Here is a 72,089-nt window from a genome sequence, read left to right as displayed (position 1 = left end):
CAGCACTGCACTTCTACCACTGACAGAGGTAATGGAGAGAGGGTATTTCCTAAACACTACCCACGCTTTCCGTGGGTAATTCACATTCTTCTTGTGTTTTTCAATTACCACTGGCAAAATGCATAAGTAATCAACTTAGATCAAAGATGCTTGATTTGTACCCTTTCTTTCTCATCTCTGTCACCTCTTGCTCTCCCTCTTCTGTTTTTTTCCCTCTCTCCTCTTTTCCTAGACACTCATAAACCAGAATCACTTAAAGATAATAGCTCCTTCAAAAATGCAACTCCACAGGATTTAATTAAACCATAAGTCGCAGACTGGCCTGGGGAGGCTGAAGTAGTTAATGTGAGATGAATCTTTGTTCAGAAAGAACATGGGATTTGTCTTAGTCCATTTTGTGCTGCTATAACAGAGTACCTGAGACTGGGTAATTTATAATGAACAGAAATTTATTTGACTCACAGTCTGGAGGCTGAATGTAAGATTGAGGGGCCACATTTGTGAGGGCGCCTTCTTGCTGCATCATACTATGGCGGAATGCTGAAGGTTAAGAGAGTGTGCAACTGAGAGAGAACAAGAGGGAGCCAAATCCGCTTTTATAACAAACTCACTCTCATGATAATGACATTAATCCATTCATAAGGGCAGAGCCCGTATGGCCTAATTAACTCTTAAGGGTCCCACCTTTTGACGCTTTTGTACTGGGGATTATTTCAAACCCGTGAACTTTGGGGGACACCTTCACGCCATAGCAGGATGCCAGTGGCTTCAAGGTGTCAGGCACCAAGGACATTAAGAGACAGATTTGGCTTGTCACTGATTATGTGAATTCAGTGAATTAAATGATGGGCTAGAGAATTTGCAGCCCTTAGTGTTGTGTGGCCTTGGCTATGGCAATATCCTTTCTTTCTGCTTCCTTATCTGTAAAGTGGACTTGGAGTAGCAAGCTTAAACTTTGTTGTTGCTTGAAAAATAACTTTTTAGAGCTTGAGTCCCAATATTTTGCCTTCAGTTTACATACGAGCACTTTGGGAGGCCAAGGTGGGAGGGTCACGAGGTCAAGAGATCAAGACCATTCTGGCCAACATGGTGAAACCCCGTCTATGCTAAAAATACAAAAATAAGTTGTGCGTGGTGTCACATGCCTGTAGTCCCAGTTACTTGGGAGGCAGAGGCAGGAGAGTTGCTTGAACCAGGGAGGCGGAGGTTTCAGTGAGCCAAGATTACAACACTGCACTGCAGCCTGGTGACAGAGTGAGACTCCCTCTCAAAAAAAAAAAAAAAAAAAAAAAAAAAAAAAGTTAGATCACTATACTGGGGATATTTCAGTTGTTGCAGATATTTAGGTAAACATGTCAGGAATTGTTTTGTTAATGGGTAACTCATATTCCATCATATCTCCTAGGGTTTTGGAGGAAGGTAAATTAAACTACATAAGACAAAAGTTGCTATACTCCTTCCTTAACTGTACCTAGGGCTAATTGTTTATGCAAAAACACTGTTCTTAAAAATTTCCTGGCTAGGAGAATTATTATAATAGCTAATTTTGACATAAAGCTTACTATGTGCTAGGGAGAGAAAGAGAGAGGGAGGGAGGGAGAGAAAGAAAGAAAGAAAGGAAGAAAGATTTATTATCAATAACAAGACTTACATGATTTACACAATTATGGAGGCTGAGAAGTCCCAAGAAGTCCTGAGATCTGAAGCCAATGGTATGGCTCTAGTCTGAGTCTGAAGGCCTGAGAACCAGGAGAGCTGATGGTATAGCTCTAGTTCAAAGGCTAGAAAAAATTGATGTTCCAGCTAGAAGGCAATTAGGCAATAGCAGTTCCCTTTTAGTCTACGGAGGGTCAATATTTCTGTTCTATTTATGCCTTCAACGGATTAGATGAGGCCACCCCCACTAGGGAGGGCAATGTACTGATTCAGTGTTAATCTCATCCAAACACACCTTCACAGACACATCTAGAATATAATTTGACCAAATATCTGAGCAGTCTGTGGTCCAGTCAAATTAACACATGAAATTAACCACTACAGCATGGAAATGCTCAGCCAGGATTTGGGTCCAAGCAATGTAGCTCCAGAGTATGTGCTTTTGGCCAGAGTATAGTCTGTCCTTTGTATCTACGGGGGATTGTTTCTGGGACCCTTTAGGGATGCCAAAATCTTCAGATGCTCAAGTCCCTTATGGCAGAGTACAGTTTTCCCTCTCTACCTGTGGGTTCTGCATTTGCAAATTCAACCAACCACAAATGAAAAATGCATAGCGTTCGTCCTCTGTATTTGCAGGTTTTGATCCATGGTTGTTTAAACCCCAGGACACAAAACCCATGGAAACAGAGGGCCAACTATCTGAACTTATAAACTCTCTAAAGCCTTAGCAATTGTTCCTGTAACTTACTCAACATGAATGTCAAGCAGTGCTCCTACCTGAACTTTGACAAAGATTTTGTAATTATCAAAAGTACAAATATCTAACATCTTCCTATAAACAACCTCACTCCTCCAAGGGAAACTTATAAAGAGAAAGAGTTTGCTACTAGAGTGTTTGACCTTCTTCTTAGGAGACCTCATTTTGTCCCTTAAAATTTTACAGTAACCAAATCTAGATCCTCACTTGCCTCATACTAAACCTCAAATATTATAAATCTGATAATTTATAAACCATATAAGGAAAACAGACATGCTTTACTTTTTTCTTCCTAGATCTTGATACATGGAGAGTTGTAACTAGGCTGCAGGTTTGATGGCTGGGACTTCCTGCCTGATTCAGCTCTTCCAGGAATACAACATTGAATGAAAATGGCAAAGACACTGCTCTCTTACTTAACAGTGAGGGATACAGTCAATATATAAGTAAGCAAATATAAAAAGATACAATGGGATGTTGGTTAGCTTTGTGACAAGGACGGAGGTGAGGGAGGGGAAGAATAGAGATGGAAGATGTGAGTGAGGTGACTACACAGGGGGATCAGGAAAGTCTTCTCTGGAGCAGGTGCCATCTTAGCAAGGATTTGAATGAAAGAAAGGAGTGAGCCATGAGGTGGCTGGAGGAAAGAACCCTCTAGAGGGCAGCTGCTTGAGTCAAGGCCCTGAGTGTGGAGCCTGCTCATTGTATTTAAGGAAAAGCATGGTGAGAGCAATGTGAGCCAGGGGAAGAGAGGAAGCTGATGACATCAGAGAGACAGCCGCGGCCAGGTGATGTAGGGTATTTAGGTTTATGGAAAAGGCTTTGGATTTTGTGATGGGAAGACACTGGAAAGTTTTGAGTAGGGAAATGGCATGATCTGACTCACATTTTAAAGAATTTCTTTGTTTACTATAGGGAGAATAGTCTCTTGGGAGAAAGCATGGAAGTGTGGCAGCTATTGCAACAATCCAGGTGAGAAGGGATGGTGGCAGGAGCAGGGCGGGGTGGCAGGGGAGGTGGTGGGAATTATTTGAAGCTGGGGTACATTTTGAAGGTAGTGGTAAGGGGCTTTGTTGATGGATTCACTGTGTGATGTGAGCCAATTCTGTTTTAATATCAGACCTCTGTAAGGTGATCTTATAACTCAGCAGATTTATGTGCAGGAGAGTCGGTTGGACTAAATAGTACCTAAGGTCTGTTTCTCCAACACAGTGATTTTAATCACATTTACTACAAGCTCCCTGAGATATAACAACACTCAACTATTTTATCAGCTGCAGTTAAATTTTATTCTTCCTGTATCTGAAGCTCAGCATATCTTCTTTTGATCCAGAGGGATTTTTAATAGCAACATTATTAGTTCACAAAAACAAAAGCTGGTGAAAGAAAATAGATGCCTTTTCTTGTTTATTTTTTGTCACCTTCATACAATGGCAGGACAACATATAAAAATATTACAGGAAAAATTTCAAGAATGTGTATCTATTAAGTAAATATGGGGGAAAGAAGCCCATGCAGAAGAAAAACAACTCATAACGCAACACAATATTAAATAGCCGTCAGTGAAGGACCAGAGAAAGAATTACTTTATTTAGCTACATCAGTGAAAAATTGCCTGGCTTTATATCAGAAAAAAATCCCTATAATCCTCTTTGAAAAGTGCCTGCTCCATATTTTATGCATGACATTTCCATGCTGCCAAATTCCTGATTGAGCTGGTGATTAGAGGACAATGCCGTCGCTCCTTTTCTTTGTCTTCTTTTCTTGGAAGCAGCCTTGCCTCTGCTTCTGCTTCCTCTGAATGGCTCATGAAAGTCAGAGACAGAGAGAGCAATGAGAGAGACATGCATCAAAGCACTGATTTCGTTAAAGAGGAATAACTAGCGGGAACGTGCAGCAGCTAATGCAGGAAGTGTTGGCAGAGGGGAGAAGGGGAATGAGAAGGGTCAGCAAAGAGCGATTTTACCTGCAGTGTTGGAGGTCAGAAAAGTGTCAGGTATTAATTGCCCCCAACTCCAAATAAAATAAAGTTTTGTTTGATTTGCTGGTAGCTGCGAAGAGAGATGGCTCATTTTCAACCTGCATGTTTATATCATGCTACTTAAATGGCCTATTGAGGCACGAGGGCTGCTGTGAGGCCGCAGTGGGAAGAGGAGGAAGTGTTGGGTTGCATGTGGGATAGAGTTAAAAGTGGTAATTTATTATGATTGCTTTCCACGCTCGCCATAATAGACTACTTCTGAGCAATCAGGTTGTGCTCCTGCAGGACTTGGGGTGGCACAGGTAGGCATTATTTAATTCATCTGTGTGAAAGTGAGCAACAGAGGGAGATAAAGTGGGTATTAATCAGGACTGTATGAGCTTTGGGTTGGCTGCATCTAAATCAATCCACAACATCGTCTGGGAAATCAACTCCCTGTTTTCAGCTGGCTTACACTTCTTTTTTTTTTTTTCCTGGTGGGGGGATATTAGAAGCTTTTTTTCCCCCACTCATTTCTTCCCAGGTTGGTTCATCCTAATGAGCCCCAGAAAATTCATAAGTCAGAAGGAATTTGCTCTGACTGGAATTTCATTCCACAGTCTCTGAATAATGATGACCTGTACGCATTACTGGGACATTATCTGATAGCCTGGGGCTCTTCTGAGTTCATTTCAGGCACTAGCAAGGATTTCTCAATAGCTCCTGAGACACAGTATGTATGTGGCTATGCCAGTCCAGAAGTCAATACAGATGACAAAGCATACCTTAAATGGGAGCTAAAACAAAGAACCAGGAAGGAAGTGTGAAGGCTGTTGCTCTGGTCTTAATAGACAGTATGGAGGCTAATTAATTCATGAACATTTTCCTTGATTTTTGGTTACAGAATACAAGAGATATTATTATTGGCCTTGAAAAAATATTTTGAAGAGGAAATATGTTAGTGTATAATATATTGAGATTGAAGAGTAAGAAGAGAAATGCTGTCCTTCAATCCTTAGCCTTGGATAACAGCTGTGGCCCCTATACCTGCGAACTTGTTTTTATTTCCATGGAACATTATCTGATAGCCTGGGACTCTTCTGAGTTCTCATTAAAAGTTACCTGCCACCACTTTAGGTCATTCCTACTTGGCGGTACTTGGTTGTAAGGCTGCAGCCAGATTTTTGAAATATCATTAAAATAAAACATGACACTAAATAATCATGAAACCTAAAGATGACTAAAAACATATCCATGGGTTCCCAGGAGTCCATCAGGAGAGGCACTGAGCTGTAGGATTCCTCTAAAATAAATCCTGGGGTAAGTACACTACTCCTTGGGAGTCATTAGGTAGGATCTCTGGTAGGCAAATGTGTTCTCTTAGGTCTCCTGAGCACTAGGAGCTGATGCTCCACTGCACTTAATGCATGCCCTCCTGGTGTTCCCATCATTTTCCATCCTCTTTTGTTCCAGGGGATCCAGAACAACTAATAAGCCATCTTAGATGGCTTATTATATATAAAATATATCAGGGCTAATGAAAGGGCTGGTAATTTCTAAGATACAATTACATTCCAGGATTCAAAGCTTTGGAAACATGGTCTCAAACTAACAAAAATACAAAAATTCAGGTAAGACAAAGCACTTATTTATTTGAGTATGAAAACTTCTAATCAAGGGAATAGTAATAAAGCCCAGATTATGATATTTGGTTGCTATGTCCCATATCCCTCTGTATTAGTCTGTCTTCATGCCGCTGTGAAGAAATACCCAAGACCGGGCAGTTTAAAAAGAAAAGAGGTTTAATCGACTCACAGTTCCTCATGGCTGGGGAGGCTTCAGGAAACTTACAATCGTGGAGAAGGTACCTCTTCACAAGGCGGCTGGAGAGAGAATGAGTGCCAACAGGGAAAATGCTAGATGCTTATAAAACCATTAGATCTCATGAGAACTCACTCACTATCATGAGAACAGCATGGGGGAAACCGCCCCCATGATTCGATTACCTCCCACCTTGTCCTGCCCTTGACATGTGGAGATTATTACAATTAAGGTAAGCTTTGGGTGGGGACACAGAGCCAAATCATATCATCCTCCTGGGACCTGAAAGCACCTCTTCTTATGTGATTTTTAAAAAAATTTGTCTATCACTTTTGGCAGGTGCATTTTTCACAGACATGAGTAAAGATGGTTAAGATGTATCAGTCAGTATATATTTTTGTAAGTGCGTTTATTCTGAAAAGATGCATTGTTTTCCCCCAATGCAACATCTCTGGCTTTGTATAAATCAAAGTTGACTTGTATGCTATTGACTTTGTTGGCTGCTGGAGATTTCAATGGACCTGTAAGCCCTGTTGGGTTCATCTTCCCATGTTTAAAAAAGAAGGAGAGAGAAAGAAGGAAACCTGTTTGATCTCTACCTTACCTGGGGAGAGGAGAATGAAAGAGAAGTAGAAGTAGAGGGCTAAATTTGCCTTTCAAGAAATGTAAGCAATAGAAAATATTAGATGTGGCTTCAAGCCTCACAGAATCACTGATTTCTACTGTGGATGGGCTAGGGAAAGAGAAAAAAATGGTTTACTCAGTTGCTTTCACAGGTCTGCTTTCCTTGGCACTCTTTCTCTGGGGATTCAAATGTTTTGTCACATATGGAAGTGCAAGTGCCATCCTGGGTGTGTGTTGAGGCAGAATTAGTCACACTCCTTGTCCAGTGGCCCCGGTCTCAACTAATCAGGCTGGATTCAGACCCAAGGGAAGTTACACAGAGCACACTTGAGGGTAAACATGGGAGGCTGCAGGAAGGAGAGCTCTGTCAATGTCAGACGGCATCAACCTAAAAACCCACTGGACTAAAATAAAGCATGAAAACTGGAGCTGATGTTCTTCCTTCGGGCATAATTGCTGTTCACCGAATTCTGAGCTGTCACTGTGTCTGCTGAGTGCATTTCCATTCCCTACTGTGTGGGGTGCTGGCTCATTCTCATTGCAAGTCCATTTTAAAGACAGGTCTTTGCATGACTCTATGTTTCTTGGCTAATTAATAATATTAAAAACATTAATAAGAAAAAAGTAATAATGCTTTTAGACACATCACACAGCAGGACATTAACAAGAGGAAGGCTTCATTAGTTGAATTTTTATTTTCATAACATCCATGAATAACTGAACTCAGAATGAAACTATTTTTTCATTATACGCAGAGCTCTGAGGAGATGTAACATGTCCTCCGGGGGAATCTACTCACATTAAACTGCATTTTAAAAAATTCTACTGGTTCTTTTGATCTACATCTTTTGCAAGGAATTTTGAGCTCATTCTTTTCTTTCTTATTCTGGGTTGTGGAGATAGAACACAGTTCTTAAATTCCATCACATGTGACCAGCTCCCATTTTAACCACCTGGAAAATAGTTACTTTGTGGGAATATTCACTGGGACAAACAGGAAATGTAAGATTGACCTCCATTTGCCATAGGGGTGCTGCCACACTCTGTATTCTCTCCGCCATTGTGATTTATATTCAAGGAAAATGTAAACTGATCTTAATATTAATTGAATAAAAATTATAAGCAGGAAAGTAAATTCTATGCAAATACTAAAATGAATTCCTAAGGGTATATATACAAATTGCATATTTTCAGGAGTTTGGATTAACTAAACCATGATTGCTTTTCCATGGCACTGAAAAACAGGGGACACAATTCAATCAATATATATTTAAAATTGAAATGTTTCCAATTTCTTTCCTCAATGACCTAAGTGAGTTGGTATCCTAGCTAGAAGTGCACATTTTAACAAGAGTTAATAAAGTCTGTTGCACTGACACTTTGCATACAGAATTATTGACCCCATTTACTCCCAATGTGTTACTTCAATTTAATTAATTATCTTAGGAAAATTATCCAAACTGAAAAGCTATTAAGAAATCTCTTCACTTGCTGAATTGGTGAGACAACGAAACAAGATAAGATGTGTTTTTATTACGTAAAAAATGACCAAGACAAGAACACTTCCCTGGATTTCATAGGATCACAATTGTAATTGGTGTTTAATTTTGTGAGTGTGTGAAAACTCACTTGGTCTGATAACTTTGTCATTCTATGCTTAAATTGTCGCAATGGCTCCCATTGCCTGGGATAGGCTGAACTTCCCCTTTTTCATCTGACTCTTGGGCACTGACTTTTTATCATCCTCCTTCTTGCACTTGATATCTTAGCCTCAAGGACCATGTAACATTTGCTAAGTTTACCATTTTTGTTTTGCTCTTGGAGTGTTTTTTTCATCTTAATCCTTTCCTCTAGCCCTAGAATTCCCTGTTTTCTCATTCTATCCACTGAAATTTTACTATATGACCCACCTCAAGTATATACAAAAAAAAAAAGATCAATTTTCGTACTTGAATTGAATTGTTTTCTTTTCTTCACTCTTTTAGCACAGTGGTTCTCTATCTTGGATGCACGTGAGTATCAATAGGAAGTTGAAAAAAATACTGACGCTTGGGTCTCTCCTCCACACCTCCATTCTGTGCACAAAATTTTCACTTTAATCTGAACAATGACCAGCAATAACTTTCCAAACTCTTTCCAGACACATATGGCTAATATCTCCTTTCAAGCACATCGACGAAGGAACTTGCTGATATATCAAAGGGAGTTTGGATGTAATTGAATGGGGGCAGAACACACCCTTGGATCCAGTGGTGGTGGGAGAAGTCTTCAGTGCAGCTGCCCTCCCTGCCACTGTGGTACCAGCCAGGTGGACTATCCTTGTGTTGTCATCTGTGAGGTGCATGAAATATTCAGGCCACCAGGCAATAGGATAAGTGGGAAACATGGGAATTAATAGGTAGTCATACATGACAGGTGTGGGAAATCAAGCCTGAGCAGCCCTGCACTAGAGCCTATGGAAATTAGTCTGAAAGCTCTTGCTACAGTGATTTTTGTCATTCACCACCTGTAAGTTAGTGTCTGCAATTATTTTATTTACATTATAATAAGCTCGCTCATGTTTTCTTGTTCATATACAGTGAAGCTCACAATTCTACCACATTGCCTTAGTTGATTTACTCTCCCACTGTTGCTGGTGATTGTTTTACAACATTTCCTTTCTCTTCAAATTTTCATTACCTCCACTCTTTTCACTCATGGTTGATGGTTTTGCTTTCTACTTTCTTGAGAAAGTTTAAGGCAACAGAAAAGGACAACTTCAATCTTTCACCACGTAATTTACCAGTCCACTGAATCTGTACTGTGGACTTTGTTTTCTGTCCTGAACCCCTGCCCCATTGAAGGTAAAATCCTTCACTCGTGTGGCTGATTCTGCCCCTCTTTCACCTTTTTAAAGACTCTGCATCTGCCATGGGCCCTCTCTACAGCTTCATATTTATGATTCTCTCTCTAGGTCACCCCAACATTCCACAGACAGGCTGTGTCATCTTTCATCCTATGAAAACATATTCTCCCTTGACCCTTCATTTTTTCCATTAACATGTTGTGGTGGCCTTCCTGCTAAGGAAAACATCCTACTAAAAGGAACATTCTTCACCCAGGGCTCCAGCTGCTCTGCTTTGGAATCTATTCTCCCTTTGTACTGAGGCAATGCTTTCCACAAACTACTCCCTGCCAATGGCTGAGTTAGGTGGTAATACTAAGACAGAGCCCTTCTTGGGAGACACAGGACTCCTTTGTTGGCCAACTCTGGCTCGAGAACTGATGACTTTGTCAAACTTTCCATGAACTGCATGGCAGTCTAGCCTGCTTCCACTCATTCCTGTCTTCCTTTCTCCTCCACTAAGCCCACTCAGCCTCAGACTTGCATTAGCGTCCGTCAGCTCCCCCACCTCTTTTTACATAGGCATTTCCCCGTAATAAAATCTTTACATGTTTAATCCAGGGTTGGAATCTGCTTTGTGAAAGACCTAGACAAACATACCTCTCCAATTTCTTTGCTTTCTTTCATAGCACCATTCCTCTTAGGAGTTGTCTGCCCTTTCTCTACTGCCAAATCTCTCTTAACCTTCTGTCGTCAAGCTTTTACCCTCACCACTCAGCAGAACTGCTCTTGTTGAGTCATCAACAACTTCCATGTTTCCAAACCCAACTATTGGTCCTCACTCTTCATTTTTCTCATGTACCAGCAACTGCTGACATTCTCCTTTTGAAGCACCTTTTCCAGTTTGTTTTCAGGATGCCACCCTTTCCTCCTTTTCCTTCAATCTCATTCTAAAACTCCTTTAATGGCTTCTTCTAATTTCTACCCCTAAGTGCCACAGTGTCCTTCAATAAAGCCTCAGATCTCCCCTCTCTCTACTCTCCCTTGGTGATCCTCACTGAACAGGATAAATGATATGTAAATATCATCTATACATAATTCCAAAATGAATATCTCTAGCCTTAATATTTTCCCTGAAATTCTGGCTTGTGTACCCATCTTCTTTCAGTTGTCTAATATGTGCTTTCAATTTAACATGCATATCTTAAGGTGGCCCTCTGGAAAGTAGAGCTTGAAGCCAGCATAAGATGCTACTGCTTTATTTTAAATGTGCAAGTCCAGGTTGTAGAGGCAAAGATGCAAGGGAAGTGAAACAAGGAAGATGCAGGGCTGGCCATGAGATGCATTTCTGCTTGGTCCTAGTGGTGAACGAAGCTATGAAGAAACACAGCAGGTGGCCCTCAGGCCTTGTTTACTTCGCACATAGGTTTCCTATAGGATTGCAAGGAAGAGCTGCCCTTTAGAGTAGTCTTAAAGAAAGATAAAGGGAGGGAACTTTATTTGTCCATTTCCCTCCCATTATGCATTTCTTATTGATCAAGTTTCACCCATGGAGAGCTAACTTCCCCGGCACTTCTGGGTTGTCCTACAGCCTCAGTCATGCCATTTGGGAAAATAGATTTTATTACCCTTAGTGCTGAATTTTACCTAAGTTCTAAAGTGGAGGAACTACCTGGCATAGGTGGGTTCCAAAGTAGAGAAAAAGAAATAGGCAGTGATGGGGATCTGAGTTGGTATACAGGGGGTGTGACCCCATACATCATCCAAAAGAGAACTTGGATTTCTTTTCCCATCCCCAATTAGTCTCCTTGCTCCCACTTTGCCTTCTGATACTATTCTCCAAATAGCAGCCAGAATGAACTTTAAAAAATCAGATTGTATATTCACTCGCTCTAATCCTCCAATAGTTTCCCATCAATAGTTGTAGATAGAACAAAATCCAAAGTTCTTCAAGTGGTCTACTAGACTCTCTGGCTTCATTTCATGTAGCTCCCCCCACATCCTGCAGTTCCAGTCACCTTCCCACCTGCGCCATCCCTCCAATACACCAAGCTTGCCTCCACCTTAAGGGCAGTGCACATGCTGTTCTCTCTGCCTGGAACTCTCATCCTAGATTTTCCCATGGGTCATTCCCTCACTTCACTTCTTTGTCTCTTTCAGATCACCTCTTTAGTGAGGCTTTTCCTAGCTAACCTATTGAAAGTCAGAGCCATTTCTGTGTCCGTTCTTTCTGCTCTGTGTTTTCTTCTAAACATGTATATACCCAATATTGTGTTATATATCTATTTCTTTGAAGTCTGTCTCTCACTAGAATGTTAGCTCCGTGGGAGCTGGAACTTTGTCTATTTCATTGCTGTTTCCTCAGTGACCAGAAAAATGCCCAGCATATAGTTAGTATTTGGTATTTATTGAGGGGATTAATTGTGGAATATGAATTTTAGGTGCCAGAGGATTAGAGAAATGGGGAAAGGAAATGGCATTTACCATTTCTCAAAATATGTCACCATTTAACTTTCTTCTTTTTCTCTCTTTTGGATTACAAAGATCTACTCACCATAAACAGAAGAATGTTCCACTATACAAAAATGAACTGTATAGTTCTAGCCACATGCTTACAGGGCCAGTTTTCCCCAGTTCCTCATTAAGCAGCTTTGTGCAGCTCTAGCCTCCTAGGTGCAAAAGGACACCATGAAATTTACTTTGAATAATGTGCAGGAGGGGCTGGGTACTGAGCCTACCTGGCAGTCCAGTTCTTGGATCATGGTGGGCTGCTTCTGGTCTGGCTTTTTGTGTTGTGTCAGTGACTCAAACCAGAACTCCTTGGGCACCCACAGGTCCTGTAGAATATGGCACACCCAGCCCGAGGTTTCTTAGGCAGACCTGCTATGTGAGACTGGAGTGTGAGGAGCACAGCTTTCTGCTGGCTAATGAAAAGAAAACATTCTAATAAGGACTCACATTTGCAACATCTGTTTCATTTGGGTAATTTTAGATGGCTAAAACCCACATCTCAGAATGATGAGGGCTCTTATCATCTTACAAATGATTGCTACGACATCTCTAAGCACCCACCTCAGTAATTAATAGACTGTAAGGGCTGAAAAGAAATAGGGCCCTTATTAAGCTCAGGAAACAGCATCCCTCTGGGCAAACTGACATAGAAGAAAACAGCGTCATGGTTTCTCTCTCTCAGAAAAGACAAAAAAAAAAAAAAAAAAAAAAAAAAATCTCTCTCTCTTTTTTAAAAACATGTAGTAGTGAGTTAAGGATTTTAATATTTTTGTTAACCTTTTCTTATCCAGATAGCATTGCTTAATCAATCCTACCAGCTCTTAAAAGAAAAACAACCTTATTCAAAGAACTTTACAAGGATAAAAATTGAATTTTAAAGGTACCAACCAAATTCTATTGTTACCAAAATATTTTTTTAAAGATAATAGCAGAAATGATAGCACTTTTATTCATAGTATCTATGGGTGGAAACATGAGAGAGATTAGCAGCTGTTAATTGCATTGCACAGATGATGAAAATGAAGGCCTGTTTAAAAAATATGTTGTCTACTTTTCTATCTCTCACAGCACTTCCTATAGTACTTCCAGCAAGGGCATGACTATAAATGTAGACAGTAATGACAAAATAGGAAATGTACTTTCATTTTATAAGATGTGGATGTCCTTTAATCCAACACATTTTATTCTTTTTAAAATATCAAATAAAACCCCTCCAACTGAAAGCAAGAAGGCAGAGTAATAACTTTAAAATTTATGTGAAATTAAGTACAATCTAACTGGGCTTTTTGTCGAGCCTAATTCCTATTTGTGTAGCTCTGTGTGCTAAACAGAACACTTTGGCATACATTATCCCGTTTGATCTTCAGAATAGTCTCTTCTGAATTGGATCCCCAAAGCCTTCTCAGACTCAGAAAAGGCTTCAAAACACTTTATTACCATCTGAAGGCTGATACCACCCAGCACATTGAGATGAAACATTCTTTGGGAAGAAGCGGTTTGCTCATCATGACCTTCCTGTCAGGTATTGGTCTAGGGTATTCCGTTTGCTAAAATATGTTGAATATATGTCAATACATTGAAGTGTGATACTGTATTGTTATGTTAATCATGATTGGATAAGTTATGCTGTAGTGACAAACAACCCCCATATCTCAGTGGCTTCACAGAAGAAAGGTTTGTTTCTTGATGACAAAGTTGAGTAAGTCCAAGTGACTTTCTGGGGATAATAAATGCTCTGTAATTGCTCCATTGGGAACCTGCAGCTCCTTGGTCATCACGCAGGGATGGACTGTGTTAGGGTGTTTATTCCAGCAATTAAATGCTTTGCCCTGGGAGTGACACATATCACTCAATTCTGCTCACTTGGGCATGAAAGTATAATCTTCATATGTGCCAGGAAGGAGAGGAAAACCAGATGTGGGTGACACAGGGATTTCTACTACATGAGATTTTTCTTTTATCAATCGACAAAGACATACTAAGTTTTGGTGATAACCCAGAGTAAACTTAGCCAAACCAGTCAAGGTCAGCGGCCTTCATCCACTAAAAGTATTACAAGTGTTACTCTGTAATGGCAGAGGGGATACCTTTTTGGAACAAATATGTTTGACTTCAAATGTTCCCTAATATAGGGCTATAGTGATCTTAATAGGATGCCAAAGCCATTGAATATGTTCAATGAATTCAGGGGGAGAAGAAAATTGGCCTGCCAGTTTTGATAGTGTGTAGAATAAATAATGAGCTGATTGTCCGCAATATTCATTTTCCAGTGCATCAGTGAACACTGTGAGAAGTGCGTTTTGGTTACATAGTTTTCTTTCAGCAACTGTAGAAAGCAGTTACAGGGATTAGGAAGAAGACAGAAAGACCGAATGTTGTAGATCATACTGTTGAGGGTTATAACTTTGTGCTTGAGACCAACTAGCCATCTCTTGCAAATGTGATTTTGTCCTCCTCCAGGTTGATCTTACATGGGCTAGTAAACTTGGTTTAAAAAAAAATCACTGGTTACTAAAAGAGAGTGTGTTTTCTCTACCTAAGAGTGAACTCCCTCTTGATTGCCTTAGTCCAAAATACAGGGATGGGGTTTTAAATTTGGTGCTCATCATCATAGCTTGTAAAATTCAAATTCCAGGTCTCTACCCTCAACAATTTTGGATCAGTGTTGTGGAACTTAGGAAATCATGTTTTTAACAGGAATTTCAGTTGACTCTGATGTTTGCCAGCCCACAGACCATGTTTTGAGAAACACTGAACTAAAGAAAGGACATGGATGGCTTGGGAAATGGTCAGAATCTTGTGAATTCTGAGCAGACCTCAAAAATATCCATATTGTCAGGTAATTTGCTCAATATTCTATACAAAGGGCGTGGGAAACAGTCTGCATAGTAAATGTACAACAGGCTTTTCAAGATTTGACTGCTAGAGACTGCTGTAAATTTTCTAAATAATCTGTACAATGGTTTTAGGCATTTCTTTTAGTTAATAGTGAGGGCTTTCCGCCCACCCCATTTACTAGTGCCCTTTAGGACTGCAGAAAAGAACGCTTGGCCCTCGATGAGGACAATGGAAAGCAAGTTGAATGAATCCCTAAATGGCATATTTTACTTGAAAAACATGCATTATGCTCTTTTCCAAGTAAACTGCACAGAAAAATGTAAATGAAGCATAGAGCTCTTATGAATTAGACCCTAAGCGTTTTTCTTTTTAGCATATAAACTGCCACTAAGGATGTGATAGGAATGCATTTTCTACTATTTTTCAAACTGTAATTACATTTCCCTAGTAAAACTCAAATACTTGATATGGTCCTGTTGCAACTGTACCAGACAGGTAATAATTGGAAAATTTAACATAGAGCTTTATCTCTTAAATGCTAAAAGGTAGGGTTACTCACAGCATACAGAAGAGGTGGCATTAGATTCAAAAGCCGTGAACCTGATGATTCTCTATAATATTAATTTTGCATCTGGAAATATGTTCCAAAGCTGTAGCACCCTTTTAAATACATAAGAATCAAAAACAAGTAATTCCTCCTTCAATCTTTACCTAAAACGTCCTATAATCTCTATCTAGCTTTCAATAGTTCCACTTTTTGTTCACATCTCCTGTATTTCAGGTTGGAATGTGATGCATTTAAGTCTCAGAGCAGTAAATTAACTTATTTAAGTAGCAATGGAATAAAATGAAGCAAAAAAGGGGGAAATTCTCTAAGGAGCATCATTCAATTGTGTATCCAAAGATCATCAGAAAAGGGCACACAGTAAAACTTGCATAGAGAATTAAAGATTTGAGCAATGCTCTTCCCATCTATCAACACAGTAAACATTATTAGTCAACATTTTAAAAAGTTATTCTTTTTTTTATTCAGCAGCTCTAAGACTTACACTACATTAAGCATGCATACACCTACATGGAGAACAATGAAAAGCTCTTTCAGACATCTATGTGTTTTGATAATACTTTTCTGGGGACAATGCAAGTTAAATAGTTTCCACATAGGTAACATCCTATGCAATTTCTATGGGAAAACTGTGGATTCGCAACTTTAGGACAAAGCCCATCATTGTCTATGATATGATCGTACATAGTAAGATGCTTTGAAGAGCAATGATGTAATTCCTTAGATCTCATGAAATCTTCATCCTGACTTTGCATTCTCAGCTGGGGAAACTTGGATGTTTTTGAATGCTTATGAAACCAAATTCCATGGGCCTTTGACTTACTTGAATTTTTTATAGGTTTCACCCAGACCTGATGCATCTCGTTTTTGTGTCTTTATCAAAAAAAAAAAAAATTTATTTCCACACGTTTGATTTCACTGTTTATTACTGTGCATATTTGATTACAAGAGATTTGCTGCAGCACAACTTTGCAAGTATGAATTAAAGTTAAGATTTTTGGAAGGATTTATCAAGTTTGAATGCATAAAAATAGTATAACTAAAAATAGTACAACTTTAATCCCCAAACTAGAGATCACATTCAGTAACCTCCAGTAATTCAGACTGGAAATGGTCTCATACAGTGGAGACATGTAGCTTCTGACAGTTGGAGAAACAATGGAGCATAAGGATCAATAGCTCAGGTTTTTGAATCAGACAAGTTCTAAATCTCTGCTCTACTATTTACCAGCAGGCTTGACCTTAGGATTACGCTCTCTGAGCTCGGTTTTCTCCATGTGTAAAATGGATAAGAGAATAGTTATAACACTTAGGGTGGGTTAACTGCTATATCAGACTCCTAAGTATATAATGGTTCAAACACAATAGAAATGAGATTTTTCATTAATAATACTTGGTAGCGACCAAAACGTTTCTTCTCCAGGTAGTCATTCAGAGACTCAGGCTGAAAGAGGTTTTACTATCTTTAATATGTAGTTTTCAGGGTTGCTTTAGAGTAGTAGTTCTCAAATATTTTCTCATTATTTCTCCCCTAAGGAGAAAAATTAAATTAATTAAACCCAATTAATTTAAATTAATTAAACCCAATTAATTTAAATTAATTAAATTTAACTTCTCCCTAATAAGAGAAATTAAATGCTAAGAAATAAGATTTTACTAGGTAGATATGAGCTTTGAAAGGCCACATACCATTGCAATATCAAAGACGTTTTTGCTCCCCCAAGCAACAATGCTCAGTTATTGGGAGCCATATTACCCACACGGAGAATGCATGTGTTGTAAGTTATCTCCATTTTAGCATCTAGAAAGGAAAAAGAGAGTAAAGGAGTACACCTGGGAGATTTTTATGGGCCAGGCCTGGAAGTAGCACCTTTCACTTTTGTTTGTGCTCGATTGGCTAGAACTCAGTCACATGGTCACCCCTGAACGCAAGGAACATTGAGAAATGTGATCTAGTTGTGTTTCAGGAAAAAGAGAAGACATATTCTTTGGTGAACAGTCAGTGGTTTCTTTTACTATTTTACCTGTTTGTGTGATGTGTGGTGAGAATTTAGTTAACACTTAATAGGAATTAAATGTTTAGCAGTATACCTAGTACATTGTTAGTACTGAATAAAAGTTTTTGAATTTGCATAGGAAAAAAGGCAAAACTGAGAAATGTCCTCTCTCCATCATTTAATCTATTAGGAAATGAAAAGAAATAGAGTTGAAAGGAACCTTAGAAATCATGCAGGCTGATCTTCCATTGACAGATTTCTGTTTGAGCATTTTTAGTAAAACAGAGGCAGTGCATTTCCTGGTCATAGCTTGAGTTACTTGAAAGTTTTCATTCTAGGCAAAAATCTGTATCCTCAGACCGCCAACTGTCCCACTCTGCCCATTATTTGCTTTGCCCTCTGAAATTGTTTACTCAACAAATGTGTATTGAGTGCTTACTGTATGACTAGTAGCACACCTGGTTTTGAGGAATCAAAAACAAATTTATGCCCCTTCCTTTTAAAGACTTAAAGCTTTCTATCCTTCAAAAGGCAGGAAATGTGGTCTTAGTCATTACTATGAAATATACCTTCAGCCCCTAGAACAGTGTGGACATTTAGCAGGTGCTCAATAAATAGTTGAAAAAGTGGGTGTGATGGTAAAAATAGATAAGAAAAACAGACAAGGTCAGTATAGGAAAATGAATTATAATAAGGAGGCAAGGATCTTCTTCTGGGAGAACAGCCAAAAGCATATGAGCAAGGAAGCATATGAGAATTTACCATGTCAAAGAATGGGGGAGGGGGTTTTCTAGAAGAGGAAATAGCATGTTTAAGGCTATTTAAGCATGTAGAGGTGAGGGTTTGTCAAAGTGTGGTAGACCAGTTGAATAGTGCCTTTCAAAAATTCATGTCTACCAAGAACCTAAGAATGTGAGCTTATTTGGAAACAGGGTATTTGCAGATATGATGGTTGGGAACCCAGAAGTTAAAGGAGGCAGGGGAAGATTCTTTCCTGGAGCCTTCAGTGGGAACATAGTCCTGACACTTTGATTTTGGACTTCTGACCTCCAGAATTGTGGGAGAAAAAAAGAATTTGCTGTTTTAAACACCTAGTTTGTGATAAATTGTTATGAAAGTCCTCAGAAACTAATACAGGAGGTTTTTATCAAAGTATAGTCAATGGAGGTTTGGGGAGTGGGCAGTAACACTGTCCCACAAAACTCGTGGTGGCGCTGTTGTTGTAAATAAAGTAGGAACGCTTTACATTGGTTTACCAGATGAACTGATATTCTTAATGTCCTCTGTACAGGATCCTGATGGATACCCATGCTTGACTGAATACTTTGTGCTGGCAGATGACTCTGTGGTTTGCCCAAATCCTACTTTCAGGAGTTGAGCTGTATGCTTACCAACAATCAGTTGTGTTTGTTCCCAAATCTGTTTTTGTCAATTGTACTTGTAATTTTGCAATATTATAATAATATATATTTAATGAGTAAAGTCTGAGTGTGGAAGAAGAGTTATTTATTTGCAAAATAACAAAATATTTTGCGAAGATTGGAGTTTGACTTAAAAACATAAAAATTAAGAAAGTTTCTGCAGTCAGATTGCTTTTAAAGTGTCCTAATGTTTTGCATATTAAAAAAATTGAAGCCACCAATTGTAAAGGAGGCATTTTGGGAGTGGTTTATGCAAAAATAAACTTTAAGGAAATTTAGATAGTGCCTGCTCCATTATATCTCAGAGATGGACACATGAATGTACACTTACATGTTTGACATTGAAATAAAATATTTAAGGTATGTATTTTTAATAGTTTTTCACTTGAACCAACTTTTATACTTAGTTTTTTCGACTGAATTGAAAAAGAAAGTTTTTTTTATTGCACATTGCTAAGAAAGATTGGGTAGAAAGGCTAACAAATTCTCTCTTCAGGGATAATAAGTTTTCTTCCAATCACAATGAGTGTGGAATAAATTTCCTTCTAACGTGACAGTGGCTTTATAACTTTAGAAGCTGGGATTTGTGTTCCTGGTGAAGGGGAACTCATGTTTCCTAAATAAACAATGTCTTAAATAGATCTTGTTTCACAGACCTGGGAATCTATTTATCTCAAGGTCATAGAGGCTGCTATAGAGAGAAGCAGAGATGGAAACAGGTTCTTCTTTTACTCTGTCATATTCTGTACAATGTGCTTCACCAACACAAAGGGAATTTTACACCAGCCACTTTTCTCTTTCTTTTTACTCCTCCTCTTCCTCCTCTTGTTACTTTTTCTCCTCCAGAATGTATCTTTCAAGTTCTAGTTCTTAGTGTGCATATGCTCTGTCAGAATGTCATCTATTTGCAAGTTAGAATTGTCTTGTATGTATATTTTTAGTATATTTGAGTTTCAAAGTATATGTTGCTTGGATAAACATTAGTATTTGTTTACGTTCTTTGAACAATAACCAATTGATTATTGAGGATGTGGCCTTGACATAGGAAATAGGCCAAGAGATAGGGAAATTTAGCCTGATTTGAAATTTTGTCATGGATAATTTATTAATGAATAATTATAAAACTATTAATCTGTCAGCAAACATTTTTTAAATGACTATCATATGCCAGGCACTGTGCTAAGTGCTGTGTAAGATAAACGTGAATAAGAAAGACTCCATCAGTCTTTTAAAACTCTGAAGATTTTATATTAGCATCTCTTTCTTCTGAGATCAAAACCAAGATTGCCAGGGACAGTAGTTGTAAGCCTTAAAACCCTGTTGGAATATTTAGTACCATATAAATGCTATCACTGGGAGAGAGAGTGCTAAAATTTAGGTCTGAAGATATAAGAACATGCTTTCCACATTTGAAATCACCAGTTAACTATTCAGGAGCATATAAAGTGCCTGGGCATAATATTCACTTTGAGTTCGTGTGGTGTGTTGTAAAGAACATGAGAGAGAGAAAAAGAAGTGCTAATTTTAGCTAGTTTTAGCTCATCCCGTAACTGGCTCTGTGACCTTGGGCAATTCACTCTGATTCTCAGGTCCCCATATTCCCCTTAGTACTGATTGCGTGAGGTGGGATCTACAGTCTCTTCTGGTTGTAAAAATCTCATTTATTGTAGAATTTCAAGGCTGTTTGAAGGACCTAGAGCACCCTTTATAGACTTTCTGAACTACTTCATTACCCTCACCACATAGTGTGATATTTGAAAGTATAGTTTTTGTCACAGAGACATTATATGATTTAATCTGCCTCTTTCACTTTATTTGTGCTCTTGTTGGTGAAGGAGGTGAAAAGAGGCCAGTATCTGCTTGGTGATTTGACAAATAGTTGAAGGAATTAGAAATTCTTAGCCTGAACTAGCATGACTGATATGGTTTGGCTGTGTCTCCACCCAAAATCTCATTTTGAGTTGTAATCCCCATAATCCCCATGTGTCAAGAGTGGGACCAGGTAGAGGTAATTGAATTATGATGGGGGGTCTCCCTCATGCTGTTCTTGTGACAGTGAGTGAGTCTCATGAGATCTGATGGTTTTATAAGTGTCTGGTATTTCTCCTCCTTGCACTCTCTCCATCCTGCCACCCTGTGAAGAAGGTGCCTGCTTCTCCTTTGTTTTCTACCATGATTGTAAGTTTCCTGAGGCCTCTCCAGCAATGCAGAACTGTGAGTCAGTGAAATCTTTTTCCTTTATAAATTACCCAGTCTTAGGTATTTCTTCATAGCAGTGTGAGAACAAACTAATACAGTAAATTGGTACCAAGGTAGTCGGGTGCAGCACAAAGATACCTGAAAGTTGGAAACATCTTTGGAACTGGGTAACACACAGGGACTGCAACAGTTTGGGAGGCTCAAAAAACGTGAGAAAGTTTGGAATTTCCAAGAGACTTGTTGAATGGCTTTGACCAAAATGCTAATAGTGATATAGACAATAAAGTCCAGGCTGAGGTGGTTTCAGATGGAGAAGAGGAATTTGTTGGTCACTCTTGCTTTGCTTTAGCAAAGAGACTGGTAGCATTTCATTCTTGCCCTAGAGATTTGTGGAACTTTGAACTTGAGAGAGATGACTTAGGGTATCTGGTGGAAGAAATGTCTAACTGGCAAAACATTCAAAAGGAAGCAGAGCATAAAAGTTTGGAAAATGTGCAGGCCGATGATGCAGTAGAAAAGAAAATCCTATTTTCTGGGGAGAAATTCAAGCCCACTCCAGAAATTTGCAAAAGTAATAAGGAACTGAGTGTTAATCACCAAGACAATAGGGAAAATGTCTCCAGGGCATGTCAGAGACCTTGAGGCAGCCCCTCCTGTCTCAGGCCCAGAGGCCTAGGAGGAAAAAATGGTTTTCTGGGCCCAGGGCCTATCGGGGGAACCCACCCCCGATAGCCAACGTGGGTTGTTTTTCTATTTCCCTACGCATTGGCTGGTCTGAGAAATAAAGGGAAAGAGTACAAGAGAGATAAATTTTAAAGCTTAGTGTCCGGGGGAGACATCACATGTTGGCAGGTTCAGTGATGTCCCCTGAGCTGTAAAATCAGCAAATTTTTATTAGCAATTTTCAAAAGGGGAGGGAGTGTACGAATAGGGTGTGGGTCACAGAGATCACATGCTTCATAAGGTAATAAAATATCACAAAGCAAATGGAGGCAGGGCGAGATCACAGGACTACAGGATGGGGTGAAATTAAAATTGCTAATGAAGTTTCGGGCACGCATTGTCATTGATAACATCTTATTGGGAGACAGGGTTTGAGAGCAGACTACTGGTCTGATCAAAATTTATTAGGCAGGAATTTCTTCATCCTAATAAGCCTGGGAGCGCTACAGGAGACTGGGGTTTATTACATCCCTTTGTCTTTGATAGTAAAAGACAGCTGCCCCTAAAGCGGCCATTTTAGAGGCCTACCCTCAGGGGTGCATTCTCTTTCTCAGGGATGTTCCTTGCTGAGAAAAAGAATTCAGTGATATTTCTCCTATTTGCTTTTGAAAGAAGAGAAATATGGCTCTGTTCCACCCGGCTCACCGGCAGTCAGAGTTTAAGGTTATCTCCCTTGTTCCCTGAACATTACTGTTATCCTGTTCTTTTTTCAAGGTGCCCAGATTTCATATTGTTCAAGCACACATGCTCTAAAAACAGTTTGTGCAGTTAACGCAATCTTCACAGGGTCCTGAGGCAACATACATCCTCCTCAGCTTACGAAGATGATGGGATTAAGAGATTAAAGTAAAGACAAGCAGAGGAAATCACAAGGGTATTGATTGGGGAAGTGATAAGTGTCCATGAAATCTTCACAGTTTATGTTCAGAGACTGCAGTAGAGACAGGTGTAAGAAATTATAAAAGTAATACTTTGGGGAACTAATAAATGTCCATGAAATCTTTACAATTTATGTTCTTCTGCCATGACTTCAGCCAGTCCCTCCATTTGGGGTCCCTGACTTTCTGCAACAAGGGCCCCTCTGCTCTGTGCAGCCTCAGGACATGATGCCCTGCATCCCAGCTGCTTCAGCTCTAGCTGTGGCTAAAAGGGGCCAAGATACAGCTCACACCATTGCTTCAGAGGGTGCAACTCCCAAGCCTTGGCAGCTTCCACATCGTGTTGAGCCTGTGGGTGCACAGAAGTCAACAAATGAGGTTTGGGAACCTCTGCCTAGATTTCAGAGGATGTATGGAAATGCCTGGATATCCAGGCAGAAGTTTGCTGCAAGGGCCGAGCTCTCATGGAGAACCTCTGCTAGAGCAGTGTAGAAGGGAAATGCAGTGTAGGAGCCCCCACACAGTGTCTCCACTGGGGTAATGCTTAGTGGAGGTGTGAGAAGAGGGCCACTGTCCTCTAGACTTCAGCATGGTAGATCCACTGACAACTTGCACCATGAGCCTGCAGAAGCCACAGACATTCAACGCCAGCCTGTAAAAGCAGCCAGGAGAGGGGCTGTACCCTGCAAAGCCACAGGGGCAGAGCTGCCCAAGGTCATGGGAGCTCACCTCTTGCATCAGCGTGACCTGGATGTGAGACATGGAGTCAAAAAAGATCATTCTGGAACTTTAAGGTTTAATGACTGCCTTATTGGATTTTGGACTTGCATGGGGCCTGTAGCCCCTTAGTTTTGGCCAATCTCTCCCATTTGGAATGGGTGTATTTACCCAATGCCTGTATCCTCCTTGTATCTAGGAAGTAACTAACTTGCTTTTGATTTTACAGGCTCATAGGCAGAAGGGACATGCTTTGTCTCAGAGATTTTGGGCTTGGACTTTTGGGTTAAAGCTGGAATGAGTTAAAACTTTGGGGACTATTGGAAAGGTATGATTGTGTTTTGAAATGTGAGGACATAAGACTTGATAGGGGTTGTGGTGGAATGATATGGTTTGGCTCTGTGTCCTCACCCAAAATCTCATCTTGGGTTGTAATCCCCATAATCCCCTTGTGTCAAGGGCTGGACCAGATGAAGGTAATCAAATCATGAGGGCAGTTTCCCCCATACTGTTCTCATGATAGTGAGTGAGTCTCATAAGATCTGATGGTTTTATAAACATCTGGCATTTGTATTGCTTGCACTCACTCTGTCCTGCTGCCCTGTGAAGAAGGTGCCCACTTCTTTGCTTTTCTTTACAAATTATCCAGTCTTGGCCATTTCTTCATAGCAGTGTGAGAACAGACTAATACAATGACCAGGGGAGAAAGACAAAGTAGCATGGAGTATTTGAAGGTGTGTCATTAAACATAAGCACTCATGATTCAAAGAATGTGACATGTGTTTTGTCTTCCAGAAGCTACATTTGGTGAAGGAGACAGACACATGAAAAACAGGTGAGGAGTCTCATGTGATGAGGCAGGAAGGATTGGGTACTAGATGACCCCAGTAGAGATAAAATGGGAGTACAGGAGAGAAAGTATTTTTTTTTTATTCCTTAGAGAGCAGAATGCTAATAGATGGATCAAAGTTACAGGGGGCAGATTTTAACTCATTGTAAGAAAGGATTCTCTAATAATTTGTGATCCAGCATTAGAGTGTACACTTCTTGAAAATAACTGGGAGACTATCTTTGCTTTCCACTAATCAAAAAGATGCTGGATGCATTTATCAGAACCTGTACCAGGTGGGAGGTTGGATTCAGTGATCTCTAGCTTATCTTTAGCAACTCAAACTTTGTAAGACAATTTTCGATTGACCAAATAGCTTTCTTTCATTGGATTCATCCTATAGGAGGCCACAGGGTAGATTTCATGTTATTAAATGAAAACCATTGCCACTACCATCACAACAACAATAGAAAAATTAGAATATCTTATTGAAAGGGAAAGCCATTATTTCCATGGGCATTGCTATTCCCATTAAATAGTTCCTACTGTCTATAGGCAGAATGTATGATCCCAAACCAGGGTAAGAGATACAGAAAAAGTCCAAGAAAATGTAATTCCTGAGCAAATAGTGGACTCCATGACTTCTGAAAGGGGGGATGCTGGAATGCAGCTTGCATAGAAGGTGGCTGTGATAGGATTTACTCCAAAGTGCTAAGCTAAGATTTCCTTTGAGGCTGTTGCCTTTAAGCTGCATGACTCACCGGCAAAATTCACACAACAAAAATATGATCACTGAGGATTATGCTGCCGTTGCTGGTAACATGCTGGCAATGATCGTAATAGGACTTGCCAAGCACACATTGACCCTCTGAGTCACATTGGTTCCCATGGAGATTAACACCATCAGCAGTGGGGGCAACAGCCCAGAAGTGCGATTGGTGTTAGACAGAGAAGAGAAAAATGGCAGTATGATCCTCTAGAAATGCAGCAATTGGAATGAAAAAGGAGCATGGGCTGGCATAGCTCAGGAGAGAAAATGACTTGTAATGGCATAGCAACCTACTTCTCTAGCTCTTCCTGCAAATGGCTGGAGAAAAAGTGTGCTTCCCGGCAGATAGGCTACAATCTACTGTTATTTATCTGGCGATTTCTAGCAAGTTTTCTTCTTATCCTAGATAGTTTATCTCTTCAAAGGAGTCTGTCCAAGGTGAACTCACCATGGGCCAAGAGGTCCTGACTCTGGGACTACACATCTGATTAACATTTTGGAGCTTAGGCGTGGGAAGGGCACAGTTTACTTAGATATATCTTGGTTTAAATTTTCTTTCTGGATACAAATATCTTTCACTTCTTTTAAAAAAAAAAACCCATGACTTCAATTTCACAATTTATGTAGTTATTTCATGTATTTTAATAGGGCAATTGGGTTTCTAATAATTATAATCTATTTTTCCTTTGGAAGTTGTCATGGGAGCATGTGCTGGACTGATGCCCCACCCTCTCTTGTCCTTGGCAGCTGGGTCTACTTGTATACTTTTATGCAGGCTGCAGCAGCCTTGTGTATAAGTTCATCCCTTTGTTGCTTGAATTTCCAGTCCTATCCCATACAGAGAGGGGAAAAAGTCTGAAGACACACATATTTCCCAAATTCAATATCATGAGTAGCTGAATCATGCCCAGCTCAGATGAATCAGGGTATGTAAGGTGAGCTGTACTTTTTCTTGTCTCTTTTGTATCTGCAGTTGTGGAAAATGCCTGTTAGTTGCTGAATGATCAAACAGATGTAAGAAGAATAACTGGTTCCTACCAAAATCAGATTAAATTGCCTCAAAAGTAACCAAGCTAAAATGACAACATGTCACCCTGGAAAAGAAGGAAAATAATGGCTTTCAAAGGAATGAGAAAGCACTTTTGGAGAAAATTAGAGTTAATAAGATATCTGAAGATGGAAAACATGCCATCATCCTTCCAAATGTTTGTTGTTGATGACTGTTCCATCTAGTGGGAGATGCCACTTGGCATAGAGAAAAATGCCCTGGGTTGTTCATAACCATGGTCTCACTTGTACCACTGACTGTTGGTGAGGTGTTGGGTACATGTTCCAAATTCGCTGAGCCTCGGTTTACTCATCTGTGAAATAAGCACTTTTACACACACAGTCTCAGAGCACTGAACACTGTACCTGCAAGGGAGGACACTCAGTGTATGGTAGAGAAGATGATGATGATGATGTTGAGGGTGACCACAATGATGATGGCAATGTGATGATGACACAGCGAGCATCACATTAGTAAGGCTTTTCTAGAGAAACAGAGTCAACAGAATGTCCTAAGATATGCAGTTGGCAAGCTGGAGACCGAAGAATAGCCAATATTTCAGTTTGAGTCTGAAGGCAGGAAAAGACTGATGTCCCATCTCAAAGCAGTCAGGCAGAGGGAGTTTCCTCTTGTTCTTACTCAAGCAAGGGTGAGTCTCTGGGTTCTACTCAATTTTTTGACCTATTGGATGAGGCCTGCCACATTTAGGAATGCAATCTGCTTCACTCAGTCTCTCAATTCAAACATTAATTTCATCCAGAAACACTCTTATGGACACACTTAGAATAATGTTTGACCAAGTGTCTGAGAATTTCATGGCCCAGTAAGTCAACACATACAATTAACTACCACAATTATGATCATCAAGGGATCTTGCTCTTTAGTTCCAAATTTGGTGATTCTAAAAAGTGTACTTTTTTTTTGTAAAGCAGTTTTCAAAAACTTGCTTTTTATAAAGGTTCTGCCTTATAGGAAGCTCAGAGTTTTGTGTTCTTCTGCTTGGGGAAGCAATTTGAAAACAGAATCTTATGCTTTCGGAACATGCTTTTCAAAATCCTGTTTTCTAACCTCTGTCTTAATGACACCCAATCTCACTGTGCTACATTGTGTGTATGGGAGAAGCAGCCTAGCCTAGTGCCTAAGAGCTCAAGAACATTGTTATATTCTTGCTCTGCCACATACCAGCTCATGCAATTTTGGGCAAGGTACTGAACCTCTCTGTTTCAGTTTCCTCACCTGTAAAATGGGATGGAAATAGTACCTATCTTATAGGATTGCTGTGAGGATGACATATGTTAACACGTGTAAAGTACATAGACTAGCACCTACCCGGCACAGGGTACACACCCATTAGCTATCAGATAATATATATCCTACTGAAAAATTAAAGATTTACAGTGGTACCACATTTCAATCCTTTTCATTTATAAATTAATCTGTTGTGAAACTTACCAAAGAATAGCTTTAATTGATGGTATTTTGTAGTTGTCAGCTCAGCTTCTGGATTTGTTCTCGAGTCTTCCTTGAAAAGCATATGTGTGTGTGTGTGTGTGTGTGTGTGTGTGTGTGTAAAAAGCCTCTGCTAATGAACGTTGATGCAGTGCATCTGCCCACCAGATGGCGCAGTGCTCCTGCCATTCCGAGGCTCAGCGACCCTGAGGGAGGCAGGGAATTTTGATCAGCGTCTGAAGAATCACCTCATCTCTTCCTGCAGAAGCACAGAGCACAAAACTTCACATTATGTCAAGTACATGTCTCTAGTTCTTGCTTGTGATTTTGTAGGAACTCGTAGACTATAACATTTTTTGCAAGATATTTGTGTTATAGCAAAATGATTTATAAATTAAATAAATCAAAATGGTCATATATATGTATGTACATGTATATACACACACAGATATAAACATGTACACAGGTCTAACATAGGTTTTCTCTCTGCAGCATCTCTTGCAAAAGCCCAGCTCATAGAGAGCAGGAGCCTTCTCAGACTGTGTCAAATTACCTCGGGAATGGAGAGACTTACATGGCACTAAAAGAAATCAAATGGCAGAGCTCCGCTTTCTGGTAAGAGCAGGTCCTGGCTCCTTCCTTACATGAAGACCTGTCCAACACTGCTTGCTATCTCCTCCTGTGCCGTCTGAAATCTGTGCCTCAAGCTGACCAGCAGCCTTCTAAATCTCTTTATTCTTAATTTGGCACAACCTTCTTTCATCTGTGACTTTTGGAGTCTTCTGCTGCATTACCCCATGATCCAACTTGGAGGTGGGAGCCGTTTCACTGACTTCCCAGCTCTCATCATAAAGAACCTTTTTTAGCCTCCAACGAGTCTGAACAACAGACCTTCTCCACACGGAAATGGTGAATTGATTGCACTGAAAACTATTTTGAAGTCAAGCGAGGCCAGCTTATGTTGCTCTCCTGCAGCAGAGAATGACTTTCACTTGCTCACTTTCACACTTGCAACTTTCCATTTTCCACAAACTGTCTCTGTGATCTGTTAGAAATATAAATTATGCCATTTCACTCTTCTCCCCATAAAACTCTTCATAGATTGCACATTATTCCTAGCATGTTTTGTACACTCATTTCAGAGTACTAATGGCATTTATAATACTATTACTCGTTTATGTATTTTATATCTTCTCACCTACAGTGTAGGCTCTAAGAGTGGGAGCTTTGTTGCTCTTGTTCTCCATTGTATCCCTTAGAGCTAATGCAAAGTTAAATACAGGAGACATTCAGTAAATAATTATGGAACAGCACTGTTCTTTCAGCTGCCTGCCACTTTTCATGATTTAGAGCCCCCAAAGTCCATATCCAAAGAAAATTACAAAGTGATGATAATGAAAAAAAAAAAGAATGATCATTTATTGAGCACATACTATACACCAGGCATTTCATGCACAATAACTCTATTTCTTGAATTTCCAGGTGTGCTATTATCATTTCAATTTTATAAATAAGAAAGTTAAGGTGAAGTAATTGACTGGAAGGTACATGGAGCTGGGATAAAACCCACATCTATTTGGTCTCAGAATTGTTACTTTTTCTATTATTCTAGGCTCTGTTTCTATCACACTCTCCTTACATTTCCCCCGGACTCTGAAGTTGTTATTAATGTTTACGACATGGGATATAGTGACATTAGATAAATGTAGCATATATCTGCATATTTTCTATCTTGACTCTAGACACAGATATATCAGAAAAAAGCTCTTTTTAAAAAATTAGTAAAGCAACTATGTCACTCTCAAAAAATCTTTCAAACTCTACAATAGCTTGTAGGCTGGTCTAGTGGTGAGCCCCTGGGGTCCAGAAGGAAGTTTTGGGCAGTGTAAAGCTTCAGATATATCCCTGACATCGCCCTCATTTCATCTGGGTTCTGGATATAGTGAAGATTGAATGTAAAACAAATCCAAATTTATTTATTTATTTATTTGTTTATTTTTTGAGACTGAGTTTCTCTCTTATTGCCCAGACTGGAGTGCAATGGTGAAACCTTGGCTCACTACAATCTTCGCCTCCCAAGTTCAAGCGATTCTTCTGCTTCAGCCCCCCAAGTAGCTGGGATTACAGGTGTCCACCACCACGCCTGGCTAATTTTTTTTTTTTTTGTATTTTTTAGTAGAGACAGGGTTTCACCTGTTGTTGAAACCTGATCTCAAGGTTGGCCAGGCTGATCTCAAACTCCTGACCTCAGGTGATCCACCTGCCTTGGCCTCCCAAAGTGCTGGGATTACAGGCATGAGCCACTGCACCCAGCCAAATTGATGGTTTTTTTTTTTCTTCTTCTTTTTCTTTCTTTCTGTTTTTTGAGATGGAGTCTCACTGTGTTGCTCAGGCTGGAGTGTAGTGGTGTGACCTCAGCTCACTGCAACCTCTGCCTCCCCGGTTCAAGCTGTTCTCTTGCCTCAGCCTTCTGAGTAGCTGGGACTACAGGCACATGCCACCATGTCTGGCTAATTTTTGTATTTTTTTAGTACAGAAGGGGTTTCACCATGTTGGCCTGGCTGGTCTCAAACTCCTGACCTTGTGATTTGCCCACTTCGGCCTCCCAAAGTGCTGGGATTACAAGAGTGAGCCACAGCTCCTGTCCTGATGTTTTCTTAAGAAATGAGAGACACCAAGGCACAAGCATTCCTGTTTTGATGACCTGTTGGAAAGGTACAAGTGCCCCAAGTGGAGAGAGTGACTTTCCTCCTACAATCTCTACTAGTACTTCAATAATGCAAAATGCAGGGGGAGCAGCACAGTAGCTGAAGAGCAACTAGAGGCCAGGAGGAAATGCAAGGGAGACTGCCAACAGTGATGATGCCCAGCCTATGTGGCAGCACGCAATGAAAGTCTAGTGCCCAGCAAAGGTGGCAATACTGGGCAGATACAGAAGCTGCCAGCAGATCTGGCAGCTGTCTCTTCAGGATCCATGCCTAGCAGAAGGGACAGTGATATCTGGCAGATACAAGAGGCATCTGACCAATGGGCTTTGTACATGTGCAATCTCTTGGTATATGTTTCAGTGAGCTGATTTTCCATTTGGTCTCATGTACCTTTCTTTTATCTTTGCTGTGATTTCTGCGATTAATTTACATTTTTATATATAACTGCATTCATTCTTGCTGGTTGATTCAAATCTTTGGAAGTGGAGTGGAGTGAGTGAGTTTGGAGTTACATCCCCTCTGAGAGGCATGGAGATAGCCTTGGAGACCCAGAGGCAAAGATGGAGAGATTTTGTCAGGGCTGGGTTCTGTATTAACTGATGATGGTGGGATGCTTACTGAGGATGTAACACAATTTGCACTCACAGACTGGTTAAGCTTGTTTTAGGGCACACATAATACTTCTACCTTATCAGATAGTTTTGAGGACTGAATAAGACCACATACATGAAGTGTTTGCTCAGTGCCTGGCATACCATAGGTGATCAAAAGGGCTAATCTCCTTCCCCTTCCTTATTGTATTCTCTTGGAATTGTAGACTTCCTTAATGCATTGTACCATTGCAACATTCCTATCTAAAAGGCACTTTTGAGAAGGAGCATAATTATTTGAATAGCCCATTAAGAACACTAAAATAGAAATCTACCTGTATATTTTCTACACCAGAATAAACCGGAATAATACTAATGCAGAATCTTTGTGCCAGGCACTGTTCTGAGCTCTTTACGTACATAAAGTACTTAATCCTATTAGGTGTGCACTTTTACTATCTTCGTTTTATAGATGAGGAATACATGTGCCAAAAGGTTAGGTAACTTTTCCAAGGTCACGCAGTTGGCAAGTGGCAGAGCTAGAATTCACATCCAGGCAGGGACGCACATGCATAACCCCTGTGTTTACTGCAGAGGTATGTTTAGGTAATAAAGCAAATATTGACTGAATGCTTTCTACAAGGAAGATACTATGTGGTGTGCTGCAAATTGCATTGCTAAGCCCCAGAGAGGCATCACTCACCATAGTCTAGTTAAATGCAGTGAACAGGCTGCACAGCTGTACACAGCAACTCTAGAGTACACCAAGATGTGACCCTTTGCCTGAAGTAGGTCACTCTGTAAAGCTTCCATTATGGAGAGCAAAACATGCAGGAGCAGAGAGGACCGAAAGATTAATTTTGAGTCTTTTATCTATTTAAAAAGCACAGAGTTACGGGATAAGTTTGTAGGTAAATAGTTTCAGACTCATAGATTTACCTTTATGGGTATCAGCAGGAGACATATCTCTAAGAGTTTAGTGCCTGGAAGCATTGCTTTCTTGGGAAACAGGTATTATTTTATTTTATGGAGAATGTGTCTCCTGTAATAGATTAAATAATACTTTTTTGGATGCATAGAAACTCAGAACCACATTAAGATTCCTATTTTTATAACTGTGTGCAATCTCTTCGCATATGTTTCAGTGAGCTGATTTTCCATTTGGTCTCACGTACCTTTCTTTTATCTTTGCTGTGATTTCTTTGACCTATTTACATTTTTATATATAACTGCATTCATTCTTGCTGGTTGATTCAAAACCTTGAAAGTGGAGTGGAGTGGAGTGAGTGAGTTTGGAGTTACATCCCCTCCGAGAGGTATCAGGTAGGCTCTTGTGTATGGAATGACCAGGTACAACAAATTGTGCACCAGTCAATGTTTGATGTAAATGTTTCCTGGCTATTTTGGAAGGAAGAATATTTTTTCTGTTCTTTGTAGGGAAAGTGTTATTGTTCTTGTGGTTGATTGATTGATTGTATGACGACAATCCAGCTGTAAAGACCATCACTTTGACACATTTAATATTACTTTTGGTCCACTGAGGGCTGGCTTGGTTTTGAAAACAAAGAGCTGAAAGGGAAAGTCTACTTTTGATAGGGCAGCCATGGAAGTTTTTTACAACAAGAAAGCAGGTGGTACTATTGGAGTAAAGATCAAGACAGCAGCATACAATTCCCCCAGGTCTAGTCTGTTCTCTTTATGTGCCATGAGATACCACATTTAACATCTGCCAGGCTTGGGACTTGGTATCTATTTCCACTGGAGAGGAAAGAAAAATACAGAAAAATGTTCCAGGAGATTTCCATTTTGCTTAGTCTTTATTACAACCTCAAAAGATAACCATTTCTAATATTTTAGTCAATAATAGAAATGGTAAAGCTTCGGTGAGATTAAGGAAGGTGCCCAAGGTCACAGAAAAGTTGGAATTAGAAATCGGATAGGTATGACCTCAAACAGGATCAGCAAGCTCCTATTAACACGCAGTATAGTACTTGCCTTATAGCAAAACAAAATCATTTTCCTCAATATCTTTGCTTATTGAAGCTATGAACAAAGAGGGGAATCACAGTACTTTTCGGGAGAAAATGTACCTCTGTAGTCCTGTCTGCTGGTGAAATTCGTGTACAAAAAGACATCAAATCTCCTTGAATCCTGAACTGCTTGTCAGTCTCCAAAGGGTCTTTGAGGTGGCTTGTATATTGATTGATTGAAGTTGCACGTATGGTATGTTGTTGTCAAAAGGTAAGGTACCAACAGGCCACAGCTGCCATTAGTGCTGCCAGAGGACAGCCTATTCAGACAAGGAAAATAATCCATTGCTTGTCGCAGAGGAAAATGCCTTTGTTCTGTGCTGCCTTCTTCTGACTGGGTTAGGAAGCTATCAGTTCAGAAGATAATATAACGTGACTTTGTTTTTCTGATTTGGTGTTATTATTTCAGTCATTTAGGGCATTGTACATTAAAAAAAATCCACAGTGTTCAAAAAGTATATAGTTTTATTTTCTAAAGATGAATCACAGATACTGCTATTCCTCTGAGAAAGCAGAGGGCTTAACTGCTATCATTGACCTTGGCCTTTCAGAATCCTCTGTGGCCATTGTGGAGAAAAGAGAGCCAGCATCATCTGTTCTAGATTAGAATAGTGTCTGCAAGTCTTAGAGGGCACCTTGATGCTTTGGCGGTCTCAATTCGCCACATGGGGTGAGAAAAACCTCTGTATGTCATGGGGACAGGGACTAGATAAACAATGCAAACAGTGTGTTTACAGATATGCAAATAAGCATGCAAATTAGACTCCTGTCGGCTTCATTTAGAATGTAATTTAAAATTAATTAAAAATTAAGAGGTAAATTAGACGCTAACATTCAACACCATATGGGAAAATATACATATTTATCAGAATGGCATATATGTATACTGCACGGGCGGGAGCTAATTGTGATGTGTGCAAAACTCCTCCATTTTGATATTGCATAAAATCAATGTGGGGAAGCCCAATATGTTGCAAGAGTTATTTTTTTAGCACTCTATGAATTAAAATTCACTCTAATTTAAGGATTAAATGAATATATTTTATGTATATTAAATTCTCTGCAAACTTACACTAGCAGACATAAAGTTTCACAATTGGAAAGTGAAATGATAAATCAGGTACAGTTTACCTCCATATGCTATAAAATATTTGTGAAACTCATTTTTCTCAAATGGGGTCATTGAGCACATTCACCCTGGCAGGCCTTTTGCATATTGTTAATATGCGATCTATACTTGGAAAGTAATGATTTCCCTCTCTCAGCCACTGAGGAGTTCTGGGTGATTAATGAGTTAATGGCTGCATCCACACAAGGCCAAAACAACTCATTGAAAAGTGAAAAATTCAATCACTCCACTGACTGTTTTGTCTACAAAGCAACCAAACTACCTCTGTGATTGATTTTCTTTTCACTGAATTGATTGCTATTTTTTGGCAACTTTGTTGAATTAACCAATTGTTTGATCCAACCAGAGTGCAGACCTTCTGTGAAGGTAGCAAAACATTTTCATACTAACCTTTCTTCCATCCCTGAAGATACACATAAGCAAGTAATCAACATATATATGCAGTACCTGGGTGAGAAAATTAGAATTATTCCATACTTTTGCTATCTTGTATAAAATATTTAATTTTATTCAGATGGACATAGTTCTTTTAAAATAATGACAAGTAATGCAAAGGATCTTTTCTCATTTGATTTCAAAATCTTCAGAGACAGGCTCTGAAATAAACCCAAATAAAGTGACCACAGAGTAGGCGTGTTATAGAGACAAAGGAAAGCCAGCAACAATAATGAGACAAAAATAAAACCAAACACCTGAAAAGACTGAAAGAGGTTTCAGAAAACAATGCAATGAATGAGCAAATTAGGAATTTTGAAACACATTCTGAGAGCTAGAATGGCCAGTGTTAAAATTAGGAAATAGGTGTGGGAAGTAAATAAAAGATTTAAGAAAAAATGTGTGTTCTTGGCTGATATATAGATGTACATACTGCCCTAATATAATTGAACACTATGGACAAAAATAGCTTCTTGTGTTCATTTACCTCTGTTAAATTTGATTGCTTTATTTTTAATAATGCTGGCACGCTCTGGCTAATGTGATGAAAAATATTATTATTTAAAATGTTGGAGTGGAGAGCAGGTTAAAGCACACCTGTTAAAGAGTCAATTAAAATTTGGAAAGGAAAGAAAGAAAGCTATATTGTTAGAAGCTTTGCTTTTAATTCATCCCAATTTGATGGTACAGCAGGTGTACAAAGAGGAAAGTTAAGTTCTCACTATTGTTTGCCTCAATTGAAAACAAAGAGTCGTGTTTAAAAAGGATAGAAATTTATTGAAACAAATAATATTAGAGTAGAAATGAGTTCTGCCATCACTTACTTCAAACCTTCTTAATTTATAGATGAGTCTTCTGAGGTTCAGAAGAGTGAGACGACACCTTCAAGGTCACGTGGCTTATTTGTGTTGGAGTCAGAGGTTTCCAGATTTCTTGACTTTTAGTCCAAGGAGGAGTCCCGGTGCATGTGTCAGAGATGAACAAGCCAGGTAAAAATTTTAAAAGCTGAGAGGAAAAAGTATGAATTCATTTCAAGAATTGCATTTGAATAGAGACTGTAGTAGACAGAGGTTCTGATACTAAGAACTAAGAAAGTTGAGGCCAGGTGGGAGTCCCCTTTTTGAGTTGCAAAATTGTGTCTAAAATGGGCTCCCAGGTTCCAGGAGAGCAGATGGTCCTGAAGAAGGTCTTCCTGGCTGATCTAAGAAGTGACACAGAGGAATAAAGACGGGAAGGATGAGATGAGCTTCTGAGTTTGGAAACTGCATTGATGTTGAAGATGGTCTCAAAGTTGTGTAAGCAAATTTCCATTTTTTTGAGAAAAAAGAATTATAGTAGAGGAATTTTTAAAAAGCTAGTGCTACAAGTACTATAGTGCTGAGGTTAAAGGTGAAGGCAGAGAAGAATTGAGCTCAGGTGAAGCCAGGTGATGTGGGAAACCGCAGACTGGGAATGGTTATGGTTGAATTTGTGATAGACAGAAGAGGAAAGGTCAGATGTGCATTTGACTAAATGCCTTTTGACAAAGCATCCGTATAACTCTGATGCTTCTCTAAGGAAAATTGACAGCTTGTCACTAGGCATTGCAATTCCATTGTGGCATGATGCATTCATATTCAGGAGTCACGACAGAGGTGTTTGCCTACCATCAGCCTGAACCAATGGCAAATAAAACAAGGCAGGCATAGTTTTATTTAAAAGGAAGAGCTGCTTTTAATTAGAGAATTGAAAGAATAATATTTTTCATCAGAGAATTTTCACAAGATCACAACATGGCTTATATATTGACAGGATAAAGAATCATTTAGTAAAGGCACAGTCAGCTGGGGAGGGGGCTAAAGATGGGTGCTGGTTTAGCACTTCAGCTGAGCTTTCTGTTCCAAAAAAGAGTGGGAAGACATAGGACAGAAGAGAGAAAGAAGTGAGGTGGTCAGTGTGTATTTTTCCTGTTCTGTTTTTTGCCTGAGGGTAGGGAGTAGGAAGACATATAAGATATCCAGTGAAGATAATGGGTTTTTGTTTTGAGATTCTGGGAGGGGCCAACACTAACCATCATGGGATAGGCCCACATAGTTAAGAAGGGAGAGCAGTTGGTTGGAGAAGAAGAGAAACTAGCTGGCACACTGAGGGTCTCTGGTTTCCTCTTAATGGGGATGCCTAGTCAAAAACCAACAGGTCTGATGTTGCAGCTGCGGGACACCTAAGCCCCCTTCCCCCTCCACCCACCCCCACACTCACTGCCATCATCGTGAGAGAAGCAGGGTAAGAGGAAGGCTGTTCGAAAGAGCATTTTATTCAAGAGAGACTGGGTATTCCCTAAAGCGGCTGTTTAAATTATTGGATCAAGCTAAAGTTAAACCAGGTTAGACATTTAGTTAATTTATTTTTCTCTAACCAGCAGGTGGAAGTTCACAGAAAGACAAGATTATAGACAAAATAAAGGCAGTACATTTTCTCTGATAAAAAGTCTCTTAACATTTTCATATCCTGTTGGTTTTCTAGGAAACATAGAAATACTCTGTAAGAAATAATCTCAAAATTGATGTGATGGATTAAAGATGAAAAAACATGCCTTGGAATACCTAATGGGAACATTAGTCTATGTCTACACCCAGATCAACGTGACTGAATATAACTTTCTTAAAAAAGCAGTTGAATTTAACAAGGCAATTATTTTATTGCTCAATAAGACTTAATATTTGGATTGATTGAGTTTCCTTTGCTTTTTATTTTGGAGTCTATGTTCATAGCCTCAATACAAGAGTGGAAATTTTCACACAGAAACAATAGTAATCTGAAAAAGAGCCAAATACAAGACATTATTTTATTTGGAAATATTCAAGGGAGTGTTTAAGCAAGGGATGTCTTGTGATAGAGACGAGTACAGTCTAATTTGACAAATGTTGACAGTGCCCCATTAAGTGTGGGCCCTTGATAGGCACTGAGAGCCAGAGGCCATGAGGGATGGAGGGGAGCACCCCGAGGAAACAGAAGTCATGGAGAATAATTCTGATAGAGGAAGTCAGGAGGCCTTCACAGAGGAGGAGACCTTTGAGCTGGGCCTTGAAGAAAGACTATGATTTACATAGGGGGAGATTTTTCACAGGAAGGGCATTTGACCTGAAGAAATATGGACAAAGGAATATAAATGAATCAGTGCCTGTTGGGCTTATAGTCAGCCCAACAGTCTGATGTACCTGGAGTGTAGGATGGGTATAAGGTGGGGTAGGGGAAGGGTGGTCAGGAAATAAAATTAGAAAGAATGGTTGGGGCTGAGGAATAGAGGGACTCAAATGGCTTGTCATTTAAAAACAACTCTTTGGCTGGGCGTGGTGTCTCATGCCTGTAATACCAGCACTTTGGGAGGCTGAGGAGGGTGGATCAGGAGGTCAGGGGTTTGAGACCAGGCTGACCAACATGATGAAACCTCATCTCTACTAAAAATACAAAAATTAGCCAGACGTGATGGCATGCACCTGTAATCCCAGCTACTCAGGAGGCTGAGGCAAGACAATCACTTGAATCCGGGCGGCGGATGTTGCAGTGAGCTGAGATCATGCCATTGCACTCCAGCCTCGGTAACAGAGCAAGACTCCGTCTCAGAAAACAAAACAAAACAAAATAAAAAACTCTTTGTCCGGGGGGATTTAGAAAGAAGGCCAGCACAACCCACTTCATCTGACACTGCCTGGACTTGGGAGATGCTGGTATCTCTGTGATTGGGGCCAAATGCAAAGATTCAGAGCCTGTGATTCTTGTTCTGGGGCCTGCAGTGTAGAATAAGTAGCCTCAGGTTTGTGTTGCTTGTGTGACTGTTTTGATGGGATCCATTGCCTTGGACTGACTGGATCTCCTATGCGTTATCAAATTTGCCCAGGAGACGCCTGTGAGTTGCCACTCAGGGACCATGGACAGCAGCCATTGGTTGGCGGATCAAAGGAAACAGAGGAAGACTCAGTAAAGAGAAATGCAGTCACCAACACGCCCTCCAGTGCCCATATTGGATAGAGGTGGCAAAACCTCAAAATAACCATAAACCCTGTTTTATGCATGAGGGTCACAAAAAGCAACAAACTCTTGCGGGTATATTGCAAAATCTCTCTGAGGGCGGGTGTATTTAATTTGTTATTAGAGTGTAGCACCTGTGTTGGTTCATTCTTACACAAATTCCTGAGGTAATTAGTTTCACAGAATATTGCCAGGTTGGCACATCTCCCCTGCTCCCATCACTTTTGGGAATATTGGAACTAGAAGACAGGTATTCTTATCGCAGAGTTATATTAATAAATTTAATTAACATAAAACGACATTAATTCCGTGGCTGGCACCTGAGGCTGGAGAGCTCCCCCTTCTTCCACACCATCAAACTGCTGATCTTGTGAGGGTCTGCCAGCTAGCAGTTTTTTAAAAGTCAGAGTTATTGAGGTATAATTTACATCTAATAAAATTCCCTTGTTTAGGAGTACAGTTCCAAGAATGTTGACAAATATATAGAGTTGTGTGATCACCACAGTAAGGACAAAGACTATTTTCATTATCCAAAAAGCCCCTCATGCTCTTTTACAGTCAATCCCCTCCACTCCCATCAGCTCCTGGAAGCCACTGATTCCTGTCAGCATAGTTTTGCCTTTTCCTTAATGTCATATGAATGAAAGCATGCCATATGCAGTCTTTTGATTGTGGTTTCTTCCACTAGGCATAATCTGCTTTTTGGATTCATTCATGTTGTGGAATGGATCGTTTTGTTTCTTTTTATTGCTAAGTAGTTTCCCATTGTACAACATAATGTGCTTGGGTTTGTTTATTCACTTGCCATTTGACAAACTTTTGGCTTGTTTCCAGTATCTGGTGATTAGGATTAAAGTTGCTCTAAAAATTCACCTACAGCCTTTTATGTGTACATATGTGTCAAATTCTCTTGATGACCTAGAAGTTGGTCATATGAAAAAGGGTATGCTTAATTTAATAAGAACTTTCCAATTCTTTCTGAAAGCGGCTGCACCACTTTGTACTTGTACTAGCAATGTATAAGAGTTCCACTTGTTCCTCATTTTCACCATCGCTTTTTATTTTCAACATTTTTTGTTTGTTTGAGACAGAGTCTTGCTCTGTCACCCATGCTGGACTGCTGTGGGCCATTTCAGCTCACTGCAAGCTCCGCCTCCCAGGTTCACACCATTCTTCTGCCTCAGCCTCCTGAGTAGCTGGTACTACAAGCACCCGCCACCACGCCTGGCTAATTTTTTGTATTTTTAGTAGAGATGAGGTTTCACTGTGTTAGCCAGGATGGTCTTGATCTTCTGACCTAGTGATCAGACTCCCAAAGTGCTAGGATTATAGGCATGAGCCACCGTGCCTGGCCTCAATATTTTTTATGTTATCCATGCTAACAGGTGTATAGTGGAATCTCATTGTGGATTTAATTTGTATTTCCCTAATGAGAAACGATGTTGGGCATATTTTCACGTGCTTATTTGGCATTCACATTTTTTTCTATGCTGAGACATCTGTGGCATTGGTGAAAAAATAGGCATGTAGATTAATGGAACAGAAGAGAGTCCAGAAATAGTCTACTCATATATGGACAATTGATTTCCTACAAGGTACCATAGTAATTCAATAAAGAAAGGATAGTTTTCTCAACAAGTGTTGTGGAGAGCATTGGACATTGGTCTAAAAGAATGAACCCAGACCTATACCTAACACCATATACAAAAAATGAACCCAAAATGTTTTATAGACCAAAAGGTAAAACCTAAAACTGTAAAAATTTGAGAAGAAAACCCAAGAGAACATGTTTGTAATGGTGGGTTAAACAAAGCATTCGCAGATAGGACGTAAGCAGCATGGACCCTAAACAAGAAAAATTGGTGAATTAGACTTCCACAAACTTAGGAACTCTGACCCTTTGAAAGACACTGTCAAGAAAATGAAAAGACAAACCACAGACTGGGAAAATATATTTGTGAAATACATATCTTACCAGGACTTACATGTAGAATACATATAGCACTCTCAAAAGTCAATAAGAGGATGGGCGCGGTGACTCACACCTGTAATCCCAGCACTTTGGGAGGCCGAGGTGGGCGGATCATGAGGTTAAGAGATCGAGACCAATCTGGGTAACACAGTAAAACCCTGTGTCTACTAAAAATACAAAAAATTAGCCAGGCATGGTGGCGGGCGCCTGTAGTCGCAGCTACTTGGGAGGCTGAGGCAGGAGAATCACTTGAACCCGGGAGGCGGAGGTTGCAGTGAGCTGAGATTGCACCACTGCAATCCCGTCTGGGGATAGAGCGAGACTCCATCTTAAAAAAAAAAAAAAAAAGGAAAAAACCGGGTAAAAAATGGTCAATAGATTTGAACAGATCCTTCACCAACTAGCTTTTGAGGTTGAATGTGTGACTTTTTTTTCAGGCTTCCTGAGCATTGGTGCTGATGGTCTTGAGCCGGATGTGTTCATTTTGACCTACTCTCTGCTCTTGCAGACCCTGTGCAATGTCGCTGTCCACCTCTGCGTGCTGGCCCCGCCTCCTGCGTGTCCCCAGCAAAGCACCTCTGTGCCTCCAAACACCAACTTTCCTGGACTACGTAACACCTCATCTTCACACAAACCACCCTCTTTCTCTCTCCTTCCTCCTTCTACCTTTTTTTTCCCCTAACAGAAAGAGCATCAGTTTCGGTTCTGACAGCTTTGTCGTACTACGTAAGAAAATCTTTTTTATACTGTGAAATTTTTAGTATAGTCAGGGAAACGTGGGGTCCAGCTTTAGCGTGGGGTGAGTTGAGGGTCATGTACTCTGTAAGAGAGTAAACCTCTTCTAAAGTGTTCTCTTATTTCGTTAGATCCAGAACCGACGGGGCTCGAACAGCAACTCTAACATCCAATGTTTCCGATTACTATACTTTCAGGGTTTATTTTTCTGTTGTGTCTCCAAGAGAAGAGTAAAGAGAAGAACTGAGAAACAGTTGTGAGAGGCTTCACGCTGACACTCTGAGTGGTACAATGCTCAGCTTGTGGTTCACAGTGGGCTCCGTCTTGGTGAAGGCACCTCCAGAGCTGGGTGGGACCGTTCCTGTGGTCCTCCTGCAGCCGGCCTGTGTAGGGAAGCAAGAGAGGTCTGCTGGGCCCCAGGAGCAAGCTGCTGTCCAATATTTCCTGCTGCCATCTGCCTTTCTAAGGGCAGGAGAATGTTGGTTTTACACAGCTGGCAGATCTGACTCATAAAAATCACTTGACCCGGTATCTTAATTGCCCAGAATCCAGGTTGCTGCCTCAATTTTTTTTTTTTTTCCTGAGATGGGGTTTTGCTCTTGTTGCCCAGGCTGGAATGCAATGGGTGATCTCGTCCCGCTGCAACCTCTGCCTCCCGGGTTCTAGCGATTCTCCTGCTTTAGCCTCTTGAGTAGCTGGGATTACAGGTGCCCCTCCACCACACCTGGCTAATACTTGTACTTTTAGTAGAGACAGGGTTTAGCCATGTTGGCCAGGTTGGTCTTGAACTCCTGACCTCAGGTGATCAACCCGCCTCAGCTCCCAGAGTGCTGGGATTACAGGCATGAGCCACTGTGCCCAGCCGCTGCCTCAATTTTTTTGTAAAGCAGAAGTAGTCTGGAGCTGTGATTCGCCTTCCTGGCAACTCCTCAGAGCAAAAGCCAAGAAAACAGCCTTAGGGTCGACTGAACCATATTATGGGCTGGCAGATTAAAATAAGAAAACTTGGCTTTTTAAAAATAAGTATTTCACACACATTAGAGATGAGTGTGAGGGAGAGAAGGGCGTTGTGTGGGGCCCAGGTAAGGAAACAGACTTCAAAAGGACAACTTCTAAATCATCCTTCTGTAGCTCATGAGCTTATCCATTGATAGTGGCTTATTGCAGTTATGGGTTTTCCTTCTCCCCAATTAGAAATGCCCCAAAGATTCTGCTGGCTTGTCACTGACTGCAGCTCATTGTAAGGGCTCTTTGTTCTACATTTAATTGCGATTGCTTTTAGCACTGAATTTCAGATGGAGTCTGTGTGTGTGTCTGTGTGTGTGTGTGTAAAAAGCTTTCATCTGAGAGCTTTATTTCTAGGGAATTTTGTGATTAAGCCCTGAGCTGTAAGATTTTAAACCCTTCTAGTAGAGGATCTTTCTTAAAAAATAAAAGCTTGTCTTCTGCTAACAATCACATTTCTGTTATCTGTTGAGTAAGAAAATGCAAAAAGATTCCATGACTTCAGTATGTCAAATTAAAGAGAATCACACCAGCAATTAGAAGTGTGAGGCAGGACTGTAGACCATTTCGCCCTAACTCCAAGGACCCTCAAATGGGGTGAGCCCGCAGGTTGTAGAAAACGGATGGGCTGGCGTGACGTTCTTATTTTATTTTATTCTTTTCTTTGCTCCATTTATTTCTTTTGGAGCACTTATACTGCTGGCTGAGAGTACAAAATGAAGGTCATGGATCATAGCATGTCTTGGCTGGAAGGAATCTCAGGCATCCTTTAGCCAAGGCACCTCATTTTATGGATGAAGAAACTGAGCCCAACAGCGGGCAAGTACCTTGCCCAATTTCAGGCAGCAAATCTTGTGATGGAGCCAGGAGTGTTCTTACACCTCTCAACTGCCACTTTTTTATTTTTTCTTCTTTAGCTGTGTGGAGAATGGCTGCTTGTCTCCATTGTCTGAAAATGCACTGGATTCAGCTAACAGTTTGTATCAGTCTAATGCACCTATTCACAGATCCTTGTAGTGTTAGAAATCTTGTTTCTCAAGTTCAGTTTATTTAAAGTCATATTTCAAAGGCTTTGTTTATGTGAGGAGGCAGCTTAAACAAGACTCTCTCCTGGTTCGTTGCTTCTTTCCTAATGTACTGGTGCCTGGAAGAATATTGCTCAAGAACAAGACCTTAGGCAGCGTCCACCTGAAAGCAGATGTGGCTTTTCATTCCTGATCTTTCATCCAAGGTCTGTCTCCAGAGTGCAACCTGCTGCCTTCCGAAGCAGCAGTTGTCATCCCCAGAGCACCCTGACGAGGGCAGCCTTTACTTTCTTGTGTTTTATTGTTGCTGGAAAAAGCTCTGGTCTTTACCTGGAATGGAATGGGCTTGTTTGTCACCTAAGTGCAAATGTCATTTTAGCACTTCGCTGGTCACAACACCCTTTCTGGCCTTTATAGAAAATGACATATTCCTGTGTTCTTTGTCTCCAACACATGCTTCAGAAAGGCCTGGTCAGTTATTATGCTTTAAAAGGTTGGAGAGAAAATGCAGAGACCTGTAGGCCAAATACCAGGGAGCACAGAGAACACAAATAGGCTGTGGTGTCACCTGGGTCTCCTGGAAAGTAGAGAAAAGAAAAGGTTGGTTCTGTGTCCTGTTGCTATTAACAAGCTTTCCAGTGTCATTTCTCTTTCTGGGGTCAGAAGGATATGAAAACAAGATGGGGCACTCCCACAGCCACTGGCTTCCTTGCTTTCATCACTCTCACTTCCCTTTCCCTGCTGCCCCCAGTCTCTCCTCCCCCTGCCCTCTTGTCAACCTGGGTTGTGTGGCCCTAGCACTTAGGTCTCTTTATCAGTCCCTTGAGCTGTTCTTGGCATGGGTGCAGCAGCAGAGAGGTACTGCTGAAAGCGCGCCGAAATTACTAGCAATAGCAGGTGCCAGGGAGGCATCGATCCGGCAGCATGTGACAACTTGGGAACGGAAGGTTAGAGCAATTTTATGGCCTATTACAACGTTGCCTTCTCACAAGGCAAAACCTATGACAAGCGGCTCCATCCTACTTGGATCTCTGAGACACTGAAACTTGCTTTTAATTACAATAATTACTGCTCCCAGCCAGGCCTGGCCCACGGTGGCCAGAAATACAGGAACATTCTTCATTAGTTGGTTTTCCCTCTTGGCATTTCCCCTTATTCTCATCCTACAAGACTTCCATCCAACATCATACTTGGATAATACTGTTACTAAATAAACACCGACACAGCACATCGCAAGCCAAGCATGCCCTACGTGCTGTACTCATGTTACTTTATTCAATTCTCACCTCTCAACACTCCTTTGAGGGAGGTAATATTATAAGCCTTGTTTTTTAAGATCAAGAAACTGAGACACAGAGAGGTTAAACACTTTGCTCCTGGTCATGTAACTAGTGATTGGCAGAGCTGGACTGAGCTTGGAGCCCAGGAAGTTTGGCTCTCCTCCCTGTCTCTAAGCACCATGTTCTGTTATCCCCATAGTCAGCCGTAAACTCCCTTTCTATGAGCAGAGAGGAAAGTTTACCTTTAAGAAAGTATAAGAATGTTGTGCTGCCTTAGTTTCTCCAAGATGTTCTGTCTTGAGAGGGAAAATGGATAAAATGCAACAGATGGCAGTAAACATTGGCATTATTAGCCTCCCCTTCCAGCAGGACCACCCCGATTTGCTAGCTGTGTGCCATTGACTTGTGTGCCGTCAGTCACCACGCACATTGTGTTATTGGTTCCTCATCAGAAACAAAACTGCCCATCCTCATCTGCCTGTGGGGACTGCTGAAATGCTTCCAAGAACAAAGACCTTACCTTCAAATCAATTTATTAAACAAATACTGATGTTGTGTCTGCTACATGCCAGCACTAGACTTGGTTCTGGGGATATGGATATTCATAAGGCATGGTTTTGCCATCTGGCACCACATAGTTTGGAGCAGGAGACAGATAAGTAAGGAGTGAGGAGTAAGATGACCAGGAGTTTGTCTCTTTGCACCCCAAGGCCGGATTCAAGGAGATGGATGCAAAGTTCTCGCAAGTTGGATGTGACCCAGAATCTTAGTAAACAGAACTGTAAGTTGTGGACTAGGGAAATTACCATATATGCCAAGGAAACTGTCCTGAGATGTACTAAACTATACTTCATTATAAACTCCCAACAGCAAGGAGAGGAAGTTATGACCCATATATGAACTGGCTGGACAAAGTTTTAATTTCAAAAGCACTTTCCACTGCTCCTTTATCAATACCACTGGCAAACATTTCCATGGAACATGTCTGCTATGCTTAAGTTTCATCAGGTTAACCTTGTAAATACAAATCTGTTCCTTGGTTTGGAATCCTGACATTTTGAGGAACGTGCCTCTTATTTTCCCATCATAGCTCACATATGCCACCAAGAAAGAAGAGAAGAAAGAAGATGACATTGGATGTGAACATGGAGGTGAAAGTTATGATGATGGAAGAGAAGCAGAAGCCATGAGAGCTAAAATTCCAGAAAAGAGGAGCAGAGCAGGCAGGGCTGGCTGGGACTGTGACGGGAAACACTCCAGGGTGCTGTGTCGGCCCTTGCTGCTGCCTAAATACATATTGTTCTACCGTTTACACTGAAGCCTATCAGGAATGAACTATTATTATGTCCACTTCATAGATGAGCAAACTGAAGCACACAGTGGATGACTTTTCTTAGGGAACATAATAAGCAAGTGGTGGAACCAGGATTCAAACCTAGAAATCTGTTTTGAGATCCTGGGCTAATAGCCACCCAGCACCACATTGCCTCTGCAAGTAAAGATGAGCTTTACAAGCTGCATATTATGACAGTGACAGCAGTGAGATAAGCACAGGTAAACACGAGGATGCTTGGCTGAAAATCAACTGAAATCATGAAATGGTCATGCTCTGTAGCGCTGGCTTCGTTTTTCTATCTGGGCAGTGGCTGTGATTTAGCCTGCCCTTGGAAGGTTCAGCTTCAAATTCAACTGAGTGCCACAGATGGCCAACTGTTTGGGTGGCAGGCAGGAGGCTTGGATCCTGGTGAATGGGACTTGGCTGTGACCAAGTCCACTGGCCATGAGCATGTCAGCCGAGGATTACTCCCTCTTTTCAGGCCAGAGGAGTCCACTGACAAAAAGTCCTCATGCACAAATCCTGCCAGGGCTCTCTGTCCAGGCAGGAAATGGAATTCAGTCCAGAGTTTCACGGTGCTGACTGAGGAGGGAGGGCTCTAAGGGAACCACAGGCTGATCAACACAGGAGAGGGAGGGGATATTTTCTAAGTGATTCAGTGAAGCTTGTCCTGACTTTTACTCCATTCCACACTCCCCAGAGTATCTTTCCTCTATGGTATAATAAGGCGCTACAGTCATTTAGATGTCTTCCTCCTCCAACTGCCTGTGATTCTAAAGTAGCAGACTGTACTTTCTTCACCTTAACATTTCTGGAGCCTGGGATGGTGTCTATCTAATCACAGGGATTCGAAAGTACCAATTACGTAAGTGGACAATTAAGGGATACATTTCTCTGTTAGTCCAAGAAGTGACATGTACAGCAAAACACCACTGTGTATTATGCAGATAAACTTTGTATTTTTTAGCAAACATTCTGCCTGGGTTCTTAGAGAGGAGAGAAGTAGGTGTGAGAAGAAGTGTAGACTGTTATACATGCAGCATGCATCCTACACGTGCGCGCGCGCGCGCACACACACACACACACAATTGTATTCATAATGTTTATTCCTATGCTGTTTTGGAATATGGGAGGGAGAATGTCACATCAGGTGATTGTGCTTTTGAATGTTCTCCAATTCAAGAAGGCTGCCATGCTTACAGTTTGCATAGTACCTTGTTCATTAAGACCCATAAATTAGCACTGTTTTAATTGATTCCCTAGAGGTAGTAAATAAAATGACACAAACTGACATCAAAGGGGGAGAAATAACACTAAGTAAGTGTCTGTCTTCTTCCCCTTAATGCCTGCTTTCTCCCTTCCTATATTGTGTGAGGTCTGACAACGCTCGACTTCATGCACTCCTTGGCCTGGCCTTCATTCGTTGAAGAAAGGACCAATACCCCAAACAGTTTCTAGGGCTCAGAGGGAGCCTCACCTCCTGTGTTTGGTCTCATGAGTTGCCAGGGCAGGCTGGGCATGCAAAAGGAGTAGGTATAATCAGATCGCAAACTAGGGGTGGCAATTTTGTTAATTATGGAAACACCTCTAATTGTGAAGTCAAAGTCTCTATCCCTTATTAAAGCAATTTCAGCCATTATGTGCAGGTGTTATTAGTCACCCTAGCTCACTGGTCTCTGGCCATAAACCAGGATGCTTTGGGAATGACAAGGAAGCTCATGTTTACTGAGGCCTGACTGGGCACAATCATGCTCTAGGGGCTTACACATGCAATCTTGCTCTATAATCCTGATAAATTGATATTGATTCTTCTATTTCTTCAGAGGAAAACACAGAGATTCGGAGAAGTTAGTTATCTTACTCTAGGTCACAGAGTTTGCAAGTAAATGGAGTTATCTTTAAACCCTTGTATTTGTAGCTGCAATGTGCATGTTCTTTCTAAAAAATTATGTTGTCATAATAACTTTTGTGATTTGACCACAGGAGAGTCAAAAGGGCTAGAGCTGCTCCTTAAATAGTTCCCCCTGTCTGCCTACCGATGCATGACTTTCACAAAAAAATTGATGACATGCATGAATAATTCAACGTTTATGTAAATCTGTATGTTACCTCTCAGCAATATTTGCATTCAAAGGGAGCCCTAATTGTGGAATAAAAATATTTGCCCCATATTTTAATGTTTTGTTTGCTGTTCTATCCCCAATGCCTAGAACTGTGCCTGTTGCATGGTAGAGGTTCAATACATCTTTATTGAATAAAGTAAAGCATTGTAAGTCATTATAGGCATTTTGGAAAATAATTTTGGTAATAGAGGAATGTAGAATTTGGGTGTCTTGTTTCCTGGAACGCTTGAAATAATGTGCCTTAGGCTCAGTCTACTCATAGATAAAACTGAATTTGTGTCTTTAAGCAGTGCTGAAAGGAACTTCAACAGCAAGCCCAAGACATAGACAGAAATATGCAAAAATTGAAGTAATTAAACATAAAAGAAAGAGTAACAGGAGGGAAATATGTAAGAGAGAAAATGGGAAAAGGATGCAGAACTGTGAAGAGCAAGATTATGTCACAGTGTTTCCACAGTCTGTCTATACTCTGCAAAGTTTATCATACTCTGCAAAATATCAGTCTTTTTTTGGGACAGTAGAGGACCCTGAAGGGTTAATGGGATGAGGTAAGGAAGCTGTAGGGCTTCCAGGATGCTATACTTTTAGGGAGTTGCTGCGTATGACCAGTAGAGGCCAAGAAGTCTCAGTCTCACAGGTGCCTTCCTCACCAGCTTCCTGGGGCAGCAATGGAGAGGGCTGTACCAGTGCTGGAATGGGTAAGAGATCTGTGAGAGAAGGGGATACTACTGATGATTTTGGAAGGCAATAGAGATTGATGGGAATTTGCAGTTAAATTATTGTAGTTCTTAAAGGTGACTTGGACAGAGTGTAGGCAAAAAGATTTCATTGTTTAGATCCAGTAGACTGTGAGTTCAATGAGGGCTGATTCTGATGGTAATTTTTTTTTAAGTTTTTAAAAAATGTAGTATTATTTTTTTTACATTGACAGATAAAATTGTATGTATTTACCATGTACAACATGATGTTTTGAAGTATACATACATTGTAGAATGACTAACTCTAGGTAATTAACACATGCATTATCTCACACAGTAATTTTTGTGGAGAGAATACTTTATGACCACTCTTGCATTTTTCAAGAATACAATATATTATTAACTACAGTCACCATGTTATACAGTAGATCTCTTGAACATACTCTTCCGGCTTAACTGAAAGTTGGATCCTTTGACAAAACATATTTTCAATTCCTCCTTCAACTCATAACCACCACAGCTTGTAACCACCAGTCTACTCTCTCTTTATATGAGATCAACATTTTTAGCTCCCACACGCAAATGTGATATTTGTCTTCCTGTGTCCAGCCTATTTCACTTTACATAATGTCCTCCAGATTCATCCATGTTGCTGCAAATGACAAGATTTTCTTCTTTTTAAAGGCTGAATAGTATTCCATTATGTATATATATCACATTTTCTTTATCAGTTCATTTACTGATGAACATTTAGGTTGATTCCATATCTTGGTTTTTATGAATAATTGCAATCAATTAGCTATAAATACATGAATTTATTTCTGGGCTATTGGTTCCATTGATCAATGCATCTGTTTTTATCTGTTTTATAAAAACCATGCTTTCTGGTTAATATAGTTTACGGTGTATTTTGAAGTCAGATTTTGTGATGCCTCTAGCTTTGTTCTTTTTCTCAAGATCGCTTTAGCTATTTCGGATCTTTGGTTTTTCCATAGGAATTTTAGGATTGTTTTTTCTATTTATGTGATTAACATCATTGGTATTTCTATAGGGATTGCATTGAATCTGCAGATCACTTTGGGTAGTATGAACTTTTTTTTAATTTAAAAACTTCTTTAATTATTAATTTTTGTATATATATAGTAGGTGTATTATTTATAGGATACATGAGATAGTTTGATACAGGCATACAATGTGTAATAAGCACATCAGGGTAAATGGGTTACCCATCACCTCAAGCATTTATCCTTTCTTTGTGTTTCATAAAATCTGATTATACTCTTTTAATTATTTTAAAGTGTGCAATAAATTATTGTTGACTGTAGTTGCCCTCTTGTGCTATCAAATACTAGATCTTATTTAGTCTAACTACATTTTTGTGCTCATTAATCATCCTCACTCTCTGCCCCCCTGCTTGGGTAGAATGAACATTAACAATATTAATATTACTTTTTTCAATCCACAAACACAGGAAATCTTTCCATTTATTTGTGTCTTCCTCGATTTTTTCATTAATGTTTTGTAATTTTTGGTGTACAGATCTTTCACCTTCTTGGATAAGTTTATTCCTAACTATTCTTTTAACTGTTATAAATGGGATTATTTTCTTGATTTCTTTTTCAGATAGCTTGCTATTATTGCATAGAAATGCCACTGATTTTTGTATGATAATTTTGTATCCTGCAACTTTACTGAATTTATTTATTAGTTCTAAAGTCTTTAAGGTTTTCTTTACATAAGAATATGCCATCTACAAAGAGAGATAATTTAATTTCATCCAATTTACTTTTTCAATTTGGATGGCTTTTATTTTTTTCTCTTGCCTAATTGCATTGGCTAGGAATTCTAATACTATACTTTGAGTACTAGTGACAAGAATGGGCATCTCAGTCTTTTTCCAGATCTTAGAGAAAAAGCTTCCAACTCTTCTCCACTGAGTATGAAATTAGCTGTGGGTTTGTCATATATGACCTTTATTCTGTTGAGGTACATTATTTCTATACCTAATTTGCTGAGAGATTTTTAATCATGAAAGAAAGTTGAATTTTGTCAAATTTTTTTTGAGATGGAGTCTCACTCTGTCACCAGGCTGGAGTGCAGTGGCTTGATCTTGGCTCACTGCAACCTCCACCTGTCAGGTTTAAGTGATTCTCCTGACTCAGCCTCTTGAGTAGCTGGGATTATAGGAGCCCACCACCATGCCCAGCCAGCTAATTTTTTTGTATTTTTAGCAGAGATGGGGTTTCACCATATTGGCCAGGCTGGTCTTGAACTCCTGACCTCAGGTAATCCGCCCGCCTTGGCCTCCCAGAGTGCTGGCATTACCGGTGTGAGCCACTGTGCCTGACCAGAATTTTGTCAAATGCTTTTTCTGCAGGTATTGAGATATTCATTTGGTTTTATCCATCATTCTGTTAATATAATGTATCACATTTATTGATTTACATGTGTTGAACCATCCTTGCATCCCTGGGATGAATCTCAATTGATGATGGTAAATGATATTTTTAATATTATGTTAAATTTGGTTTGCTAACACTTTCTTGAGGATTATTGCAGCTATATTCATCAGGGATATTGGTCTGTAGATTTTTTGTGTGTCTTTGGCTTTGGTATCAGGGTTATGCTGTTCTTGTAAAATAAATATGGACATACTTTTTCCTCTCCAGTTTTTTGGAAGAGTTTGAGAATAATTAGTATCAGTTCTTCATTAAATTTGATAGAATTCATCAGTGAAGCCACCAGGTCCTGGGCTCTTCTTTGATGGGAGAGTTTTGATGGCTGATTTAATTGCTTTACTTGTTATTGGTGTGTTAAGGTTTTTCACTTTTTCATAACTCAGTCTTGATTTTTTGTGTGCTTCAGAATGTATCTATTTCTTATAAGTTATCTCATTTGTTGATATATACTTTTTCATAATAGTCTCTTATGATCCTTTGTATTTCTATTGTGTCAATTGTAATGTCTACTTTTTATTTATGATTTTATTTATTTGAGTTTTCTCTCTTTATTTCTCAGCCTAGCTAAAAGGTTTGTTGATTGTGTTTCTTTTCTAAAAAACAATTCTTAGTTTTGTTGATTTTAAAAATTGTTTTTCTAGTTTCAATTTTATTTATTTCCATTCTAATCTTTATTATTTTTCTTCCTCCTTAAGTTTGGGTTTCATTTGTTTTTGTTTTCCTAGCTCCTTGAAGTACAATAGTAAATTGTTTATTTGAGATTTTTCTTCTTCATTATGTAGGCATTTATGGCTATAAACTTTTCACTTAGTACTATTGTTGTTGTATCTCATAGGTTTTGGTACGTTGTGTTTCCATTTTTGTTTGTCTCAAGAAGTTTTTTCTTTTCTCTTTTAATTTTTTTAATTGACCCATTGGTTGTTCAGAGGGTGTGCTGTTTAATTTCCACATATTGGATAATTTTCTGAAGTTCCTCCTGTTATTTAATTCTAGTTTTATATTATTGTGTTCTGAAAAAATACTTGATATAATTTCAATCTTCTTAAATTTGTTAATTTTTTTTGGCTTAATATATAATCTATCCTGGAGAATGTTCTGTATGCACTTGAGAAGAATATGTATTCTGCTGCTGTTGGATGGAATATTCTGTGTATGTATGTTAGGTCCATCTGATCCAGAATGTAATTTATTACAATATTTTCTTATGGATTTTCCATCTGGATGATCTGCACATTGCTGAAAGTGGGGAGTTGAAGTTTTTTACTATTATTGTATTGCAGTCTATCTTTTTCCTTTAGATCTATAAATATTTGCATTGTGAGTTTAGAAACTCAGATATCATGTCAGGTGCATATATATTTATAATTGTTATATCCTCTTGCCAAATTGACTCTTCTTATCATTATATAATGACCTTTTTACAGTTTTGACTTAAAGTTTATTTTATCTCATGTAAGTATAGCTACATTTGCTCTCTTTTGGTTCTCATATGCACAGAACATCTTTTTCCATCTCTTCACTTTCAGTTTGTATGTGTTCTTATAGGGGAAGATAAGTCTCTTGTCTCTTGTAAGCAGCATATAATTGTGGCCTTTTTTTCAACTCATCAGCTATTCTGTGTTTTAGTTGGAGGTTTTAATCCATTATGTTAAAAGTAATTCTTGATAAGTAAGAACTTACCACAATTTCGTCAATTGTGTTCTCATTGTTTAGTAGATCTTTGCTTCTTTCTTCCTCTTTGACTGTATTATTTTTTGGCTAAGTGATATTCTCTAGTGGTATGTTTTGTTTCTTTGATTTTAATGTTTTTGCCTATCTATTATGTTTTTGCTTTTGGTTATCATGAGACTTACAAGAACCATCTTATAGATGTATCAGGTTATTTTAAGCTGACACAAACATAACTTTGATCACACACAAAAAAGCTCTATACTTTGACACCATTTCCCACTCACATTTTCAAAATTTACATCCTTTTATATTGAATAACCCTTAAGAAATTCTTGTAGGTATTATTATTATTTTTTATGGCTTTGTTTTTTAACTTTCAAACTAAAGATAAAAGGAATTTACATACCACCATTACAGTTTTAGGTGTTTTTTTGGCATTTGATTGAGTGTTTACTTTTACCAGTGAGTTTATACTTTCAGATCTTTTTGTATTACTTATTAGTATCCTCTTCTTTCAGCCTGAAGAACTCTCTTGAGCATTTCTTGCAAGACAGTTCAGCTGGTAATGAACTCCCTCAGCTTTTGTTTGTCTGGGAAAGTCTTCATCTGTCTTTCATTTCTGAAGAACAGCCTTATAAGTACACTGTTCTTGGTTGCCAGTTTTTTTTCAAATCCTTCATAATTTTGAATACATCATCACACTTTATCCTGGCCTGTAAAGTTTCTGCTAAGAAGCTTGCTGCAAGCTGTGTTAGAACTTCTTATGAGCTATTTGCTTCTTTTGTTTTGCTACTTTCAGTATCCTCTCTTTGTCTTTATTTTTTGACAGTTTGATTACAATATGTCTTGGTGTATTGATTGAATCTAATTAAAGACTTTTGACCTACCTGTACCTGGATATTTAATTCTTTCTCCAAGTTTGAAAAGTTTTCTTCTACTGTTTCTATAAATAAGCTGTCTAATCCTTTATTTGTTTCTTCCCTTTCTTAAATTCCTATGACTTAAAAATTTGCTCTTTTGATACTGACTCATGAATCTCATAAGCTTTCTTCATTTCTTTTCATTCTTTTTTGCTCCTAAGATTGTATATTTTAAAATAATTGTCTTTTAGGTCATAGATTTTTCTTCTGTCTGATCAGTTCTATTATTGATGCTCTCTGTTGCACTGTTTATTTCATTCATTGTATTTTCAGCTCTATATTTTCAGTTTGCTTTTTTGAAAAATATTTAAATATCTCCATCAAAATGTAAGCCACTTATTGTTTTCCTCATATCATCAAATTGTTTCTCTGTATTTTCTTGAAGTTCATCAAGCTTCCTTATAAAGTTATTTTGATTCTTTGTTAAGCAGTCTATACAACTTTATTTCTTTATTTCAGTCAGTAGCAAATATTGCATTCATTTGATGATGTCATCCTACTCTGATTGTTCTTGATCCTTGTGGTTATGCATTGACATCTGTGCATGTGAAGAAGTAGGTACTTATTTCAGTTTTCACAGACTGGTTTTGACTGGAAAAGTTCTGTGGTAGGTGTAGTGCTGGCTGACTAGAAGCCTGGGGCAGCTGTGGCCAGTGTGGTGTTGCCAGAAACCTGGACCCATTATGGCAGGTGCAGGACTGGGGTGAGCCAGAAGCTGGAGGCCACTGAAGACTGCCTGCTGGTCAGGGCTGTCAGAACCGGGGCTGTTGACATCATCCAGGCAATGGTATAAGTGGGACATTGTAAAGCAAGCCTGAAGCCTAAGGCTGTGTGATCCTAGCTGGCACGGGGCTGGGTCTAGAGGCTCAGTCCATAGGTACCAGCCTTAAATATGATGCCATTATGGTCTTTCCTATGCTGGGTTCTTTGTGGCAGGCCCAATGTTGGGGTTTAAGGCAAAGTCTTATGCTCACTTCATTTTCTTTCCCGTAAATGGATGATATCTCTCTCTCTGCTGTGTTCTGCCTGAGATTGGAGGAGAAAAGAGATGGGTAACACAAAACTGTCTTTCCTACTTTCTTCAGTGTATCTTTTTTTATGGTGCTACAAACAGGCAGTATGATTTTTCACTTGGTTTCCTCTGTTCTTGTGAAGGTATGTTTTTACACGGATAGTTGTTGAAAAGCATGTTTTGGTTGGGGGAAGATTCCTAGAGAGTCCTACTCTGTCATCTTGCTCCATCCCTCTCTCTGATAATGAATTTTATGTGTCAACTTGACAGAATCACAGGGTAACCACATTAAACACTATTTCTGAGTGTTTATGTGAGGGCTTTATTGGATGAGATCAACATTTGATTCTGTGGACTCAGTAATGTAGATTGCCATCTCCAGTGTGGGTGAACATTGTCCAATTCATGGAGGAACTGAATAGAATAAAAGGTGGATAAAGGAGGAATTCTCCCCTTTATTTTTCTACCTCAGTGACTGAGTTGGGATGTCTCATCTCATCTCTTCCTGCCCTTGAACTGAGATTTATACATTGGCTCCCCTGGTTTTCAGGCCTCAGACTAAGACTGACTCTACTACTGGCTTTCCTGGTTTTTCACCTTGCAAATAGCAAATCATAGGACTACTCAGTTTTCATAATTGTTTAAGGAAATTTCTCCTAATAAATATATATATCTCCTACATTCTAATGACATCATCCCAGCAGTGGCGTTGGCTACAATTCTGTCAACCAAAATTAATCATCAAGTACATACTATAACATTGTCGAATAGAGGCAATATGCTCCACAGCAGATCTCTAGAACTAAGTCATCTTGCATAACTGTAACTTTATAGGAATTGAACAAGAAGTCCCCTTTTCTCCCTCCTCTCAACCCCTGGTAACCGTAGATCTATTCTTTGCTTTTATGCGTTTGATTATTTAGGTACCTCATATAAGTGGAATCAAGCTATATTTGCTCATATTTGACTGGTTTATTTCACTTAATGCAATATAATTTATGTTGTCACAAATGGCAGGATGGTTTTACACATATGGCACTATATGTGTATATCACTTTATCATATCCATTATCTATGGACTGACATTGAGAGAATATATCTCACATTTAAGTGCTCTTACTATATAAAAACACAAAATACAAACAAAAAAACAACAAAAACACTCAAACCACAAAGGAACATAAAGAAAATTTGGGAGAGATGGATGTATCTATTAACTTGATTGGGGTGGTGGTTTCATGAATGTATTCATGTGTCCAAGCTCATCAAATTGTACAATTAAATATTTTTGTATGTCAAGTATACCTCAATGAAGCTGTTTTTTCCCCCAAGAAAGTAATGTTTTCAATAGAAGGTGAGAAATTTAGTTCAGCTGTGTTCCAGAAAAAGACAAAGTATTTTGGTGAATAGATAAATCCCCACCACATCTTCTCCGTCTGTAACCAAGTACTTTTGCAGAAACACTCTTCTGTGTGTTTGCTCAGGTGGTAGTGCCAGAGCAAAATTCTCATGATTGATAGTCTGACTGTCTTGCTTTCTCAGGACCCAAGACAATTTTTAAAACCTTGATAATTATAAATAATGGTGCCTCCTGCTTCAAATAACTCTCAGCATCTCAGATGATTTTTACAGAGTTCCTGTTTACTTTGACAAAGTGGACTTTTCCTGGGTACAAGACAAAGTTTCAGACAGTTCCTCATTCAAAGTGGTCCCAGAAGTCAAGAGATTGGTGGATATTTTGGGACAGTACCCAGGTTTTATGAGTTTTCATTCTTTTATTAGTAGGCAGTAAGTATATCAGGTAAGAATTTACCTGACTTGGATTGGCCATGCAGTAAATGTTAGATCTAGGTTAGCCAATATCCTTATTGTCTTTAATTGATTTGAAAAAATAATCACTTTTTGTTCCTTCTGCTGATAGCAAGGATAATATTAGGCTGAGTATAAGCAGAATAGAAGCAATAGATTTTTATGAGAAAGGGAGGTGTACTAGTCCATTTTCGTGGTATCGATAAAGACATACCTGAGACTAGGAAGAAAAGGAGGTTTAATTGAACTTACAGTTCCACATGGCTGGGGAGGCCTCAGAATCATGGCAGGAGGTGAAAGGTGCTTCTTATATGGTGGTGGCAAGAGAAAATGAGGAAGATGCAAAAGTGGAAACCCCTGATAAAACCATCAGATCTTGTGAGACTTATCCACTACCACGAGAACAGTATGGGAGGAATTGCTCCCACGATTCAAATTATCTCCCAATGGGTCCCTCCCACAACACGTGGGAATTATGGGAGTACACTTCATGATGAGATTTTGGTGGGGCACAGAGCTAAACCACATCAGGAGGAGTTTTGAGAAAGAAGAAAACAATGTGTAAGCAAAGTGAAATAGAAGAGGAAGAAAAGGCCGAAAATGGAAGAAAAAACAATGAATGATGTAAGAGGAAGAGAACAGAGAAGTGATAAAAATTAGGTACAATACAAGACATTTCAATAACTGGAATGTTCCTAATAATATGGGATCCTATGGGCTGTATTTTTGTGCGCTACCTCTTCTTACCTTTATTGATATTCCTTTTTGCTTACTGCTGACTTATATATCATTTGGGAAGTCTTGAAGGATTACTTTTATTTTTGTAATCTACCTGATGACTGAAGTGAGAGTATTAATATATACATAAATAGTAAATGAGTTGTCCTAGGAATCTACTTAATTACTACCTGCCTATTGAAGGAACAGGCCTCAAAATAATAAGAGCCTTTTATGACAAACCCATAGCCAATATCATAGTGAACAGGCAAAAGCTGAAAGCATTCCCTTTGAAAACTGGCACAAGACAAGGATGTCTTCTCTCACCACTCCTATTCAACATAGTGTTGGAAGTTCTGACCAGGGCAATCAGGCAAGAGAAAGAAACAACGAGTATTCGAATAGGAACAGTGGAAGTCAAATTGACTTTGTTTGCAGATGATCTGATTCTATATCTATTGCCTCAGTCCCAAAGCTTCTTAAGCTGATAAACAATTTCAGCAAAGTCTCAGGATACAAAATCAATGTGCAAAAACCATAAGCATTCCTATGCACCAAAAGCAGACAAGCAGATAGCCAAATAATTAATGAACTCCCATTCACAATTCCTACAAAGAGAACAAAATACTTAGGAATAAAACTAACAAGAGGAGTGAAGGACCTTCTCAAGGAGAACTGCAAACCACTGTTCGAGGAAATCAGAGAGGACACAAACAAATGGAAAGCATTCCATGATTATGATAGGAAGACTCAATATCGTGAGAATGGCCACACTGCCCAAAGTAATGCTTTAATGCTTTTCCCATAAAAAAACCATTGACACTCTTCACGGAATTAGAAAAAACTATTTTAAAATTTACGTGGAACCAAAAAAGAGCACATATAGCCAAGATAATCCTAAGCAAAAAGAACAAAGCTGGAGGCATCACACTATCTGACTGCAAACTATACTACAAGTCTACAGTAACCAAATAGCATGGTACTGGTACAAAAACAGACACATAGACCAATGGAACAGAATAGAAAACACAGAAATAAGACTACACATCTACTACCACCCAATTTTTGACAAACCTGACAAAAATAAAATGGAGATACATGTACCATTCAGGACATAGGCATGGGCAAAAATTTCATGACCAAGACATCAGAAGCAATTGCAATGAAAGCAAATATTGACAAATGGGATCTAATTAAACTAAAGAGCTTCTGCACAGCAAAAGAAACTATCATCAGGTAGAACAGATAACCTACAGAATGGGAGAACATTTTTGCAACCCATTTATCTGGCAAAGTTCTACTATCTGGAATCTATGAGGAATTTAAACAAATTTACAAGAAAATAGCAAACAACTCCATTAAAAAGAGGGCAAAGGAAATGAACAGACACTTCTCAAAAGAAGACATTTATGCATCCAAGAAACATATGAAAAGAAGCTCAGCATGTGTATTAGTCTGTATTCATGCTGCTGATAAAGACATACCTGAGACTGGGAAGAAAAAGAGGTTTAATTGGACTTACAGTTCCACATGGCTGGGAGGTTTCAGAATCCTGTCAGAGGGCAAAGGGCACTTCTTACTAAAGAAAATGTGGTACATATACATCATGGAATACTATGCAACCATACAAAAGGATGAGATCATGTCCTTTGCAGGGACATGGATGGAGCTGGAAGCTGTTACCCTCAGAAAACTAAAGCAGGAACAGAAAACCAAACACCACATGTTCTTACTCATAAGTGGGAGCTGAACAATGAGAATACATATACACAGGGAGGGGAACAGCATTCACTGGGGCCTGTTGGGAGGGTGGTGGGAGGAGGGAGAGCATCAGGAAAAACAGCTAATGCATGCTGGGCTTAATACTTAGGTGACGGGTCAATAGGTGCAGCAAACCACTAGGACACACATTTACCTATGTAACAAACCTGCACATCCTGCAAGTGTACCCTGGAACTTAAAATAAAGTTAAATTTAAAAAATTACTATCTATCATTTTTCAGCATGAGCAAATGATAGCACAAATTTATACAGGTCACTTATTTGAATATCACTCATTAATCTAATTAACACCCACTCCTTCTTGGTCAGGTAGATAAAATATGCATTGTTATTTTAGCAGGAAATGGAAGCCCAAAGAAGAACAATATAGTGATGAAACTCACCACTTGACTGAGAAGTGGAGCTATTTATTTATTTAACAAAAGTTTATTGAGGTACTATTGTGTGGGAGATAATAGAAGGGATACAGAGAATAAATGATAATTACTTTCTTTAAGAGGGAGGTGACAAATGAATGTTCACTATATGCCAAGGACTATGCTAGGTATGTCCCATGCTTTTAATTCTCACACCCACCCTGCAAGGCAGAACTCTCACAATTTCTCAGATAAGGAAGGTCAGGGAATTTGTATAATCTGTCTATGGAGACAAAAGTAGTTAAGTGGAGAAGCTGGAATTTGAGCTCAGATGTCACTGGGTTCTGAGTTCAACTTTCTTCCATGATGTTGTTGCTTTTTATTGCAAAGAGCTCATCTTATACCTATAAAAACAGAATTAACAAATCAAGACCACCATTTATTTCCTTAGACCCACATGTTAATCAAATTAAGTGTCATTCCCTAAGCATTCTACATTCTCTTGTCTCATTATCTTTGCTCATGTCTTTTCCCAAGCTTAAAACGCCCTCCAATCACCACCATTTATTACAGTGCTGCCCATTTATTAAGACTCAGTTTAAAACCTATCTCATGAGGCTGAAACCTTCTCTCATTTTTCCAGCAGGAATGATTTCTCCCTCCTTAAAACTTGTATTTATCATGCAAGATAATTTGTTTAGTTGTTTTTGCATGTCTTATTGTGTCTTTGTAGTGGGTAATCTCAAGGACATCTCCCAGTGATCCCCATCTTCTATTGTTACACCTAGTATACTTACTGCAATCCTCTCTCCTTGAATGTGGGTTGGATTTATTGATCTAGTCTAAAGAACAGTATATGACAGAGGTTTTGGGATGTCACTTCTGACATTAGCTAACAGAAATGTTGTGGCTCCTGTATTGAGCACTCACTTTCACTTTCTTTTGGATTTTTTGCTCTGGAGAAAGGAAGTTGTCACATAGAGAGGTTCACGTGGCAAGGGATCATGGTGAGTGAGTGAGGAAGTAGATCCCTCCTAATTGAGCTTTCAGATGAGACTTCAGCTTTTTGACAGCTTGAATGCTACCTCATGAGAGACCTTGATACAGAGGCAGTCAGCTAACATGCAGCCAGATCCTGACCTACAGAAATTGTACAATTATAATAAATATTTGTTGTATTATATGACTACATTTTGGGGCAACTTATTATGAATCAACAGGTAGTCAATATAGTACTACTAGATAGCAAATGTCTTATAAGTTGGAGTCTCTTTCTTCTTTGTCTTTATCTGCATAATCAAGCAGGGCATTTTGCATTAGTGGCAGGAAGAAATACTCTCCCTCATGTTTATGATACTGGTGAGAAAAATTTGTAATAAAAAAAGATCTTATTAGAATTGATAACATCTCTCCTAGATAGCAAAGAAAGAGCTAGTCTCAATTACTATGGTGGCTCAGGGAAGGGCCAAAAACATCTAGTCCTGAAATACCAAGATTCTTGTTGCATAAAGGACAGCACCTCAAGACATGTTGATAGAAGAAATATCTTTTCTTCACAAACAATTAGATTTGATTATCCTCAGGGAAAAATTCTTGGTTACCTTGGCATGTGTTTGTTTATTAGATAAAGTAATGAGAAAACCAGTTAAAGTTCTCCCTGAGAGGGTGGAGGAAACAGAATTGTGGAAATATCTTTGCTTTTGCTCTTGGCACCAGATTTCACCTTTTCCCTTCTCCCTCCTTTTCTGTGTTTGCAACTAAGCATCTCAATTAACACCTCAATAAAACCTGGGGACTTTAGTGTTGAAGCCTCACGAGAAGCTACCAAGAATTCTCCTTTTTCCGGGGGAGTAGTGCAGTTTCCCAAGTGTGTTAGTTCATTTTGTGCTGCTATAACAGAATACCACAGACTGGATAATTCATAAACATTAAAATAGAAATTTATTTCTTACAGTTCTGGAGGATGAGAAGTACATGATCCAGGTGCCAGCATATTTGGTGTCTGGTGAGGGCTTGGTTTCCACTTTCAAGATGGTTCCTTGAATGCCGCATCCTCTGGAGAAAAGGAATGATTTTCCTCACCTGGCAGAGGAACAGAAGAGAGCAAACCCACTCTTAGAAGCTCTCCTTATAGTGACATTAAATCCATGCATTAGGATGGAGTCCTCATAACCTAAACACCACTTATGAGACGGCACCCAACTCTGTTCCATTGGGAATTAAGTTTCAACATGAGTTTTGGAGGGCACAAACATTCAAACCGTGGCACCATGGGAGGGAGTAAGATCATCAACCTAGCTTGATGAAGGGAGGGGATGCTTGAGATGAAAAAGTAGCTAAGAGATGGTAAATATCCCTGTAAGTCAGGGACTGCAAGCCCTCTTCCTCAGGGCACAAAGCAAAGGTGAATCTGAAGGAAAGTTACAACCACTGTTTCTTCTGGACCATCCCTCTTTTGAGAGTTACTTGGCCATTACACAAAGATTCTTCATATCTCCATTGAATCAGATAAACCTGGGCAGGTTAGGATAAAGGTACTCAGGAAGGTGTGACCACTATAATGTTTCCGAAGCATCTTGCAGGAGTCTTCAGGAGTAAGGTGGAAGACAGACTGTATCTTTGCTCCTTTTATTCTTCAATCCCCAACTCTGGGAATTATTAGAAGAATTCTTTTAGATTAGTGCTCAAATTCCTTATTTCATTGTAGACTTGTGGGTAACAGTTTCTGAACAGACTCCTTGCTGTCAGCACAGGAAGGACCTATGAGCTGACAGTGGCTCCAAACATTCCAAGGCACAAGGAAGACTGTGATTAAATCCCCCAATTTCTCTCTTTAGGTCAGTTGTCCCAAACCAGAGGCATTAGCACTTTTGGAATGTGCACCTCTAGAATGAGTATGTGGCAAGAATGACTTAAAAAATTAATTTCTTTATACGGTTTTGACTTAAGGTCTAAGTGTATCAGGGCATATCAAGAAGAGGTAAGAAAATTTATCTTTAAAAATTAACCTTAAAACTGCATTGATGAAAACCCTTATTTTATTTTGCCTTGTGAGTTTATTACCACTGCTGTAGCTCAAGTTCTCACGTAGGGTAAAGATATGTTCTGTTTTTTCCAATATGTTCTCATTTGTTTCCTGCCAATGTTTTTCACTATTATGAACATATTTGTTGTGTGTGTGTGTTTTAATTAAATCTGGCTTTGTCAGGCTAACAAGTTTCTCATTATTGGCAAATACAGAAATACTAATGTAATGTGCTATTTATTGACCATGGAAAGGTAAAGGATTAGATGTTTTGTACTGGCTTGTGGGGGACCTCAATTCATAACTTTCTGCCCCTTATGAAAATTATCTTAAAATTATCTTAAAATTAATTTTAAGATATTTTAAATATTATCTTAATTATTGTTGAATATTATATTAAAATTAATCACAGAAAAAAATTCAAAAAAAAGTTTAAAAAAGAGAGTGAGAAAAAGAAAAAATGCTACTCAACATATGTATTTAACCTAAATAAACACAGATTGAAGGAACAATCCAAAAGAATTATCTTCATTATTCTACAGCCAACAGTAAAGGCTTATATCCCATTATGGTAATGAGCAAACCTTTGAACTTTGCATTGTTCACTGCCAGGCATGAGCACTTAAGGCTTAGGCAAACAATGTTGTACAATTGCTTTAGGGAGTTGCTAGGATAATACCTCGGCTTGTGTTTCTGAGCAGGCTTGATCCTTGCTTCCTAGTCTGCATTTCTCAAAGCAGAGGCTGGAAAGGCATAACATCAAGATTCTGTCTGTGCTGCAGTAATTCCCCTTGTTGGTAAGCAGTGGATGGACATGGAGGCAGGTGATTTGTCCTGTCAAGTCTTGATAGTGCTATTAACTCTAAGTCTCTGCAAACCTTTTTGAGCTCATATTGAGAATATCCTAATACTGTGATGGAGTCTTAACTAAAACATGCAAGTTATCTAAACGTTTGAAAGGACCAACTGGGAAAAGTGTACCACAGGGGAAACCATAGTACTTTGGAGTTAGATGGCCTGGGTTTGAAACTTACCTAGAACAAATTATTCAACTTTCTGTTTTCCCCACTGCAATATGGGTGACATAATAGTATCATGTCCCATATGTCTGTGTCTGATGAAGAGCAAAATGCTCAGTAAGTAGAAATTTCTAAGGAGTTTCTATAAGATTGTTCCAATGACTAATTGAATATGTTTAGTTTTAAGGCTGAACTTCCTAGAAAATTTGATTGAAAATCTGATTGGATATATGTGGGTGTGTAGTTTTAATGAAAAATAATCAGCCAAAACCAATATTTGCCTTGATGGGTTGTAATGCTCTCTGCAAATACTTGATTTATTGCTTGGATTTATTGTTTATTAAATTACGACATTAGCTACATCTTTAATCTTAGAAATCCTTAGTTGGATTGAGAGGAGCAATGTGTCTCTCTGATTTTCTAATCATCTAATAATGGAAGAATTTGAGTACATAAATAAGATTTCATCAAAGCTATTATTTATTTATTGAATCCTGGGAGTTTTAAAAACATAATTTAGGTATATCATAGGGGCTAAGATAGATTCTATTCCACTCCAGTGGTATGTCCTGTTTTTCCTGGAAATTCAGCCAGATTTTCCCTCCCAGCATCCCTTTGCAGTTAGTTGAGGCCATGTGACTGAATTCTAGCCAATGGATTGTGAATGAAAATGTTATGCTCCACTGTCCTGCTTGCCTGGCTCATTGAAACTTCTATGTGCTTCTCCATGCTCCCTTTTCCTTCTAGATGGCCTGAGTGTCCATGACTTCAGGTGCATCTTGAAAGCTACATATAGAAGATGGAAAAGCCTCTGTCATCTCCATCAATGTAATCTCCAAATAACTACTTAGACAAAGGACAGCTTACTACCTCCTTCATTGCCCAGTACTATTAGGTGAGTAAGAAATAAACCTCTTTATATTAGACAAAATATGTATTTTGGGGTTTTTCTTGTTCCAACAGTTAGCTTGACCTAACTATTATGTGTATTCTATTACCATAGACTAGAGAGTACCTTTAAATTTTATCTATTCAAACATTCTGCCTTTGTCAGTAACAGGATGTCTACTGGGTTTCATGAAGAAATTGAGATTGAGGAAAGGCAGAAAGAGGCTTCAAAGAATAGTTAATATATTTCATAGCCACATTTTCTCAGCTGATACTACTTCATAATGTTAAAACTTCTCAAGTTCTTTGAGATTGTTTCCCTTTGTGCTTGGTACGGAACTGTCCATATTACTCATGTGAGTGAAAATTACCATTGAGTTTGCTTCTGCCTGTTGTTTGGGATGATATAAAGAACAGTTACCAAGATCAAAGTAGAATTTCTGGCTGAGGGAAAAAAGTGATTTCGAGAAAAGGAGAGAGAGCAAGTGGGAGTTCACTAGGTATTGATTGTGTGCTAAGATGGTGACAGCTGAGTGAAAGCCCAAATGTTAAAAAAGTGCTTTCATGATACTGAATGCGGGGTGCATTGTCAAGGGAGAAGGGCGAGGCCTTGGCACAGATAAGATATGTGACTTTGGCAAATCACTAAAATTCTCTGGGCTGGGTTTTCTAATCATAAAGGGGATCTGACCAGATAATTTCTAAGATGCCTTACCTCTAAATATTTGACCCCAAGCCATATGAGTAAAAATTTAATGTGCTGATAGTCATATATTAGTGCTGTAGTATAATAAACAGGCGAATCCCCTGCCTTCTCCCTCTTCCTCCACAAACACTCCATGGCTTATTCATATATAGGCATAATATAATTTTTCAGGGCTTGGTGGTGATGCTCAGTGACATCTTCTGCAGATCCACACGGGCAGGGCATCTGGGGCAGCTACATTCAATTTTAAATAAAACAAAGCAAAGTAGCAGCTGTTTGGCATTAGAGGGAATTTTAAGCCTGTATTCCAATTCCACCAAGGGAAGGAGTAAACAAAAGTGAATAACATTTTAAGCCAGTGAGTCTGAAATATTTAATGCCATCTGCAGTCTCTCAATAAGTGGTCATCACCTGCAATGTACTCTCATTTTCCTTTAGAAGCAGAATTGACAATAATTTACGATAGGATAAAAGATGCATTGGCATTCAAAATACTAAATTCTTAGTTCGTCTTCAATGCTCTTGCCGTAATTATGAGTTATTCGTCTAAGTCTGTTTTCCGTTATAGCTAAAAACATCAAACAGGAAATTCAAATTCTACATGGTAGGATCAAAAGTGGATCTTGTTTTTCTATAGCAACATGGTTGAACTTCATAGTGAAGTTTGAACCTGACAGCATTCATGTTCAAATGTCCAAGCACTGCATTTCTGATACTGTGGAAGCACAGGCACGCTGTGTGATATTGTGCAGCATTTGATCCTGCCTGACTTCTGTGTCTCAGGCTATCACCAAAGATATTTATAGTTGCCTTACGCCAATGTACTTGTTAAAGCTAGGTAATACTAATGTAAGATGGTCACATTTATCTTGAATGCTGCGGCAGGGTACCATGTGTGCTCCCTGCACTACTGTCTCCTTGTTCCTTTTGTTTTTTCCTAACTCATTCATTCATTTTTGAACAAATATTTCTTAAGAGGCAGCCATATGCCAGATATTTTAATAAGTATTGGAGATACACGGGCAAATAGGATAGACCTATTCCCTCTCTTTACCATCTAGTACAGAAAATAGACACTGAGCAATTAGTTACAAGGATAATAAATGAAGAGTTTGCAAAGCAAGAGAGAGTGGCTGAGCCTTAAGGGCTGGGTGGAAATGAACCAGGCAAAGAGGGCATTTGAAGAGGTGAGGGCATCTCCAGCAAGTAAATTTATGCTGAATGTATTCAGTAAACATATGTGTGATCTCTTGAGGGGCTTTGGTGTCTGTGTCTTGTAGGAGTATGAGAACAAGTCAGTAGGTTCAGGACATAAGCCTGGGGGGACCGGCAGCAGTCTGATCCCAGATGCTCTGATGTGCCGTTTTGGGGAGTTTAGACTATTTCTGGTAGATAAGCGTCATTGAGGGTTAAACAAGAAAGTCAGATGATCTTTTTATGTTTTATAAGACTCAGTGGTAGGGAAATTGGATTTGAGGGAACGGACAAGAGAGCAGGATTTCTTAAGAAGCTTTCTCTCTTCTGTGGAAGCAGTCACAGATCTACACACGCTTCTCTCTGATGGAAAGGCTGCCTGTGAGCCTCTTCTAATTTGTGCTGGGTGGTATCCACCCATATTTCAATGCCCATCCTAAGTACCACTCCCTTGGTGGACCTTCACTCTCAGAATTTGCCTCTTCATTTGAATTTTTTTTTTTTTTTTTTAATCCCTCACCCACCTCCTGCCCTTTTTCCCGGAGTCCCCAGACTACATTTATCATCATTCTGTTTTTTTTTTTTTTTTTTTTTTTTTTTTTTTTTTGAGACAGAGTCTTGCTCTGTCAGCCAGGCAGGAGTGCAATGGCATGATCTCCGCTCACAGCAACTTTTGCCACCCAGGCTCAAGCAATTCTCTTGCCTCAACCTCCCAAGTAGCTGGGATTACAGGCATGTGCCACCATGCCCAGCTAATTTCTTTTTGTATTTTTAGTAGAGACGGAGTTTCACCATGTTGGCCAGGCCAGTCTTGAACTCCTGACCTCAGGTGATCCACCTGCCTCGGTCCCCACCAAAATGCTGGGTTTACAGGCGTGAGCCACCACGCCTGGCCCATTATGTGATTCTTACACCTTCGCTTCCTCATAGCTTATCTCTCACTTACATGTGAGAACATATGATATTTGGTCTTCCATTCCTGAGTTAATTCACTTAGAATGATGGCCTCCAGGGCGACAGAGCAAGACTTCGTCTCCAAAAAAAAAAAAACAAGATTGATGATCTCCAATTCCATCCAGGTTGCTGCAAATTGCAATATTTGATTCCCTTTTATGGCTGAGTAGTATTTCATGGTGTATATGTACCACATTTTTAAAAATTATACTTTAAGTTCTGGGGTACATGTGCAGAACGTGTGGTTTTGTTACAGAGGTATACATGTACCATGGTGGTTTGCAGCACCCATCAACCCGTCACCCACATTAGGTATTTCTCTTAATGCTATCCCTCCCGTAGTCCCCCACCCCCCATCAGGTCCTGGTGTGTGATGTTCCCCTCCCTGTCAATGTGTTCTCCTTGTTCAACTTCTGCTTTTGAGTGAGAACATGAGGTGTTTAGTTTTCTGTTCTTGTGATAGTTTGCTGAGAATGATGGTTTCCAGCTTCATCCATGTCCCTGTAAAGAACATGAACTCATCATTTTTAATGGCTGCATAGTATTCCATTGTGTATATGTGCCACATTTTCTTTATCCAGTCTATCATTGCTGGACTTTTGTATTAGTTCCAAGTCTTTGCTATTGGGAATAGTGCCACAATAAACATACATGTACATGTGTCTTTATAGTAGAATGATTTATAATCCTTTGGGTATATACCCAATAATGGGATTGCTGGGTCAAATGGTATTTCCAGTTCTAGATCTTTGAGGAATTGCTACACTATCTTCCACAATGGTTGAACTAATTTACACTCCCACCAACAGTGTGAAACGTTGCTATTTCTCCACATCCTCTCCAGCATCTGTTGTTTCCCAACGTTTTAATGATCGCCATTCTAACTGGTGTGAGATAGTATCTCATTGCAGTTTTGATTTGCATTTCTCTAATGACCAGTGATGATGAGCATTTTTTTTCATATGTTTGTTGGCCGCATAAATGTCTTCTCTGGAGAAGTGTCTGTGTATATCCTTCACCCACTTTTTGATGGGGTCGTTTATTTTTTTCTTGTAAATTTGCTTAAGCTCTTTGTAAATTCTGGATATTAGCCCTTTGTCAGATGGATAGATTGTAAAATATTCTCCCATTCTGTAGGTTGCCTGTTCATTCTGATGATAGTTGCTTTTGCTGTGCAGAAGCTCTTTAGTTTAATTAGATCCTATTTGTCAATTTTCGCTTTTGTTTACGTTGCTTTTGGTGTTTTAGACACGAAGTCTTTGCACATACCCATGTACTGAATGGTATTTCCCAGGTTTTCTTCTAGAATTTTTATGGCTTTAGGTCTTACGTTTAAGTCTTTAATCCATCTTGAGTTGATATTTGTTAAAGGTGTAAAGAAGAGGTCCAGTTTCAGTTTTCTGCATATGGCTAGCCAGTTTTCCAAACACCATTTATTAAATAGAGAATCTTTTCCCCATTGCTTGTTTGTGTCCGTGTCAAAGATCAGATTGTTGTAGATGTGTGGTGTTATTTCTGAGGCCTCTATTTGTTCCATTGGTCTATATATCTGTTTTGGTACCAGTATCATGCGTTTTTGTTACTGTAGCCTTATAGTATAGTTTGAAGTCAGGTAGCATGATGCCTCCAGCTTTGTTTTTTTGCTTAGGATTGACTTGGCTATGCAGGCTTGTTTTTGGATCCATATGAAGTTTAAAGTAGTTTTTTAAATTCTGTGGCCAAAGTCAGTGATAGCTTGATGGGGATAGCATTGAATCTGTAAATTACTTTGGTCAGTATGGCCATTTTCACGATATTGATTGTTCCTATCCATGAGCATGGAATATTTTTCCATTTCTTTGGGTCCTTTCTTATTTCCTTGAACAGTTTGTAGTTCTCCTTGAAGAGGTCCTTCATATCCCTTGTAAATTGTATTTCTAGGTATTTTATTCTCTTAGTAGCAATTGCGAATAGGAGTTCACTCATGATTTTGCTCTCTGTTTGTCTGTTATTGGTGTATAGGAATGCTTGTGATTTTTGCATATTGATTTTGTATCCTGAGACTGCTGAATTTGCTTATTAGCTTAAGGAGATTTTGGGCTGAGACGATAGGGTTTTCTAAATATACAATCATGTCATCTGCAAACGGGACAATTTGACTTCCTCTCTTCCTATTTGAATAGCCTTTATTTCTTTCTCTTGCCTGATTGCCCTGGCCAGAACTTCCAACACTATGTTGAATAGGAGTGGTGAGAGAGGGCAACTTTGTCTTGTGCCAGTTTTCAAAGGGAATGCTTCCAGTTTTTGCCCATTCAGTATGACGTTGGCTGTGCATTTGTCATAAATAGCTCTTATTATTTTGAGGTACGTTCCATAGATTCCTAGTTTATTGAGAGTTTTTAGCATGAAGGGGTGTTGAATTTTGTCGAAGGCCCTTTCTGCATCTATTGAGATAGTCATGTGGTTTTTGTTGTTGGTTCTGTTTATGTGATGGATTAAATTTATTGATTTGCATATGTTGAACCAGCTTTGCATCTCAGGTACGAAGCCAACTTGATCGTGGTGGATAAGCTTATTGATGTGCTGCTTGATTCAGTTTGCCGGTATTTTATTGAGGATTTTCGCATTGATGTTCGTCAGGGATACTGGCCTGAAATTTTCCTTTTTTGTTGTATCTCTGCCAGGTTTTGGTATCAGGATAATGCTGGTCTCATAAAATGAGTTAGGGAGGATTCCCTCTTTTTCTATTGTTTGGAATAGTTTCAGAAGGAATGGTATCAGCTCCTCTTTGTACCTCTAGTAGAATTCAGCTGTTAATCCATCTGGTCCTGGACTTTTTTTTTTTGGTTGGTAGGCTATTAATTACTGCCTCAATTTCAGAACTTGTTTTTGGTTTATTCAGGGATTTGACTTCTTCCTGGTTTAGACTTGGGAGGGTGTATGTGCCCAGGTATTTATCCATTTCTTCTAGATTTTCTAGTTTATTTGCATAGAGGTGTTTATAGTATTCTCTGATGGTAGTTTGCATTTCCGTGGGATCTGTGGTGATATCCCCTATATCTTTTTTTATTGCTTTTATTTGATTATTCTCTCTTTTATTCTGTGTTAGTCTGGCTAGCGGTCTACCTATTTCGTTGATCTTTTCAACAAACTACCTTCTGGATTCATTGATTTTTTGAAGGTTTTTCTTGTCTCTATTGCCTTCAGTTCTGCTCTGATCTTAGTTATTTTTGTCCTTTGCTAGGCTTTGAATTTGTTTGGGGCATTTAGCCCATTTACATTTAAGGTTAATATAGTTGTGTGTGAATTTGATCCTTTCATTATGATGCTAGCTGGTTGTTTTGCCCGTTAGTTGATTCAGTTTCTTGATAGTGTCGATGTTCTTTACAATTTGGTATGTATTTGCGGTGCGTGGTACCAGTTGTTCTTTTCCAATGTTTAGTGCCTCCTTCAGGAGCTCTTGTAAGGCAGGCCTAGTGGTTACAAAATCTCTCAGCATTTGCTTGTCTGTAAAGGATTTTATTTCTCCTTCGCTTATGAAGCTTAGTTTGGCTGAATATGAAATTCTGGTTTGAAAATTATTTTCTTTAAGAATGTTGAATATTGGCCTGCACTCTCTTCTAGCTTGTAGGGCTTCTGCAGACAGATCCTGTATTAGTCTGATGGAGTAACCCGACCTTTCTCTCTGGCTGCCCTTAACGTTTTTTCCTTCATTTCAACCTTGGTGTATCTGATGATTATGTGTCTTGGGGTTGTTCTTCTCAAGGAGTATCTTTATGGGGTTCTCTGTATTTCCTGAATTTGAATGTTGGCCTATCTTGCTAGGTTGGGGAAGTTCTCCTGGATAATATCCTGAAGAGTGTTTTCCAACTTGGTTCCATTCTCCCCATCACTTTCAGGTACACCAGTCAAATGTAGGTTTGGTCTTTTCACATAGTCCCATATTTCTTGGAGGCTTTGTTCATTTCTTTTTATTTATTTTTCTCTAATCTTGTCATCTCGCTTTATTTCATTAAGTGATCTTCAATCACTGATATCCTTTCTTCCACTTGATTGATTCGGCTATTGATACTTGTGTATGCTTTACGAAGTTCTCTTGCTGTGATTTTCAGTTCCATGAGGTCATTATATTCTTCTCTACATTGGTTATTCTAGTTAGCAATTCGAATAACCTTTTATCAAGGTTCTTAGCTTCCTTGCCTTGGGTTAGAACATGCTCCTTTAGCTTGGAGGAGTATGTTATTACCCGCCTTCTGAAGCCCACCTCAGTGTACTCATCAGACTCATTCTCCATCCAGTTTTGTTCCCATGCTGGAGAGGAGTTGTGATCCTTTGGAGCAGGGGAAGCATTCTGGTTTTTGGAATTTTCAGCCTTTTTGCGCTGGTTTCTCCCCATCTTTGTGGATTTACCTACCTTTGGTCTTTGATGTTGGTGACCTTCCAATGGGGTCTTTGAGTAGACGTGCTATTCCTTTCTGTTTGTTAGTTTTCCTTCTAACAGTTAGGCCCCTCTGCTGCAGGGCTGCTGGAGTTTGCTGAAGGTCCACTCCAGAACCTCTTTGCCTGGAGATCACCAGTGGAGGCTGCAGGACAGCAAAGATTGCTGCCTATTCTTTCCTCTGGAAGTTTTGTCCCAGAGGGACACCTGCCAGATGCCAGCCAGAGCCCTCCTGTATGAGATGTCTGTTGGCCCCTACTGGGAGGTGTCTCCCAGTCAGGATACACGGGGAGCAGGGACCCACCTGAGGAGGCAGTCTGACCCTTAGCAGAGCTCGAATAGTGTGCTGGGAGGTCCTCTGCTCTCTTCAGAGCGGCCAGGCAGGGACGTTTAAGTCTGCTGAAGCTGGGTCTGCAGCTGCCCCTTCCCCAGGCGCTCCTTCCAGGGAAATGGGAGTTTTATCTACAAGTCCTTGACTGGAGCTGCTCCCTTTTTTTCAG

General features: G+C 39.4%; 1 long non-coding RNA gene across 1 annotated transcript; it reads left to right on the top strand.

Annotated features, from left to right (window-relative positions):
* Nucleotides 1-26,640: 26,640 nt before the first annotated feature.
* LOC119621077 (uncharacterized) lies at nt 26,641-65,937 on the top strand. The gene is made up of 6 exons (XR_005237597.2): nt 26,641-26,786; nt 27,755-27,884; nt 28,079-28,201; nt 35,325-35,467; nt 64,178-64,325; nt 65,593-65,937. It is a non-coding gene; the product is annotated as an uncharacterized lncRNA (long non-coding RNA).
* The last annotated feature ends 6,152 nt before the right edge of the window (nt 65,938-72,089 follow it).

Source organism: Chlorocebus sabaeus, chromosome 7, assembly GCF_047675955.1.
Source record: "Chlorocebus sabaeus isolate Y175 chromosome 7, mChlSab1.0.hap1, whole genome shotgun sequence".
NCBI lineage: Eukaryota > Metazoa > Chordata > Mammalia > Primates > Cercopithecidae > Chlorocebus > Chlorocebus sabaeus.
This window is presented reverse-complemented; position numbering and strand designations above follow the sequence as displayed.